This window comes from Salarias fasciatus, chromosome 11 (genome assembly GCF_902148845.1).
Source record: "Salarias fasciatus chromosome 11, fSalaFa1.1, whole genome shotgun sequence".
Classification (NCBI taxonomy): Eukaryota; Metazoa; Chordata; class Actinopteri; order Blenniiformes; family Blenniidae; genus Salarias; species Salarias fasciatus.
This window is the reverse complement of record NC_043755.1, coordinates 26,639,599-26,708,732: the sequence shown is the minus strand read 5'-3', so window position 1 is coordinate 26,708,732 and position 69,134 is coordinate 26,639,599. Positions and strand designations below refer to the sequence as shown.

Below are 69,134 nucleotides of genomic sequence, written 5' to 3'. Positions count from 1 at the left end.
CACCACTCTCCATCCACTGCTGTGGTCCATGGCTCTGCAGAGGCTTCTCTGGTCTCTGGGATTCCTCGTGACTAAGCTGGAATATGTCATTCAGTGCTTTCAGCACCACCTTCTGGAGGTCAGGAGGGATGAACTAGAAGTGTAGTTACATTCGTAATGTTCGTTTTGATTCATCTCCACTGGTCGCATTGACCAAGGAGCGCCTCCCCTCAGTTAACTCATTCATATCCACGTCTCTCCTCTTCCTGGTTCCTCTCACCCTGTTTACTGTTTGGATAATATGGATAATAGCCCTGTTCCTGTGTTTTCTGTTTAAAGCTCTTGGAGAGCTGCATCACTGTTGTAAGTTCTGATGACAGTATCCTGGCTCAGTGAGAAGTCTGCTTAGAAGCCCTTAAAACGTTCTTATCACTGAATTTCTCTGCTGATTTCAACGAAGTCAAAATGAACGAACAAGTCAAACAGATGGCCCAGAGTTGAAGATAGTTATGGACATTGAAAGAGCAGTTTCCAAACGTCCTCCTGAGGTCCGCGATGAAAGACGAGCTGTTCTCAGGATGAGTTGATCTTCATTCAACATCTTAAAGGGGAGGAGAAACAAATAAAGATGATTAAAGATCTAAATGGGTTCAGACTGAAAATTCAGTTTCTTGTGGACACAGCAGGAGAAAACGTGATTTTCTGCTATCAACCCATAATGAAGTCGTCAGATGTCAGATGATTTTCAGTGCATTGTCCTCAAGTCAGACTGCTTTTTTCCTGCCAGTTAATTAATACATTTCTTTCTTATCCAAACTCCTCCTAGTGAAAACAGCAAAATACTTTTTTTTTACATAATTTGGGTTCCTACGTTCAAAACGTACGTTCAGAATCTAGAAAGTTTAGCTGAAGCAATATTTTATTTTTAAAGTTAATTATTCTAAAAGTGACATGTGGCTGAAACAGGAATGGAAAGCCTCACTTTTCTCTTCCTCGCTGAAGAACTGTGATCATTCTGCTGCTGCTCCTCTGAACTGCAGCGCGACAGTAGTGATCATATTATTCCAGTACAAGTTTCAACAGGGACCTGAACCTCCTCCAAAACAAACAGCGAGAGTACCAGATCAGCAGCAACCGTTTATTTAAAAAATAAGGAAAAAAAGAGCAGAGAAAAGAAGTAATAAAGTCAACAATTTGGTGAACAGTGGCAAAACTTTAAGATGAACAGCGTAGATGTGTGTGTGTGTGTGTGTGTGTGTGTGTGTGTGTGTGTGTGTGTGTGTGTGTGTGTGAGAGGAATCTGAACCCACAGTTGCTGCAGGACAGTGAAGTGAGCGACTCGGAGCAGAAGCAGCTCCGAGCGTTCAGGACTGTCGATACTGAACTGAAAGTTCTGCCGGCAGACGGCGGGGACTCTGAGTTCTTCTGCGGTTCTCACTCCAGTCAGGACTTTACTGTTGCTTTCATTGCAGCGAGGAAACCTTTCAGTCAGCCTTCCTTTCATGTGTCTGAACGTGGTTTTGAAAGTCTGAGCTCTTACATTGTGTTCTGTGATGACAGCCTGACAAGGATCTGAATCCTCCACACAATCGCGTCATCTGTGAAAAGCGACTGTACCTTCCTCAAAGTGTGGTCCTCTGTCATTTCGTGCTCATGTTGCATGTCTTCGACAATAGTGTGTTGTTGAAACGATAAAGGAGGAAGACGGAGCTGCCCTGCAGCCTCAGACTGAATCATCACGGCTCTATCCTCTCTCTTTTCTTTTGTTTTCACGGAGAACATCTTCAAAGATATCAGCATCCTGATACCCTGAGACTGAGAAACAGCTTCCACGCATACACCTTTTACTGAGAAGCTGATTGTTTAGCGGTTTGATAAAGACTGATTTGACTTTCCGGTTCCTGGACCTGTTTCAGGTCTGAGATGTCCTTGAAGGGGGACATTAGTCCTCAGTGCAGTGGAGACCAGAGGTGCTCTGTCCATTGCCCTGGTCTGTGTAGTTAAGCAGAACAGTAGAGTAGATCGTTGCAGAGAAATAATTTCCCCAGGGGATCAATAAAGTCCCTCTTTCATTAATTAAAACCGTCTGTCACAAAGAGAAACCACATATTTTTAACCAACCAATCTGAGGTTGTTACAGATTGAGCTTTAGAAGATGTGTAATTACTAAATCTATTCATAATTTCTGTTCGTTTCACTGTGAAAAAATGCCAGTCATCCAAAAAAACTATCAGAACCTTTATAATCTGCTTCTGCTTTTCAGTCTGCTCCAACACAAAAACAAATCTCACCACATAAAGACCATGAGATAATCTAAAAATCTGTCCTGAATGACAAAATAAATAAAAAAACTGTCCTGAGTCAATGTTGCGGACACAAAACACATTCGAACCTGAGAGAAAAACCACAGTGACCCTCTTCACAGCAAACATGGAAAAGAAAAATCCCAAATCCCAAAGCACGACAGAATAAAGTCAAAAGTCTGAGTCACTGACTCTGAACCCGCTCAGAGAAGGAAGGTTCACCTGAGGCCTGAATTACCCAGCTGGCTGTAAAGTCAGAGATCAAGACGCCTTCCTGTACTGCAACACTTGCTCACCTCTTACCGGGTAAATCAGCAGGTTTTGCTGAACGGCTAACCTGCTACAGACATTAAATAATCTGTTAACAACCCTCCACGTTTTCTTTTTCTGTTTAACAATGACCTAAAATGAAGATTTTCACCAAGCATGTGACAATCTGAAAAAACGCCTCGACTGGGTTTCATCCAGATATTTCGTTTTGAGAGACGGATCTGTATTTTTGTCTCAGATAAAATATTTACACACACTGTGGGTAACAACACTTAAAATGAACATTATGTACAAAATGCTGAAGCTCACATAAGAACGAGGATCTAGCGGCTGACATTTCCTTCCTCTGGCAGTGCAGCGTCTGATGGGAAGAGCTGATAATGCTGCTTAGGTCTGTCAAACAGGAGCAGCCAACGCTCCATGTGATGATAACCACCGGCTTTCCTGCTGAAGGCTCATTTATGCTCTATGTACACATCAAAAACACACATTTCAAACAGTGTAAACATCGCTGCTGTCTTTCTACTTCCATTCGTGGATAGATGTGTTTGGTGAGCCCTTGCAGCTGTACGGACCGGAGGTGCTTCACACATCAACTCATTCATTCTGGAGCTTTTATCCTCCAACACCCAGACAGGCAATAGAAATCTCCTGACTGTGATGTAAAGACCTGAGTGTCTCTGGCAAAATATAAACTCTGCTCACATTTAGTACAGCCATGCTCTGATCCATGCTTCCTTCACACACTTTTTAAAATGAAACTTTCTTCTATTTCATCCCCACATCCACGAGCTGCTGATGTTCTGAGCATGTTTCCATGCAGTGGTTCACTGTCTGAGGCAGGGAGAAAACACTAAAGGGTAGTCAAGGTCACGAGGCGCATGACGGCCGAAGCATCAGAGAAAAGACCTCAGACACAGCGGGCCGACATTTGATCTGGACTTCATCACAAACTGAACCGTGAACTAAACCATGAGCCATGGAACGAAAAGAAGGGGCCGTGGAAACATTACAAGAGGTTAAAGTCAAAGGACCATAGAGAGATAAAACATGAGGAAAACACAATTACAAATCATACATGAAGACCAAACAGAAGGACAATGCTCTGCAGTGACTCCAGTGGACAACATGCTGAAGAACTGCATCACTGTGAATACTGTATCAGGGAAAACATTCTGAGGAGGTGCATTGACTATTCAGCAATTCTATTGCTGCAATTGTCCCTATCAAATAAATAAATAAATAAATAAATAATCACCATCAACAACATACTGTAGAGCTGCATCACTGTCTGCACAGGACCAAGAGGACCATGCCAACGAGCTGCATCGAGAACGTCCTGCAGAGCTGCACCATTGTGTGTTCAGCACCGTGGAGAGCACCCTGAAGCGCTGCATGCCTTCAGCACCGTGGAGAGAATCCTCAGGAGCTTCATCACTGTCTGTACAGCTCCTCGGGATGCTCTGCTTGGTGCTGAACGGTGATGCAGTTCTTCAAGATGTTCCTGAAGAACTGCACAACTGTCAGTGAAGCACTGTGAAGAACATCCTGAAGAACTGGATCATTGCTTGTGCAGCAATATTGACCAACATACTGAAAAGCTACATCGATATTCAACATCATGAAGAACATCATGTAGAGTTGCAGAACAGTCTGTAAAGCAACATAGACAACATTCTGAACAGCTGTGTCACTGTACAGCGCCATGGATAGCACCCTGAAGGGCTACATCACTGCCTGTTCGTCACTGTTGGTTCATCCTGAAGAGCTGCGTCACTGTACAGCACCATGGAGAGCATCCTAAAGGGTTTCATCCCACTGTGGCAGCTGCACCTTAAAGAAGACAGTGACTGCAGCCCGCGGGTTCACCGGCTCGCCTGCCCCACAGACCTGTGCAGCACCCAACCCAGCCAGAAAGCTGTCACCCCCCCACACACACCCCTACACCCCCCCAGCGGTATGAACCAGCCTATGGACCAGCTCCACCAGACTGGGAAACAGCCTCATGCATCAAGCTGTTGAATGAACCTGATTTCTCCACCAGCAAACCGGACTGAGGCGACGCTGTATTGCCTCGTGTACATTTCAGCTGTATATTGCATATTTCTTATTGTTTTTCAAGTGGCAGTTGGCAGTACACAGTCCAACAGGACACACACAGAGCCACACCGTCACACACACACACACACACACACACACACACACACACACACACACACACACACACACACACCTACAGGAAAATTACCCCCAACTAACTTCAAACTGTCTGAGAAAACCAGGCTACTTGGAAAACAACTGTGTAAGCTAATGGAAAGTATACAAACTCCACACAGAAAGGCCTGATTCAGGCTAATGGCCAGGTCACTGAGAGATGGAGGCACACAAACTGAAGAAGATACATTTATTGGTCAATGAAAGCAAACATTAGTTTTCTGATTTGTAAATTGCTATTTATTTGTCATAAATATCAGAGCAACTCGTAATTTGTCACTTTATTATAATGATGAGGTGGTTGAAGAGTGTTTCTCTACTGTCACATTAAGTGTTCTTCACTGATTTCTTGGAAATCATTGAGATTGCTGAGTCGGTCACATTTCTCCCGTTGAAGATCTGCTTGTGGCTCCATACTGCCCTCAACTTGTCGGTTTAATAAGAAAGAAGATTTACTTCTTTCAGATGTTTGGAAAAGTGTAGAAAATGGACATATAAAACTGTCAGAGGAGCAGTGAGTGTTTGCACCGGACAGGTCTTAATATTGTGATTAATTGTGTGTGAGTGTGTCCTGGATGTGTCGCCGACATGACGGAGCTGAGCAGACTTCCAGGCTGCCTTCATGCTCGTGGTGGTTCACTCATTTGTTGTGTCCTCTCAACTGTGAAATTGGCCAACATTCCTGCCAGAAATACTCTGACAGCCAGCTCACTTATGAGACAAACTTGGTCTTGTGCACTGCAATTAAATATTTGAAAGTTTATTCTTTTCATATTTAACTTTGTATGATTTTTAACTTTTTCTGCTGCTTTTCCAGTGATAGCAGTTCTGTTCTACAACCAACATCCATATTTACTGAAGAAAAAACAATTCAATGTTGGGATGAAAATGAATTAAAGATGTTGAACTTTAAAAACAAGGGAGTGTATGATCACTCCAGATGTGAGACAGGGGTTACCTGATGAACTCACGTTATAGAGGAGGGTTATATGTCGTTTCTTTCTCCATTTTTAATTAGCAGAAATTGTTAAAAAACAAAAAAAAAAAAGGTGATTTTTATGTACAAACTTTCAGTGAAAATAAAACCTGCCACACAAACTGCAGCACATGAGTCACCAGCGGCCTTTACTCTGGAGCTGGATTTTCTCTTCTGGAGGTAATTTCAGGGTCGACCCTGGTTTTCCATCCAACAACTCTGGTTCATTTATTACCACGTAAATCAGCACAGTACCTTCTGCTGAACGGCTAACCTGCTTTGGAGCAACTTATGTTCTGCATAACAGATCAGCTACAATCACTTCCTCACCAATCGTGTCTTGGAAAATTTCCCCCCCATTCTGAAACAATCCTGGTAGGTGTATCCTGAGAGCAGAGGATGGAAGGAGTTCTGAGGGAGAGAGTCAGTCCTTTGCCATAATAGAATAAAACCTTGTCACTGAGCTTTGAAGGAGGTTCTTCTTCTGGTTCTTGACTTGTTCTCTAGTCTGTTTAGCTCCTGGAGGATTCCATCTGAAACAATGAGCTTCATAATAATGGTCAAACACCAGGAATTTATGAAATCACAACTACTGGAGCCATCACAGTGAGGAATTATTATTCCAACAGAAAAGGTCCTGACATGGGGAAACTGAGCCTCAAAACAAGCGAATGGAACATCTAACTAAAGGAAGAACACTGAGGAAGTTCTGCTCCACTGTAAACTAATGAACACTGAGTAGGTTCTGTTCCAAATGTCTGTGGGAACAAAGAGAGACTCAGTGATCACAGTACTTCCTGTTTTATATCGTCCCATGAATTAATCTCATGTAATTTCATGAAGTGACACATTAGCAGATTTAGCCGTTTCTTGCCAGCATTCCTTCCTGGATTGTGCTCCTTCACTCCTGGATGATGTGTTTGAATTATTCTTTCTTTTAGAGAATAACTGTCTGGTCCTCTGTGGTGCTCTGAAACGATTGTGGGCCGATGGTGCAAACTCCGCCCCTTTCATGGGATGGGAAAAGCCTGGGTTGAATGACTGGGTGGATCACTTGCTTGGTGGTGCCGCTAACTGTGAATGTCTGGGTGAGTCAATCCAGTAACACAGCGATGTCCCAGGAGTGTTCCAGGTGTGTCCCAGGTGTGTCCCAGGTGTGTCCCAGGAGTGTTCCAGGCCTCTGGACACCAGGAACCGGGGAGGGGAACAAACATGGAAATTAGTACAAAACCATGACAAGGTACAAAACCGAAGCACCAGAACTATGACAGAAATATTCCACATTGATAAACTACTGCAGGAGCAGAGGGTTGAGCTGTTTACATGTACACAAATACCCACATGGCAGAGTGATTCATCTGAGTCCACTCTGGGCAGAATCAATCAGATATGGGCTGAAGATATTCTTTTCTCCTCAAAGCTGTGGAGTGCTGATGTGAATTTAAAAGACTGCGAGGCAATGAGGCCGTGCTGAGCGTGCCTGTCCTCAGGGGCTGGGCTCTGGCTCGCTTCAGCAGCGATCACGTTGTGCCCAATGAAGGAGAAATAATGGCTTTACTTCCACTTCCTGTCCTGGCACTGCCGCTCTCTGCTTCCCTTCTCGTCCCTCAGCCCGTCCAAGTCCCCCGTCAGGGGGCGGTCAGGGGGGCTAAAAGCCTCTTCACATGAGGAGATAATACCCCCTCTAATTGACTATTGCATTGGGAATGAGACTCGACCCCCCCCCTCCCTCCTGTTGACTGTTTCGCAGCCAGCTCCCCTCCATTATTACAGATGACAGATGCCGTCATCTTCTGGGAGGCGGCAGGATTATCTTGTTGAGGCAGGCGCAGCTTTGAGAGGCTGTTGGAAAATGGCTTGAAACAGAGCAGAACAAACAAAGAAACAAGCCTGAGCCAGGAGTCTCACACACACACACACACACACACACACACACACACACACACACACGCAGGCAGGCAGACAGAGAGAGAGCTGATCAAACACTCAATCACAACAACAAAGGAAGAGGAGATGCCACTGATTTGAACTCCAGACTGGTAAATTGAACTCTGAGGTCATTATTAGCAGGGTTAAAGGTCAAATCTTATTCAAGCTCTGGTTGAAGATGAGAAACTTTGGACACACTCTGTGTGCGTCATTTTGTTCGCTCAGCTCAGTCTGTCAGAGGAAACTTTGCTCACCTGTCGCCCTCATTCAAGGCAAGCTCTCTTCTGCTGTGTGACCGTCGTCTGATTGGTCGGATTGTTTCTGTTCACTTTAGCATTCTGCCGGCAGCGCACGCCGTAGGTCCAGGCTCAGTGAGGACAACAGGACAACGTCCTCTGCAAAGAGCCAAAATCCTGTGGTCCCTGAACCAGACCCCCTCCAGTCCCTGGTCCCTGAACCGGACCCCCTCCGGTCCCTGGTCCCTGACCGGACCCCCTCCGGTCCCTGGTCCCTGAACCGGACCCCCTCCGGCCCCTGGTCCCTGAACCAGACCCCCTCCGGCCCCTGGTCCCTGAACCGGACCCCCTCCAGTCCCTGGTCCCTGAACTGGACCCCCTCCAGTCCCTGGTCCCTGAACGAGACCACCTCCGGCCCCTGGTCCCTGAACCGGACCACCTCCAGTCCCTGGTCCCTGAACCGGACCCCCTCCGGCCCCTGGTCCCTGAACCGGACCCCCTCCGGCCCCTGGTCCCTGAACCGGACCTAGGGCCTTCTTGCTGTGAGGCGAGTGCTGGTCACGGTGCCGCTGTGCCGCCCAGGTTTCAGCCACCAAATAGCCCAGAATCCTCGGGACGTCGGTTGTTGTGGTTGAGGATGAAGGCATCAGTCAGTTTCCTAAACGCAGACATTTTGCCAAACTGTGCTCCAGGTTTTAGTTTCAGTCACCAGCAAAACTCGCTCTCATTAGCAGGAAACGGGAAGGTCAAAGGTCAATGCTCCAGCTAAAACTACTGACTGAATCAGACCACGTCGAGTAAAATCAATAAGTATGTTTACTGATGTATTTATTAATCAGCCAGGCAGCATAATGTAATTCTTTTGTTGGCAGGAATCAAACTTTAAAGTCAAACTCCAACTTTCTCTCTGCGGTCAGATCACACCGTGTGTCTGTTCCGCTCATGGAATGTTTTTAACTTAAAGCTGCCCTGAAGTTGTAATTTTTCTGCTTTTTATTTCCGCTTGTCTGTTATTCTTTTCTTCATTTTAATAACTTTTATATTGTTTTTTTAGACACTCATGGAAAGCACGCCGCGCTGTCCTGTTTCCTCAGGGACTGGAGGAGACATAACGATCCGGACTCTCGGTTTGGGTCAGACCAGATGTGGGGGCTGTGCCTGTCGATACACCAGCTAGCCTCACGTCAGCAGCATGCCTTGAAAACAAAAGTTCTTCGTGGATGATTTTGTTTTCAGCCGTCTTCCAAAAGTTTTCCAGTTTGTGGATGTTGTTACAGAGAAGCAAAGGTCTGAAACTTCTCATGAAGCCAGGAGGCTGAAAACCAGAAGGTGTCAGTGGGAGACTTCCTGCAGGGGCAGCTGAAGCAGCGCCGGAGCGCCGGGCGCCGCACGCCGCATGCTCCGTCACTTTTCATTTACATGGTCAGAAGACGACCCACACAGATCTACCAACACAGTTCAGCCATTCTTCCTCCAGACGGTGAGATGAGTCAGGCAGCACAGCTTCAGCGTTTCCTCCCCCGTGAGGATCCACCGGAGCTTCAGAGGTCAGACCAGGAACTAATCCCTGAAACAAAGCGTGTGGCTGGTCTCACCACACAGAGACAGTAAAGGTTCTGCAGATACAAATCTGACAGGATGGACTGGCATAAAACTGTTAGAATCATCTACAAAGTCTTCCTTGACTTTTTAAAACATGAACATAAGATCTCGAAAGAACCAGAAGCTCCATTCAGAGCTGCACTAGAACCCAGTAGAACATGCAGGCTGTGTGGTTCTCCAAGAAATGCCTCCCCACGCCATCAGTGGCCATCAGTGGCCGAGGAGCGTGACGGAGGCCGGGGGCGTGGGGTGAGCAGGGGGCCGGGGCTGGGATTCCTTCTTCCAGCAGGGCACTTCCTGGATCCCACGGCAAACACACTCACATGTACACCTCGGGATAACTCTGGGTCTCCCCAGATCACAGCGTCTGTGGAAAGTGAGGATTTCTAAATAGTACAAATATCACATGAGCGTGAGGAAGCAAGAGAAGCTGCGACTGTTCGATGTGAGAGCAGGCTGCTGACTGTCTGACCTGAAATACAGGGACAACACTCTGAGAGCACAACGGCTGAAACGACAGGGAGGCCATCCACAGCACATTCAAATATTGTGATGTTTAGTCAGTCATTGCTTTGTACTTTGCTCTGTCACTTCAGGACGTTAAAAAGTGTGAGATCCTGGTGCACTGTGGGTAATGAAGGCACTACATTATTAAAAGACTCTTCTTTTAAACAGGCAGGTCACAGCAGAGCTGAGAAACACTGCGTTAACATAAAAATCATACTTCAACACTGCTGAAACAAACAAATCCTTCATTATGAAGTCGGCTGGAGTTTTTCATTAAAACGTGCAATGAAATAAATAAAGAACGATTTGAAATAGAACAAATTAAAACTACTTTTTATCACAGCTCATTAAAAAACTGAAAAAGAAACTTAAATAAAATGAAATGCTGACGAAGAAAAGGTCAGAAAATCAATTACAAGTAATCAAACGTGCATGTGTACATTTCAAAAAGTTAATTAAAAACCAAATTACACACAATTTGACATCAGACTGCGAAACAGCATGAAGTGTCCATTTTATCAGGCTCCATCACACACACACACACACACACACACACACACACACACACACACACCACCATGCCACAGACATTTGTGATACTTGAAAGTGAAAGTAAAGGTCAACTGGTGACCTTTAATAGGAACCAAAAGCAAGACTGAAATGGATCAGTCAAGATGTGTGTGTGTGTGTGTGTGTGTGTGTGTGTGTGTGTGTGTGTGTGTGTGGGCGCTCCTCACGCCGTCCTGCTGCACACTGCGCGGTCTGCACTCAATACGTCCAGGCTGGGAAACGTGCACCACGTTTAATGTGCACAGTGCTCATGCACATCAGTTTTCATCATTTGGATATTTTCATTTCCAGTCCATCGAGAAGCGGATCCAAGGTTTTCCACATTCACTGAAAATGTCACCGAGCCACTGGATGCTGTTAGAGGAGATGGGACTCATGTATCCCGAACAACGACATGCAGAAAGGTACCGGCTCCAAATCATTCCTGGAGGAAGGTTCTAATCCTGAAACTCTGGCTGTTGGGATTAAAATATTTCTGAGGAAAATAAATGTCAGTGTAATGTCCCCCGAAGAAAATCCATACACTGTGTGTGTGTGTGTGTGTGTGTGTGTGTGCGTGTGTGTCATGCAGCTCTTCAGAAGTGAAGCGGGCAGCCTCATTATCGTGGCGCTGCTCTGAAGCGGGGAGGCGGGCGGCGCTCCGGAGGCTCGGGGCTGATGGGAGCTGAGTGGAGTACTAATGGCGGCGGCGTTCGCCAGGCCGGCCCTGTAAGTGGATTTCTACTGCGATCTGCTGTTTGTTTATTGGAGTGCCTGTTGTTCTGGATGCACTCCATAGAGGATACAAATTGCATTATTCACGGGAGGCGGGCTGGTAATGGCGGGGATGAGTGATGGCCCCAGTTTCTCTCCTGACAGGGAAGGTCGAGAGAGGAGCTCTATACAATTACACACAAGTTTGTGTTCGATCAGCGGAAAGCCGGCTGAAGCCACAGGCTGCGGCCGACCAGCAGTTCAGCAGCAGCGCCGCTAAATACATTTCACAAATTATATTCCAGATTCAGACGGCCCGTCTCGGGGGACGCTGTGTTTGGTCTGAACCGGTTCAGGACGAGCGACGCAGCGGTGGGACTGAGGTCCAGATCTGTTACCTGAACTTCATTCACCGCAGCTGAGACGGAGCGGGCGTCATCACACCTGGGACACCACCGCAGCAGGCTGGACACTCCCACACTCATGTCTACGGCAGGCGAAAGGGGCGGAGTTTGCAGCATCTGACCAATCACAGAGAAGGAGAGACCTGCAGAGCAGCTCATCAGAGGAGAAGTCAGTTATTCTCCAAAAACACGAAGGACTGAAACACGTCGCCACAGCGAAATCCAGAAAACTATCCGTTCTGCTCAGCTGTAGTTTGTTGAGATTCTATAATATTGATTCATCAGACGCTATTAACAGACGTTCACTCCTTCGTTTGATTGGTCTGCTTTTCACCTGGACAGCGCCATGAACCCAGCTGACCTGATGATACAACCAGCTCCGTGCACGTCTGCTGTGACGGTCACTGCTGTGGAAACAGTGTTTCACGCACCAACATCAACGTCACACACTCTTCAAACGTCAGAACACTCAATACGAACGAGGGACGGGCTGGAAACAACACTCGGGAGCATCACCGCTGGCAGAGGACGGCGGTTGTGTGTAACAGCCATACCGCGCATACCGCCATACCGCACAGCGGGTGTGTTAATGCTAATGGCTGGTTGTGTTTGGGGGACACACACACACACACACACACCAAAAGAAAGAACTGTCAACACTGACGTTCACATGCGTGACCTGGATGCAGAGATGTCTCTGAATGTCCTGTTCCGCTGTGTCCAGCTTGAAGACACAGCCCTTGTTTTCTCAGTTTACATCTGCGAATGTTAAAGAACTGAAGACAGGAAGACGAGTTCCTGGGAAGACTCCGCTGTCTCTCACTTCATTAAGTCACACAAACTCCAAGGTTTTACGTGAAATCCCTCCTTTAGCTGCTGTGTTCTTCAGTTCAGATATTTCCAGCTGGACTTTGAGCTCTATGGTGACACTGAAACCTGGACAGGATCCCAACAAGATGGTTTCTTAAAGGTACAAGACGCCGTGTGTCCCCTGCCAGGTGTCAGAGCAGTTTCACACTACAGTAAACTGACTTGTCAGCTTTTCTCGTCCTGTTAGCTTCTCGTTGTTTCTGTCTGCTTGCTGCCAACATAAATGATAGTGCAGCCTTCCCTGCTGCTCGCTGTGAGACACCGGGACGGACTCAGACTGACTGCCGTCTGCAGAACTCAGAGGAGCTGTACTAGAGTTGACTGAACACCAATATTTAACTCTTTAGGTCAGAAATGTCCAGTCCTGGTCCCGGAGGGTCTTCATCCTGGAGGGTCTTCATCCTGGAGGGTCTTCATCCTGGAGAGTCTTCATCCTGGAGGGTCTTCATCCTGGAGAGTCTTCATCCTGGAGAGTCTTCATCCTGGAGAGTCTTCATCCTGGAGAGTCTTCATCCTGGAGGGTCTTCATCCTGGAGGGTCTTCATCCTGGAGAGTCTTCATCCTGGAGAGTCTTCATCCTGGGGTCTTCATCCTGGAGAGTCTTCATCCTGGAGGGTCTTCATCCTGGAGAGTCTTCATCCTGGAGGGTCTTCATCCTGGAGGGTCTTCATCCTGGAGAGTCTTCATCCTGGAGGGTCTTCATCCTGGAGAGTCTTCATCCTGGAGAGTCTTCATCCTGGAGAGTCTTCATCCTGGAGGGTCTTCATCCTGGAGGGTCTTCATCCTGGAGAGTCTTCATCCTGGGGTCTTCATCCTGGAGAGTCTTCATCCTGGAGGGTCTTCATCCTGGAGAGTCTTCATCCTGGGGTCTTCATCCTGGAGAGTCTTCATCCTGGAGGGTCTTCATCCTGGAGAGTCTTCATCCTGGAGGGTCTTCATCCTGGAGGGTCTTCATCCTGGAGGGTCTTCATCCTAGAGGGTCTTCATCCTGGAGGGTCTTCATCCTGGAGAGTCTTCATCCTGGAGGGTCTTCATCCTGGAGGGTCTTCATCCTGGAGGGTCTTCATCCTGGAGAGTCTTCATCCTGGAGAGTCTTTGTCTTTGAATGTCTCGGTCCTGGAAGGTGTCCGTAATCAAAAGCTTTCACCATGGAGGGTCTCGGTCCTGGAGGGTCTTTGTCCTGGAGACTAGAATACACTCGTACTTCTCTTCACTACAATAAAAGGTGGACATTCGTTCTGCGTCTGTTTTGTTGAATTTTGTACCGAAGGTAAAGTCGGTTAGTCCGGTCTAGATGAGAGTATTCTAATAAAGTTTCTCCACTGGAGACCAAAGTGGGAGACCACCAGCTGGACGCTGCCATTATTCCAGCATGGCTGAAAACCATCATGGCATTTACGAGGAAAGAAGCTCTGACCTTTGGATTTGCGGTTTCATTATGGAATTCATCACTTCAGCTGTCAGTCATCTGAGTCGGTGTGGAGCCAGGCGTCGCTCTGCCACCGTCGCTCCGTCACAGCCTCAACAACTCACCGGAAGACGTGGACATCTGTAAAACCTGTCCTCACGCTTCTCCGTGTTCCGAGATCTGACTTTCCTTCTTTTATGAGGCTCAAACTGTGGAGGTATGTTTTAATTTGACACCATATGCAGTATAATCCTGTTGATATTTATGGGGCTGACCTTATTAATATTTGTGTGTTTTGATGGAAAAGGTTCAGACTGCCTGCAGTTCTCTCTCTCCTCTCTCCGCTGACGCCGTTTCCTAACGGTTTTGGCAGAAGACATGAAGTGATGTGAGAAACCAGCGAGGCCCTTTGTCACATCTCTGGGTCGGTAAGAGTCCACGGTGCAGCAAACCCTGGTGAGACAAACCACTGCCAGCAGCGGTGGTCCAGATGTCTGTCCAGCAGAGGGACGGAGGCTGTGATCCGTCTGCCAGAGCATCAACCAACGAAGGTTAGTTTTACCCTATAAAGTAAGATTACTATTGCAGCAACTCATCATCAGCAGGGTGAAACTGAGACCTCGTCCTCTCAGCATCATGAGCAGAAAATTAAAATACTCTGAGCATTAAAAAAAACAAACAGGCTTTGAAAGTTTAGAGTCATTTCAGTAAAGAGGCGCTGAGCGGTGAGAGGAGCTCTGTGACTGACTGAAGCAACCAGGCAGAGTTTCAGCCAGTTTTTAATCAATCTGGAGAACATGTGAATGTTCACGATTTACAACATTTATTCACTGAACAACATAAAATAAAACCAAGACTCTTTCAGAAGAAAGCGTTCCTGACTGACGCCTGGGAGCAGCGGGCTGCCCAGGGAGCTGATGGAGGTCAAGGGTCAAGTTCAGGGACCCACAGTCCACTGTGGGCTGAAAGCCTGGAAGCATCAGATCAGTCTTCTGCTTCTGGAACGCCGTGACTCATCTCGCAGTTGAAGGTCCAAACGTTGCATTCAAAGTAATGAAAGGTGAAATAGTTGCTCCTCACTTCAGCGGAGCGCCGTCTCCTCCTGGTGAGACGACCGGATTCAGCCCATTAGGAGAAAATAGAGTTTCACTCTTCTACTGTGTATCATGGGCTTTCCCTGAACCTTTGACATGTGCACTCAGAAACTTTCAGAAGGTTATTTTATGAAGCTTTAAAACTGAACAAAACTCAAGAAAAGGTAAAAGGGAAAACTGGCTAAAATAAGCAGAGCTGCTCCCGGTTCAGTGAGTGAAGACATGTTTAGATCGTTGAGATGCACAATGTTTGACGTGTGCTGATATCCGATAAGCCGATATGGTTCGAACAAAGTTCAGCTGATTGCCAGAGGAGATACTGAGATAATCTGCTGAACACTGACGACATTAAATCACAATCAGACCATGATCTGTAGTGACGGGGCTGTGGATGTTTTGTCAGGGATGAAGAGAGTTGAGGAACTTTCATACAAAACACACTGGCCCTCATTTATCAAACGGTCGTACGGCGGTATACGGGCGTACACCCGTCGTACGTCCATATGAAAGACGGTTAAGTTATTTATCAATTTGGTCGTGATCGTTCGGAAAGAAGAAATCTCACGACAGCTCTGACATCGTGTATGCAAGTTTCAGTCAGTGTGGACTTGCAGTGCAGAGCAGAAAAACGTGAAAATAATTATAAAGCACATCTCAAACACGCCATAAAGCACAAGCAGCACACATTCAGGACAGATTAAGAAAAATAAATAAAAAATAAAATGATGCCCTTACGGAATAGCTAATAAAATTCTTCTTTGTGGGATTAATAAAGGATTTTTAACTTTCAATAAGTCCGCTGGTCCATCCTGCCACAGAGAGGAGGCAGTTTTAACACAAAGACGCACAGCTGCTGCTGCAGAGCAGCTTCAGACGCTCAGACCCAGCGGGGGAAACGCTGCTGTTCCTGTTCATCCCCGAAAATGTGTGTGACTTTATTTACGCAGTTTTGCACAATATTGCACTGGCCGATAGAGTTACTTTTGATGCGTTTGCGCCACGAGAGGAGCTGATGTGGGAACCAGCAGAGGCTCCACTGGGTCTGAACGGGGGAGACAGGACCTGAAGAACTGCTACTGAAATGGAAATAAACTCTAAAGTTTAGCAAATGATTGATTTAATCAGTGATGTGATGCCAGCAGCCTAGAAAATAACATGAACTAAAGGGAGATTAAATACATACAGAGGACGTTTAGTCAATCATTTTAAGACTTCTATAAATTGTCTTTCATTGAAGCAGATCCGGCAGCGGGTGGAACGCGCCGCCCTCGGTGGCCTGAGTCCTGGGTCCTGTTCGGTCCTGTGTCCCATTCGGTCCGGGGTCCTGCTCGGCACCGGGTCCAGTGCTGGGTGTGTCTCGGTGGGACCGTCCCGCTGTGGGGAGGAGACAGTGTTAACATTCTTCGTGTTTATCAGTGGATACCAGTGTGGGTTCAAGACATCCTGAGCTGTTGTGGCATTCTTTCAGACTAATGTTGCTTTTGTTTTTGGACAGGAACAAACAGGAGGAGAACCCTCGTGATACGTTAGAATGTTGTGTTTTTAGAATGTCCATGGAGCAGAGGAGGGTTAGAACTACAGAGGTTTGATGGAGCCAGGCCATACGACTGCTGGACAGGAAGTCAGTGTTCCCCGGCCTGCTCAGACAGACAGAGGCCGGCACTGTCCGTGGTGCTGAGGCGGCAGTACAGACAGAGAGACTGCTTTGGAAACATCTGTGGACCATCTGGACCGAGACAGCGGTGTGGAAACCTGGCCTGTTAAGCTGGATGTGGTTTTCTTAGCAAAAGGAAAAGACTGGATCTAGACCTCCAGAGACGGTGTGGTGTCAGTGGCAGACTACACACTTCAATCAAAGCTGCCTGACGCTGTGCTGACATTCAAACCGCTGCGCCCAGCCCGTCCTGAGGAGAAGAGTGTCGGCAGCGAGCACTGACAGCGTGCACAGATTTGACATTTGCATCTATGAAGTCAGCGATGAAGCAGAAACCACCGGAGCAAGCAGCAGCAGCCGGACTCAAGCAGCAGGAGCCAGCGGCAGATTCAGACTGAGCCCATCACAAGGAGCACAGCAGTCGCCACACAAAGGCCCTAACCCACTCCACAAGTCTGGTAAGACAACGTTCCCCTGGCCCACAGACTCCTCATCAGAGGAATGAGGATAAGCTGAAGATGAAAATGTAGAGGAATGAAACATTACACAGTTTACCGAAGCACAAGTCAAGCCTCCTGCCAAGCTCAGGTTAGCTCAGGCTAACAAATGCTACTGTTGAATGGTCCAACTCATGTGGGTTTATTTTTGAAAAAGAGCTTTAGTGAACAGTTTCTGTAAGACACAGAACACACGTCTGTCACGTCTGTCTGGGTGTGTTTCACATTACTGGCCCAGACAGGTTTCCATCTCAACACATGAACATAATCCGTGAACAAAATACGATCTGGATAAAACTCCCATCTTATTCCGCCATATTTACAGTTCAAGCACAACCACGACACTCGCACATGCACCACCCAACCCGCCCGTGGCCTGCACATTAGCTCTCCCTGCTAACTGTCAGCATCGCCATCATTTACAGGGAAAACATCACAAAACATCCTACACAAACTCCATCCTGATAGACGGCCAACTTTTCATTTTGTTCAGCTCATCCTGCAACAGAGTGATTCCACTACCAGAGGTTGTTGGATAAACAGCATCAAGGTTTGTTTGTGATAAACTCAATACAGATTTTGTGTTGTTATTTGAGCCTTTTTGTTTGTTTGTTTGTTTGTTTGTTTTGGGGGGTCTTTGTGTGTACCAGCAGAAACGACAAAGGAAGAGATTATATTATAAATGTATTTCTTATTTCAGAAAGGTTTTACATTCCTAGATGTGAATTTATTCAACATGAACCTCTTTTTTTCAGTTATTTTCAGGGAGTTTGAACTGTATCTTAACTTGATTTGTGCCCACAGTGTTAATAAGATGAAAAACACTGAGTGGAATCAGCAGGTTTTGTGTATCCAGCTGACAGGCGTAGTGATGCTCATGCTGCCTGGTAAGAAGAGACACGGGTTCCACTGCGTCTCCGATGAAGTACTGTCAGTGTAGTGATCACAGTTCTCCTCTAAAACACCCAGTTCTATTCCGAGTGAAGATAAAAATAAAGAAGAAACAACAGTTATTTTCTCCAAATGAAGGTTGATGCTTCCTTTGCCGTCTGTTCCAGGGTCGTCCGGGTCAAAGCTCCAATCAGCCACGTTTACCGCATGAACAAACAGGCCCCCTCCCCTGTGTCTCCCAGACCAGCTCTGTGGGGGAGGGGGGGCATTATCTTCCTACTGAAGCATATTGATTTATGGAGTTCATAATCTGCAGTGGCACGGGGGGGGCTCATCCAGCTTTCTGAGACTTTAACTTTAATGAAGTCATTTATCTCAGATCTGAGGCTTTCCTATCACACACACACACACACACACACACACACACGCATGCAAGCAGCCTCTTGTCCCCTGATTACATATCAGGGTAAATCAGTGCCACTGCAGTATTAACATTGGAGATGATCCTGTTTTCATTTTCTCATATTTGAAACAATGTTCTGGGCATCACAGGCTCACATGTTAAAAAGCACCGCAGCACAGCCTTTATGGTTCACATTGAGGTGATTGTGCTGGTTTTCACATCCTGACTCTGTGTCTGCGTCCAGACTCCCTGTGTCTGGTCTCTACCTGATGTGTTTCACCTGTGCCTGATCGTCTTCCCTGCTGGCTGTGGTGCATGTGGGACGTCCTCTGTGTGTTCTGACTGTCGGTTCTTTGCACTGTCCCAGCCGGAGACTCCTGTGATCTCCAGGATTTTGTGTTTTTGGTGCTGCAGTAGAATAAGCTCCAGTTTCGACCACAGTCCACCTTCAGGACAATAACACAAGTTCATTTCTAGCCGCCATTAAGAAGTCATTTGAATTATTTTGGGGCTTTGTCCTTAATTTATCTAATCATTTGACACAAGAATTTTTCAGTTCAAACTGTTTTCACACTTTTATGTCTTTAACACAAGCTTTTCATTCAGGGGTGGGCAACTCCAGGCCTTGACTACTGACGTCCTGCGTGCTTTAGCTCTTTCCCTGCTTCAGTCTGATGCTGTTGTCTCCATCCAGCTTGTACCGACGCCCAGTAAGGAGCCCTCGTTGCAGTCGGGTGTGTTGCAACTTGAAGAGACCTGAAACATGCAGGTCAGTGGCCCTCGAGGCCCGGGGTTCCCTACTCCTGTTCTACCTGCTGATCAGGATCTTCTGGTTTCACTGATCAACAGATTTATGTCTCATCTGCATAACAGTGGAAGTTAATGGAGTGTTTTCTGATGATGTTCCCTAGGAAGCATGTAAAATGTGAAGAGTAGAGGTCCTAAGACAGAACCCGTGGAACTCCATGTTTAACTTTACTTTACTGCGTTTGTTCAGTTTAAATGAGTAAAACAGTTGTAATAACCTTGATGATTCTTGCTAAATGTCATGTTAGCATTGAGCTGATTAAGAGCTTGAATTTGGTGACCTTTAAATCCTTTGATATTTGGCAGACAGCCACCCAAGCTTTCATTACAGACGTGTCAAACTGACACTATCCTCTGTTTCATCCTCACATCTGTTAGCTGTTTATGTTAGATTAGCTTAAAAAAACATGGGGATTTATTGTTGCTTGTTTGCCAGTTGCTGTTCTTCTTCAAGATGTTAAAGGAACGTTTTGACAGGGAAGCTTTCCCTGTTGGAGGAATAAAGCACCATGGAAAGTTTTGACTTGTTGTTCTGTCAGCATTCAATCAATCCCAATAAACATGGCTGAGTTCTCATTGGCTGTTTGTTAAGATAATCAGAGAGCCTGAGCAGAGGGACATGTCACGGTGATGTTAGATGCTGTTGCTCCTCCAGGCTGGGTGAGGACACCGAGCGGAGAGGACACTGACATTTATCAGTGGGAGATCCCGTGCGTCGTCTCTTTAGCATTATCTTCATTCCACACATTGTGCTGTGTCTGGTGCCCCTGGTACTCCCGGTCCCGCAAGCTTTTGTGTGATGAAGAAAAGGATGGATTTGGTAAATCTCTGTCTCAGATCTTGTAAACCTCTGGCACCCAGTGTATCCTGCAAATTATGAATAATGCATGCTGCTCTGCACTTCCCATCTTGTTCGCACATGACCTATAGCCAAATGATTATGCAGATTCAGAGAAATAAATAAATAACCGAACGTTATAAATGGTCACCCGGGGCATGGGAGACTCCTCTGCATTCATCAGTCTGTGGGGAGGAGAATGAAGGCAGTTATTCTTCCTCTCACTGGGCTTCTTTTTTTAGTCAGAGTGATTGGTCTGAATTAACAGACTAATGTGGTGGCTGTTGTTTGCACAGCCATTTAAAATGTAATTATGTTCAGCCTGGCGTTCGGTGACGGGAGCTCAGGCCTGCAGCTCACGGATTAGGCTGCCTCAATAAACACTGTGATGCAGTGCACACGCATGCACGCACACACACACACACACACACACACGCACACACACGCACACACAGTTGCTTAGTATCGCAGTGTGTATCACACCTAACACACAGTTGCTTTTGTTTATTCTGCAAATAACTGAATTTTTGCTTCAAACTACCCATACAGCAGCACAAAATGGAGGAAAACTCGTGACTTTAATAAGAAAAGTGCACTGACAGTATTAAATTAACAGTTTTTCTAAAATGATTGCTGTGAACTGCTGCTGAAATAAAAGTGGTGGATTTCAGAGAAATCCGCTGCTGGGCCTTTTGTTCCAGCATCACTGAACGACGGCAGTCATGTGATCGCTGAGGCTCGTCTTTTCATCTTACAAAATCATTTGTGATAAAGTACTTTGATTCCTTTAAAGCCACCTGGTTAGAGTTAGATTTAAACTTAAATAATCACAGATCAGGGTTTCATTCATTGTGCCTCGTCCCTGACTGCATCTGGTAAAGTTTCACCAAACAATCCAGAGGTGTGAAGACAGCAGCTGGTCGTCAGCGAGGACGTCAGGCCGGATGCTACTGGAGAGAACGCCACATTCACCAAGCCCAAACACCTCGGTGCACATGAGGCTGGAGCTGGTCCTCCTCCAGCCTCCCCTGGGGCTCCGTGGGGGGTCTGCAGGGACAGAGCTTTCTGACATGAGGGTCTCGTCATTGAGACTTTAGACTTCTCTGATTCACTGAGTCAGGGCGGGATTTGTTGTTGTGTTGGTCTGGTGGGTTTTCAGCTTCAGGTGTTTAATGTATGTAGACTTCAACCCAAAACCTTCGTTTGTATAAGCAGTGTTGTAGATTTCAGTATTGAAAGAACTGATGAGGTCTGACGTTGTTCCACAGTAATTCTCTAAAAGCCTGGTTACAATGCATGCCTAATAAAACACAGAGGCTCTATATTGACAGAAAGCTAGCCAAACAGCATCTCTGTGCAGTCCAGATGACTGTGTGAAGATGAAGGCGGAGGCACAAATAAATAGCTCTGAGCAGAAGCTGGTGAACACACTGGTTCAGCTCCACAGAAAGCAAACTGACTGAAAGCCTTTAGTCAAACAGCTCGCTGGCTGTGGAGCAGCTTGGCCTCGTCACAGCGCTGTTGGTTTATTCAGCAGAAAAACAACCAGGTGATCGCTGCTCCAAACATTTCTGTTCACATCGTTTACTCTGCCGCCGATTTGAAGAGACGCTGGATCAGGTTCAGCTTCCCGGGAGTCGACAACAACAATGCAACGGTTTGTATCTGCTCTGCTGGAAGTGAGGCTGAGGTGGAGTCAGCTTCACACTCAACACAACCAACACTGTCTGTGGAGTCTACCTGTTCTCCCTGAGCCTCCGCCCACACCTGTCTGTCTGTCTGTCTGTCTGTCTGTCTGAAGTGCTAGAAAACTCCATCCTTGATTTCATCTTCACTTCATACAGAGTTTCGTATTTCATTACCTTGTGAAAATCTGTACAGGATATGGATAAAAGTACTGAATTACTTGAATTCCTGCGGACTGCTCATCTGTCCAGGTGAACCTGACTTCACAGGACCTGATCCAGGATCAGGACCTGAGTAAAGAGGTGTGGAAGATGGATGATGGAGAGGCGGCGTGGTGAACGAGGTGATCCTCAGGACTGCCGTCAGAGATGCTGAAATCTGAAGACTCGTCCTTGTCTGTTCCTGAAGACTGAATATGAACCTGTGTCTTCCACAGAAGCTTCCTCTGTTCACAGGGCGCTGCAGACTGGAAACGTCTCACTTTTCAAAGAGTGCTGATGCTGGAAAGGTTTACAGTGTGAGTGAAGCCTGAACTTCCTGTCTCTGCTGACGCTTGTCTCCATCCAGTCCTCCTGCCTCTGCTCTCTCCTTCACCTCTCTTCCCTCCTTTCTCTGAACGTCAGGGACTTCTCCATCTCTTCCTTCGCTCCACTCTGCGTCCTCAGTGTTTATCCATCCTTCACGTTCACACATGCTCCCTGACTCCACCTGGTCTTCTTCAGTCATCCGATGTCCACCTGCTTCCTCCCCCCACCACACAACACTGTCATCTGCAAACATGGAGACTCCTGGACCCTGATCCTGGATCTGTTGGTCTGCCTGGAAACAGGAAAGGTCTCAGATCTTCTCTCTTGTTTAATCATACCTCCATCTTCCACTTTAAAGCTGTCAGACTTCTCTCACACACACGACACATGACGTTTTCAGATCTTCATCCGGACACGTCAGCATTGAAACGAAGTGGGATTCGACACGCAGCATGGTCAGGGAGGGAAGATTTAAACTGTGATGTTGTGGTTCTTGTGGCATTCTTCTCTGGCCTAACAGTCCTCTGTAAGACAGAACTGCTGTCACATCAGCCTGACATGCTGACTGGATGGTGTGGAAGCCTCTCTATAATGACTCAGTGGTTCGGTTGATCTCTAAAGAGAGCCGGTGTCAGAGAGGAGCCTGCTGCAGATAGAGAACGACCTCTGAACTCCTGAAGTCACCCTCTCAGAAGGGAAGCGCCTGCTTATTGGCTAACAGATATGGACTGCATGACTTTCATTTTCAGCTGGTGTAGAGCTGCTGAGGGAAATTAAACTGTCACACGAGTCCCAGAGACTTCTCAGCCCATCATTGGCCAGAGAATATCTAATTCTATCTTGGAGATAAGAAGCTGCTGGTTCTGTTCATCTCCAATCTCTGAATGAACTCAAGAAAGGAAATGTCTGCTCCTCACAGAGGAAACTAATATCCTGTCCAAAGGTAGAGCAGAGCCAGACATGAGATTCAGAATTACTTTGGTTCCTCTCCCGGCAGATAGCGTTTCCTGTGATGATTATTCTCATGAGTTCTGTTCTCACGTGTCCTTGGACTCTTCTAACTCTGGAACTTTTGCTTTCTGATGAGTTTGGATTAAATTAGGATCATTTACATTAAACAAATAGAAGTTAGCTTCCTGAATACATTTTTTTACTGAGACTGAAATCAAATTATTCTGCTTTTCTAAGTGAATCATTGATGATTTCTACATATACTGAGGTGGTTTCTAAAGGAGGGTATCTGAAAGCACAGAAGGAGCCAGTAGTTCTTATGAAATGAGTAGAGACGTTAACTGGAGATCTTAGACCAGCTTCAGATGTCACACAAATCAAAGTGCAGTTTGGTCTTTAGAGGACGTCTCTCCTCGGTCAGCCTGTGATCACACTACAGCACAGATAGAAGAAGGAGACATGAAAAGACAGAACACTCAGGTATCTTAGTCCTCAAAACAAAGCTGGATTCTCCAACAGGAGCACCTCCTCTTCTCCAGGGGGTTCACCAAGGACTTCAGGATAAATGGACAAACTAATGCAGCACAAGAAAACAACAACTAGAAATAAATAAAAGACATATCAACAGTGCATGCAGAGACACAGCGCAATGCTCATCTAGCTGAAATTTACTAAACTGCACCTTAGTTTGAAAAAAATATTGAACAATCAGAATTGAATGTTTAATGCTCAGTTGAGAATTATAGTGAGGAGCAGTACCGGGAACAGTGCTGATGATTCAGGATTCACAGGAACCGTCCACAGGAGTCCAGTGGATGGTTCCACAGGACTCTGATCATCAGTGAGGGATGAGAACACAGGACAAAGTCCACTTCTGTCTTCTGTCCAGAGAGACCGGAAGAGTCCGGTCTCTCTGGACCTCTGTCTGTCTGGACTCTTCCGGTCTCTCTGGATCTCTGTCTCTCTGGACTCTTCCGGTCTCTCTGGACCTCTGTCTCTCTGGACTCTTCCGGTCTCTCTGGATCTCTGTCTCTCTGGACTCTTCCGGTCTCTCTGGACCTCTGTCTGTCTGGACTCTTCCGGTCTCTCTGGACCTCTGTCTCTCTGGACTCTTCCGGTCTCTCTGGACCTCTGTCTGTCTGGACTCTTCTGGTCTCTCTGGACCTCTGTCTCTCTGGACTCTTCCGGTCTCTCTGGAGCTCTGTCTGTCTGGACTCTTCCGGTCTCTCTGGATCTCTGTCTGTCTGGACTCTTCCGGTCTCTCTGGATCTCTGTCTGTCTGGACTCTTCCGGTCTCTCTGGACCTCTGTCTGTCTGGACTCTTCCGGTCTCTCTGGATCTCTGTCTGTCTGGACTCTTCTGGTCTCTCTGGACCTCTGTCTGTCTGGACTCTTCCGGTCTCTCTGGATCTCTGTCTGTCTGGACTCTTCCGGTCTCTCTGGACCTCTGTCTCTCTGGACTCTTCCGGTCTCTCTGGAGCTCTGTCTCTCTGGACTCTTCCGGTCTCTCTGGAGCTCTGTCTCTCTGGACTCTTCTGGTCTCTCTGGAGCTCTGTCTCTCTGGACTCTTCCGGTCTCTCTGGACCTCTGTCTCTCTGGACTCTTCCGGTCTCTCTGGATCTCTGTCCGAGCTGTTGATGACACTCTGAGCTCGGTGGACTCTCTGTCTTTACCATCGGCGGTTCTGCCGGTCAGCTCTTCGGTGCGGTCATAAAGAGAACAGCGCGAACGCCACACACTGCAGGTAAAAACTAAGGTACTCGTACCAGAGCTAGCTATCTGTAATTATCAATCAGTTTGTTACTGCGGCCTGGGAATAGACCTCAGTCAGCCAATCCTTCTGCTGTAAAGTGCTCAACTTCCACTAAATTGTTCAGACGTTCTACACTGATGAAAATTTATGGAGCATGCTGTACACATGGAATAGCTCCTGTGCCATGTCTCAACGGTTCCCCCAAGAAATTCAGACACAAATAAAACTCACTTGTAATTTTAGTCTTATTAAAAGTGGCTGATTTTTCCTAAAAGTGGTGAAAACAAAAGAGCTGTAAAGGAACATCTGGGATTTTACTATAAACAAAAAACTACAGCTGTGGAGCAATCAGCAGATGATCAGAGAACTCACTCTACCTGAAGAAATAAAGGGAAGAAGAATTGCAGCCTTCTTTTAATGCAGCCTGAAAGCGTCTCTTTTTACAAACTGTGTTGTGTAAGACAACTTCATCTGGTGGAAGTCCCGCCATGATATTCGCTCAGTGTCATTCGCCTGGTCATGACCGGCCTGCTGCCTCTGATTGGCTCTGCAGCCAGTGCAGATCCACCACATCTGGACCATCCACACAACATTCAGAGGGCCGTCACAACCTCACTAAACACATTAGATCATATTTGAATCTGTTTCAGGGTGATTTAATGTCTGTTTGCAGTAAGCTGCATCAAATCTTTCATACTTTAGTGCTGCTTTGAGGAAGGAAAAGAAAAGAAAGGAAAAGCTCTCAAAACTACAAAGAAAACACTTTATGTACAGTAACTAGAAGAGCTGTGAGGCGACAGAACCTCTTAAGAAAAGAACGATCTCCTGAAATGAAAGGGAAACATGTTGGACAGGCTGGATTGTCCAGAGAAAAATCTAAAATCTGACTTTTGAGGCTTCACTCTGTCATCAACAGAGGACGTTTGACACAAAACAAGGCTGATTGAGGAAAAGCGTTGCTGCTGGTGACCAAACCGACAGAACCAAGAGTAATGGAGGACTAACGAGTGAGAGCGGGGAGTGGAAGCACTCAGTCTGCAGCCGGCCTGCCTCTGTGGCCCTCCGCGGAAAAGCCTCACCAGCTGGAACACACACACACACACACACACACACACACACACAGTCTCGTATTTCTATCCTTGTGGGGACCGTCCATTGACTCCCATTCATGTCTAGCCCCTAACCCTGACCCTTACCCTAACCCTAACCCACACCACAACAAAGCCTAACCCTAAAGAAATGTTTTTGCACTTTTACTTTTTTCAGTAACAACAACATGGTCAAGAAAACACTGTTTCTCCTACTTAGGACCGGAAAAAGGTCCCCACAAGGCACGTCGTTCCACGTTTTGCTATCCTTGTGGGGACATTTGGCCCCAACAAGGATAGAAATACGAGAACACACACACACACAGACACACACACACACACACACACACACACACACACACTGTCACTATGTTCTTTTTTCTTGTGTCAGAATCATGTCAGTTCGTGGTTTGGAGGAGGCAGAAGGGGGCGCCAGAGAGCTGCTCGGTCCGGGTGTCACCTGGTCTCCAGGTGGAGGAGGAGAGCCTGGTTCCATCAGGAGGAGCCGCTCAGGGCGAGGATCCTTCGTCTGATCATTGGAGAGTTTGGTGGTAAAGTTGAGCTTGAGGTGGTTGAATGTTTCGGCCCGGTTCAGTTTAACCAGCATGTGGCGGGATGTGATCGATATGAACTGACACCGTTCTCTGATGTTGAAACAATTTCCTCTCATTTTGATGTGCTGACAGCGTTGCTTGAGGGGAAAGTCCAAGTTTAGCTTGTTTTAATGTAGTGTTCATTTCATTTCATTTCATTTAAGGTCTAAAACTAACCAGTCATTTGTCAACAGATTCAAGACCAGAGAAACCAGGGGTTTTGGAGCGTCCCCTGTTGCCGCCCAGGCTCATTGAGTTTCAGTGATTGAAGCTGAGACAGAAACACACTGGGCTCTGCAGACAGGCTTCATGAGGACCGGGGGACGGGGCAGAATGGATGTTCTTCACAGGGGTTGAATGAGGTCTGTGTGAGACTGCCAGATGTCGTTTCTTCCTCCTGGAGAGATCAGATCTGCAGCCTATCATTTTTCAGCCAGAAGAAGGAACTAATGGCCTGTTGTCCTTGGACAGCCTTCTTTCGCTCTGTTACCACACCGTTGGTAGCTTGTTCTCAGATTTCGTTGCCACTGTTAATCCTAAAACGCTTGGATTGACGATTGACAGACAGCAAAACTCCTCTGACAGTGTCTCACCCGCCCACTACCCGGTGGGGCGATGGACGGCTGCCTCGGTGTTTCGGTAGGCCCTTTCCTTCGGCTGTGGAAGTCAGTTTTGTGCCACAGCTCCAGTGGCTCGTCCTCCAGCGACGAGCTGATGAACTTTGACCCCGCTGCACTTTCCCGTCTGTGGACTGACCGGCCAGCTTGGCCGAGGAGGCCTGTGAGGAAGTGAGGCCCTCAGAGTTCACTTTATTTTGCACCGAACACCAGAACAGGTTCCTCCTACTGTGAGATGTTCTTCTTTTGGAGGCACTTTGGCAATGAAAGTTTCTGAAAGTCGGTCTCACAGAAACACTTTCCAACCGTCTGAAGTATTTTCCTATAAAGTGACTTTGCACTTGTGTGGAAAGGTTATTCCATCCATGGATTCCCACAACCAGCAGCATCCAGACAGACCATTAGCTCTCATTATCTCCAACCCATCAGCCTTTTGAAGGAGCAGCAGAGTGAGAAAAGGCCAGCGCCGCTGACAATGAAGGACGATTAGGACTCAACTGCTGGGAAACCTGGAGCTGTCACACTGAGTCAGCAGAGGTTCGGCTGGGAAGGAGGGAAGGACGGCATTTACTGACGAAAAACAAGAAACCCTGGCCTGTCCTGACATGCTGGGATTCCAGTGAGCAGCAGCTTTAGACGGGTGTGACAGTCAATCAATCAATCAATCAATCAATCAATCAATCAATCAATCAAACTTCATTTATGAAGCAAAGATATTAATACAATTAATTAGAATCAAAAGGAAACTGTGAAAGAACATCTCCAAATACACCAGTGAAGGGGGGGGGGGGGGGGGGGGGGGGGGGGGGGTGGGCTGGAGGTGTGGAGGCCTGCCTGCTCTGGCCTGGGCTGACCTTCCCACCAAGAAAATATAAAATATAATTATACATAATGAAAAACAAAAAGCTTAAAAAGCTAAACTAAATTCAGACTGCAACATAAATGAGCATGTATATAAAAGATAAGACAGAAAAAAGGTGCAGACTATTCAATCACACATCTTTATTTAAAAAATAACATATGCTGTCTACTCAAACATTAATACTCTCAAATACATCAACATCCAAACCAGATAACGAGAATCTGTCTCCGATTCAGCTTCAGCCTTTCTTAGTTTCACATCAACCTTCAACAACCTTGGAAATTTGCATATGAAAACATTTACCAATGTCGTATTAAGACGCTTAACAGACAGGAGCCATTAATACCAACTGTCACCCTCCTACAATGTGCAACTTCTAGATCCGTCCTCAGAAGGAACAGAATCAAGGCTCGGTTTGCATCGGTTAAAAGAAGAAGAAGAAGAAGAAGAAATGCCCTCAATAAAGACCATTAACAGTGATGTCTGAGCCACCATGACACAATCTGAAAACAACCAGCCTTAAATACAACGTAGTCGTCACATCAGCAAGATCCCAGCAAGGACAAGAGCCAGGACAGAAACATTCCCTGGTTCCTGATGGTTCCCAACGGCATCTGTGAGCAGAGAAACAAACAAGACATGTTGTGAAGACAGTTTTATGTTGGTTCATATCGCGCTGCAGTGTCTGCGTGGTGTGTGAATCCCCAGCTGCTCGTGAGCGATGTTGGAATGCAAACAGAGGAGAACGAGGTCTGAAGAGTTTTCCCTGGAGGTGGAGGCTGGAGGCAGGCCACCAGCGTGACCTCAGGGTCCCTGACTGCTGGTAGTCCTGATCCAGACGATGCTCTGGGACTGTTATAAACATGGCGGTGAGGGTCACGGCCTGTTTCCAGCTGAAGCATGTGTTCATGTGCACTAATGTATTTTATTCCTCTGTGTACTAATGAAACAGCCCTGCTCGGTGTTGCTAGGCAGAAAGTGGCAGCGTAGCCTTGTGAACTGCAGTTTGTAATTAAAGTTAAACCACTTCTAGAAATCCATCAGTCAGTCATCGTCACGCTCAGTGATGTTTTAGCCTGAAATATTTATATATCTGGTTTTGTTTGAGGATTTGTATTATTTAGCTGTGGCTGACGACAATACCATCTCTGATTTCATTAAAAAAGGTTAAACTGTTAGCAACAGAAGTGCAGTGGTGGAACAGTGGAGGCTGATACGCTGAATCATAGTCCTGAGTTTTATTTCTCAGGCTCACGAGGCCGATTCATTTTACACTCCTGAAAGATACCGTCTTTAACACATTTTGGGAGGGAAACCTTCCCCTTTATCAAATTAGGATCAAACTAGGGTTGGGGAACTGTTGGCAGCCACCAGAACCTTATCTGCCAGTGCAACACGTGCACTGTACGACAGAACAGATGGAAAAAGCCGTAATGTAAGGAACAAACACCAGGAAAAGTCTGGCAACGTGAAACTCAGCACAAAACAATGTCCCCTCAATGCATTATTTATTTTTTTCTCAAATGAAGCACGTATTCAGAAAAGTTCCCACAGGGAGAGCTGGCTCGTGGCGGCCAAGCATTCATAGCGACGTCACTTTTTGATCCTTGGATGTCGGCTCTTCCTGTCATTGTGAAGCAGAATTCATCAAGCGGTGGATTGTTCTCCACTAACAGGGAACGTGAGCTGGTTTAGACCGTCGTGAGACAGGTTAGTTTTACCCTGCTGATGATGTGGTGTTGCAGTAGTAATCCATTAGATTCAGTCCAAAATGACCAAGCGGTCAGGATAATAATAGAGCCTGACCTCCACGCTGTGCAGCCGGGGGTTTCCCTCTGCTAAGCCCTGAGCTGGCTCTGCAGCTCTGACTGGCAGCAGGACTTTCTCCTGGACTCCTGCTGTCAGTCGCTTGTCCTCAGAAAGAAACTCTTCCTCAGTCCATCTCTAAGCTGGAAGCTTGAGCTTCTTCTGCACAGACATAAACCTTTGACCATGGACTGACAGACACTCGAGCTCATTTAAATTCCTAAAGTAGCAAAAGGGAAACAAAGCTCTGACATCGATCGTGTGGTTTAGCTCTATGAATGAACTGTACCTAAAACTAATGCCCGGTCTGACTGAGAAGACAGACTCACTTTGTGTCGCCCTGCTGTAGTTTCACTGCTGATTCCTCGTCTCCATTAAAGAAAAGGCCTGTGTCTGTCGTCCACTTTTAAAAGTTCTCGCTCTGCTCTTTTTCTACATTGAGTCACAGCAGGTTAAGTTAGCTAAACAGGAAGTGGATTTACTGGGCTGATTTTAAGGAACTCAGTGGGATGTTATTCTTTTTCAGAGTATTTCTTTAGCTCTCAAGCTAAAGCTGTGTCGAAAGCTTTTTATGATATTTATGTTTTTATTTTCCTGCTTGAGAGAAACATGTTTACAGGAAGGACACAGCCATCGCCACGAGCTGCTCGCCGTCATGCGGCCATCTTAGCTTTCTAATTAACATTATGGTCCTTTAGACCAAGAAAAAAACAACAAAACTTTGACGGTCATTTTCTTCTCAGTCATCACCTGGTCTGCTCCGTTGCAGCTGGAGGCTAACATCTGGGACCTCATCTGGACTCACCTGACCAGAGGTGGTGATCACGAGGCGCCCGGCACAGATCTGGACCGTCGAGGCCGGACTGGACTTCCAGGCTGCTGATATGCTAGCTGCTGGATTGCTAATGCTACGTATGCCGTGGCTGCTATTCGATGGTTTTCAGCAAGTCTCAAACGGGGTCCAGAGGACGGATCAAAGGCCAGCGGAGGGATCGACTGGATTCGTTGATACTCGATCAATCAAAAATCGCTCAAATCTGTCCCGATGTGATAGCCACCGATCCGATCGGCACAGCCATGCAGATGTTGTCTCAGCTGGTGTTATTTATCTGCCGGCCGCTCGTGGAGCGGTTTGAACTGATCAATAAATACAGATGGCTGCGTTCATTCATCCAGACCTCTGGATCAGATGAATGGAAAGGCGGAGGATCTGGCGGCGGTGACGCCAGGCCCGCCGGCTCGGTACGGCCGCCGAGCGGAACGTGGCGCCGTCTTATCGGCGCTGCAGCGGAGTTCCCGCCGTGTCTGGAGAGCAGCTTTGATGTGTAAATCAGGTTGCTCTGTCACTTCTGCAGATGACTCAACGCTGTCTTCCTCATCAAATCCTCCAAACAAGGGAATCCAGGGATTAGCCCCGGCTAAATGTGCTAAGCTTGTTTGATAATCACGGCTCCGTCCCAATCCCCGCTAATGAACAATGGATGTGATTAAATTAATCTGGGCAAACGGCGGCGAGGACCCATCGACACGATCAGCATCACATGAAAGGATTGTTCCTGCCGCATTTCATGGCCTCTCAGGCGCAACACGGAGTCGTCTGGATGCGACTCGAGGAGGTTCTCCTGTGAAATCACAGCCCCAGCTGACTGGACTCCCAGCAGACCGGGCTTTATCGGAGCTGACGTGCCTGAGGGATCATTCCTGTTCTCCACACGGAGCGCCGGGGACAGTCCAGCATGTCCATGAGGTCCAGTCAGACCTGAGGACAAGGAGGAGCTCAGCTGTGACTTCCACCCTCCGGCTGAGATTATCAAAGCCAGAAAGAAACACGATGATTTAGTGATTTGACTCCAGAATCTCCAGCAGTGCTGAGAAGCTTTTTTTTGTTTTTTGTTTTGGGGTGTGATGAAGTATCCGATCTGATTTCTGCAAACACATTCTGTTTCCGAGAGTGTGTTGTAGTTTTCCAGACGTACTTCCACGTGTTTTCTGGGTTTTCTTCACTCACCTCTTATTCCCATTTTATTTGGACATTTTTTTCATTTCATTGGACCTGAGAGTTGGAGGTGTGGAGATCCCGCTGCCATAAGCCAACAGAAACAGTCTCATGACTGGATTTTGTCCTCTTTGTTCTTGATATCTCTGATGTCATAATCCCTCGTATCTGATTCTCCAGATCAGAATGAATTTTTTGTTCCTTAAAGCTGTTCATTTCCCCTTCTGTGCATTGATCAGTTAACCCGTTCCTGTCAGAAGTCCATTTGTCCTAATGATCCTTGGGACAACTGAGCAGGATTACTACTGCAACAACACATCATCAGCAGGGTCAAACTAACCCGTCTCACTACGGTCTAACCCAGCTCACGTTCCCTATTCGTGGAGAACAATCCAGCGCTTGGTGAATCCTGCTTCACAATGACAGGAAGAGCCGACATCCAAGGATCACCCTCACCAAAGCCGATCCATTTTCCTAAAGCTGTTTCTTTAAATATTCTTAGCTGTTTTACCGCCGTGTACCATATTCCTCTGGGGAGTAAAATAACTGTTTTTCAGTATTTGGACTGGCATTCCTGGTTCCCCGGTACCAGTTTGGGGCGGTCTGACGATGCAGGGATTTCAGTGTCTTTCCGTAGAGCTATGGACTCATTATTCCACCAGTAGAGGAGTCGGTGCAACTGGGCTGCATAGAAATAACCTTTTAGATTTGGCAGCACCATCCCTGCAGAGATAAGAGTATAGCAGACATGGTGAAGTATTCCATTTTAAAGCCCTCATCCTCTCATTAAATGTTATTGGAAATGTGAACCATCTATGGATGTTTTACTTCATATTATTGCCTATTTCATCATAGCATTCCTGATACCGTTCAATTGAACTTTTAATTTTTTTTAGACTGCAGCGTAGTGATGGGTTTGCCTCCCAGGTTATTCCCCATTTCTTGCGTCGTTGGTTTGTTTTATAGTTGAACATGAGTATTTTCATTTTGAGTGTGTTTATTTTATAGCAGAGTGTTTTCTGAATAATTTCAGGATTTTCATTTCATTCCAAAGTCTTTCTGGGTCTGACAGGCCGATCATTATATGGTCTGTGAACAGATCATGATATTAGTTTTTGATTGGTCCTTTACCACGTCAGGGACCAGAAGGACTGTGATTGGTCGTCTACCGCGTCAGGGACATGCTGACTTCATGGTGTTGATGGTGTACTGACTGTGCTCTTTATTGGATTGCTGTTAGATCGAGAGTGTCCAGGGCAGGGAAAACCTCCACAAAGCTCTGGACCAATCGGATGGTCTGGACGGCACCATACAGGAAGTAGCTTCTGGCCCACTGCGGCGGTCTGTGGGCGTCACCTGAAACTGAAATTTGCAGTTCCAACCTAAAACAGATCACCACGATGCAAGCAGACAGCCTGAAAATAATCACTACCAATAGGTTTCAAGTGATTTCAACAATCCTTCTACGCCCCCTGGTGTTATGAGGGTGAACTGCTTCACGGCGCCTCCAGGCGACACACTGCATGACGTACTGTGGACAAGAAAAATACGGGAATGGAAGATCAAGACAAATCAGACCTCGATGAAAAGCATCTGGGAATTTATTCAGGAAACAGTCATTCACTGTTATCAGATCACCATCGGAAAAACATTTTTTAACAGTGAAAGAGTTCAAATATATTCTGGAGAGGTTCCTTGTGTTCTGTGAGCAACAGTGAGTCTGGAGAACCACAAGAGCCAGAACACGTTTGGGAAAAGGAAAACTTTAAACCTGAGAAGCATGGAAGTCCAGCTAGAACCAAGCCATTCCACTAGGATTCTCATGAGTTCATTGTACAAATTCATTGTTTCCTGGTTTTATTTTGATCAGTTCGTACTCATGGGGCTCGAGTCTGAATTCAGAGGTCCCGTCTCTGACTGTCTCTTCGTTAATGTCCCTTCATGTCTCTTATTGTTTCTTACTTTCTCTCCTTTTCCTCCTTCTGAAAACCTTTTCCATCTATTTTAACTACTTCCCCCTCTTTCTGTAAATACGTGTGTGTGTGTGTGTGTGTTTTGCTGGTTGGCTCTGACAGCCTCTGAAGAGCCACCTGCTCGTCTCGGGCGGTGATAAACTGACGCAGTGAGATCCTGATCCGGTCTGCGTACCAGTTCAACAACACCACTGAATTTTATTTTCTTCTTTTGTTGTTCGGATAATGACAGTGTCCAGAAACAGCAGCAATGAGGAGATTACATGTAAGGCAGAAGACTAAATTAAATTAAAATGAAACTGTATGATGGTGAAAGGAATACAGAGAGCTGCTGGTGAAGCGAGAGCCGGAGGAGGGAAGCCTGATCAGATCTGAGGAAACCCTCAGAGTAACACAATCCACTTCATTTCAATTGGAGCTGAAAGTGATAAACAGTCTGAATAATGTTGCTGAGGCCGTCTGATCTCTCTAGAAAACAGAGAGTTGGGGGTGGAGGGCGGAGCAGGTGAAGAGGATTGTTAATTTCATCACAATGTGGGCTGGAGCGGCGGCGTCTGGAGACTCAGCCTCCAGGGAGGAACGCCCCCCTCCCCTCATCCTGTTACACATCACTCCGTCCCCCGCCGCTCCGCCTCAGGCCCAAACTCAATTATTCCACCCACCTCTGGACAAACAGCCTCAGCTGTGGAGAAAGTTCACGCCGTCCCCGGCCGCCGTTCTTCCAGCCAGCCATTACTGTTTCAGAACAGCGTTCGGCCTTCATTAAATGTGGGCCGGTCGGTCTGATCCGCCTGCAGGATGAACCGCACGGCGCCGTATGAACGAGTTGCTCGACTATTTTAGCTTCGACTTTAAATTTTGTTTCCAGATTCTGCCGAGAGTGAAAGAAGTGTATCAGTGTGTATCAGTGTGTGAAAGTGTGTCTCGGTGTGTTTGAGCAGCCAGCGTCATGAGCGCAGGGATTCATTCATTCATTGGCCTGCTGTGACCGCATGCTGCTCTCCCTGGACTCTAACATCTGCAGGCCTGTGGAGCACATTATGATAATTCTGACATTTTCATTTTCCTTTTGCTCCTACGAATAATTCCCTTTGCTTCTTTATTTCAAGAGATTTTTTCACAGTCTTTTCTCTTTTTTTTTTTTTTTTGTCGTGTATTGTTTTTGTCAATCTAATGTTGCAGTCAATAATTTAGCAGTCATAAAAATTGTAGCCTCCTCTTCCTCGGCGAAAACAAGGAAAGCCACTCTGTGCCCAGGATGCAGGCTCACATATTATTCATGAGGAAGAGGAGCGCCCAGAGGCTGGCAGTGGACAGAGGAGCGAGGCTTCAGCCCTTCACACTCATGTTATCATCATCAAGGTCAGAGCCAGGAGCAGGAGGCTGAACCCAGCTGACACACTCTTCATTCACCCTCTCATCTCCAGCAGCGTGTCGCTCTGAAACAAACAGCAGCTGAATGAATCTTTCTGACTTCTTTCTTCACTGTCAGCGTCAGCTGGGCTCTTCAGGAGCTCCATCCGGTGGTTCTCCTCTGTCAGTTCATTCTCCGCCTCTTTTCATCCACAGTCAGGTGAGGAAGAGTTTCCAGAGCTCCTCGCCTGTGGTTCAAACTTCCTGAACACATGACGATGCCCACACACTCACACTTCTTTTAAAATCAGACTTTAAACATTATTATTTGCACAGACTTTATTCATCTTATTACCTTTATCTTAGCGAAGCTCTTATCTTTTTATTTTGCCATTTAATGCAGTTTTCAGTCTCTTTAACTCACACTTGGAGCTGTGATTGAGAGCTGCTCCTCCAAATTAATCATGGACTAATTCATGACGGGATGAAGAGAAGAGCTTCCTCCTCGTACAAAATTAGGAGCCCTATGCTGGATGTGAAGAGCGAGTTCATCGTCTGTGAAGGTACCTGGAACAGCCGAGAACAGCCTGGAACAGCCTGGAACAGCCTGGAACAGCATGGAACAGCATGGAACAGCCTGGAACAGCATGGAACAGCCTGGAACAGCATGGAACAGCATGGAACAGCCTGGAACAGCATGGAACAGCATGGAACAGCCTGGAACAGCCGAGAACAGCCAGGAACAGCCTGGAACAGCATGGAGCAGCCTGGAACAGCCGAGAACAGCCTGGAACAGCCTGGAACAGCCTGGAACAGCATGGAACAGCATGGAACAGCCTGGAACAGCCGAGAACAGCCAGGAACAGCCTGGAACAGCATGGAGCAGCCTGGAACAGCCGAGAACAGCCTGGAACAGCCTGGAACAGCCTGGAACAGCCGAGAACAGCCTGGAACAGCCGAGAACAGCCGAGAACAGCATGGAACAGCCGAGAACAGCCTGGAACAGCCGAGAACAGCCTGGAACAGCCGAGAACAGCCGAGAACAGCATGGAACAGCCGAGAACAGCCTGGAACAGCCTGGAGCAGCATGGAGCAGCCTATAATGCCTGGAGCAGTGTGGAACAGCCTGGAGTTTGTGGGATCAGAGGGCTCAGGTTGCACTCTGGCTCAGGACTTGCTGAGTGGAGTTTGCATGTTCTCCCAGTGTGGGCGTCCCTCCACTGCCATGTGTTGAAAGCCAGCCTGTGGCCTGGAGATGAGACTGTCTCTGTGATGGACCCTTCCGTCTCTCCGCCGTCATCATCAGAGACGTTTGTCTCTGGAATCTGACCAGGAGGACGGAGTGTGTGAAGGTGTGTGTCCCGGCTCTGCAGGGTAGACACACTGACGCACCTGGACGTTCAGGGCAGATTGACTCTGGACTCTGTTAAATCTTTAAAATGCCACTAAAAGCATTGATCAGAGTCAGAAGAGACAGAGTCGGCTGCAGCAGCAGGGTCTTCATCTGATCAGAAGGTTTGATGATTTATTCATGCAGACCAGAAAAAGGACCACCTTCTCGGAGGACGACCGGCGACCCTGAAGCTGTACTGTATGTTCTGTTCTTGAGGCTGTGTGTCTTTAGAGGAGATCTGACGGCACGCTGTGGTTATATTAAATGTTCTGCTCTGTAATTCATCTGCTGTTTGCAGCCCCATCAACAGTCGGAGGCAGCAGATCTCTGCCCCCGCCTGAATATCCTGTTGTGTTCTCTCTCATTTTAATCTTGTCTTTAATGTATTTCACCACGATAAGGCTTGAAAGCCTCCGAGATGCTCGGCCCCACAGAGGATCCACAGACAGAGATGAGCCATCGGCTCGCCCCGATAAGGCCTCGGGATATCCAGCTGAGGCGGCGGTGACACACATCCATCCTCCATTTCACCTTCCCTCCTCCATCCAGCTCGGCTCTGCCCTGCACGGATAATAGCATGAGGGCACCTGAACCTGGTGAGCAATGTCTTTCTATCTTTATTTCTTGTTGAAGTTCACAAAGAAGTTGATTCTTTAGACCAAAATTCAAAATGAGAGAAGCTAGTGGTGGAAACAATCAGATGAGTGCAGGACCGTCACACTGGAGCTGTGCTGGAAATAAACAATATGCTTCATCAGTAGAATGTTACATGTTACACCTGTTACTGCTTAAATGTTCGATTCTTTTTCCAGACTGAAGAGATGGAAGTGTTTTGGAAGCATTGTGTCGCTGTTATTCTAATGTGTGAGCTGAAACTTGTCAATGATTCCGCTAATCAAAGCTGAGAAAACATTTACTTATCTGCTTGTTTTTGTTTATAAGATTGTGTAATTTTAAGATTTAAATTTTTTATTATAGATACAGACAGATAGACCATGCAGATTTAATTTAAATTTGTAGGTTGCACAGTGAGGCTGACTGTGTTCAAATACAAGAGCTTATGGAAGAGTTACTGCACTGGTTTACAATAGAGATGTGGTTTACAGTAGAACCTTGTGGTTTACAGTATTGTGAGTTTTTTGTTTTTGTTTTTTTTGCAGTAGAGCCATGTGGTTTACAGTAGAGTTGTGGTTTAAAGTAAATGTGTGGTTTACAGTAGAGCCATGTCGTTTGCAGTAGAGTTTTGGTTTTACAGTTGAGTCATGTGGTTTATAGTAGAGATGTGGTTTACAGTCGACCCACGGGGTTTACAGTCGAGTCATGTGGCTGACATGGAGTCATGTGTTTTGCAGTAGAGCCATGTGGTCTACAGTAGAGTTGTGGTTTTACAGTGGAGTCATGTGGTTTACAGTAGGGCTGTGGTTTACTGTAGAGCTGTGGTTTACAGTAGAGCTGTGGTTTACAGTAGAGTTGTGGTTTACAGTAGGGTTGTGGTTTACAGTAGAGCTGTGGTTTACAGTAGGGCTGTGGTTTACTGTAGAGCTGTGGTTTACAGTAGGGCTGTGGTTTACAGTAGGGCTGTGGTTTACTGTAGAGCTGTGGTTTACAGTAGGGTTGTGGTTTACAGTAGAGCTGTGGTTTACAGTAGGGCTGTGGTTTACAGTAGAGTTGTGGTTTACAGTAGAGCTGTGGTTTACTGTAGAGCTGTGGTTTACAGTAGGGCTGTGGTTTACAGTAGAGCTGTGGTTTACAGTAGGGCTGTGGTTTACAGTAGAGCTGTGGTTTACAGTAGGGCTGTGGTTTACAGTAGAGTTGTGGTTTACAGTAGAGCTGTGGTTTACTGTAGAGCTGTGGTTTACAGTAGGGCTGTGGTTTACAGTAGAGTTGTGGTTTACAGTAGGGCTGTGGTTTACAGTAGGGCTGTGGTTTACAGTAGAGTTGTGGTTTACAGTAGAGTTGTGGTTTACAGTAGAGCTGTGGTTTACTGTAGAGCTGTGGTTTACAGTAGGGCTGTGGTTTACAGTAGAGTTGTGGTTTACTGTAGAGCTGTGGTTTACAGTAGGGCTGTGGTTTACAGTAGGGCTGTGGTTTACAGTAGAGCTGTGGTTTACAGTAGGGTTGTGGTTTACTGTAGGGCTGTGGTTTACAGTAGAGCTGTGGTTTACTGTAGAGCTGTGGTTTACAGTAGGGCTGTGGTTTACAGTAGGGTTGTGGTTTACAGTAGGGCTGTGGTTTACAGTAGAGCTGTGGTTTACTGTAGAGCTGTGGTTTACAGTAGGGTTGTGGTTTACAGTAGGGCTGTGGTTTACAGTAGGGCTGTGGTTTACTGTAGAGCTGTGGTTTACTGTAGGGTCATGTGGTTTACAGTAGGGTTGTGGTTTACAGTAGAGCTGTGGTTTACAGTAGGGTTGTGGTTTACAAAGGGCTGCATGATTATGGCCAAAATGATAATCACGATTTTTTTTTGTCAATGTTGTAATCACGATTATTCTTCACGATTATTCATTATGTTAGGTAAAACATACCTTTTTATTGCACTTTTTTTTTTTTAAACAAACTAGTCTTCAAATTGAAGACGTGCGTCTTCAGCACTTCAGCGAAGTCGGGCGTGCATGCGCACATAATCGAAGATGTTTTAATTCGAATCTAAACAAGTATTTAGGACCATTTCAATGTTGTGAACGATCGCTTTTCCTTAGAAACGAACATATAGAAGCACCGACTGCGAGTATTTACAAATGTTTGACCAGACCTCTGATCTGAAAAGAGCCGGATTATGACTGTAGAACCTGAACGCCTCACAGCTGAGCGACGGTCACCTGCTGCATCCTGGGAGCAGCACGATGATGACTGAACAAGATGAAAATAAAACAACAACAGAACAGTAAAGAGCCGCGCTAAACCCAGAAATTAAACCTACCAGAACAATGATTCCCTCTTTCTCTCCAAGCCGCTGCTACGCTGCTCAGATCCTGAACTGTCCGTCAAGAACAACTTTTCCCGTTCTGTCCGAGACTTTAAATCTCACTTTAAATCTTCTTTCCACCGATACAGAAGTTGAGATGCGTCCCGTCGACTGATGTTTGAGCACGAAGGAATCGTTCACAGCCAGCTAGTTCGTCGGTGGCTAACAGCTAAGCTAACAGCTGACTGAGACACCGGTGGCGTCCATCAGCAGCTACTTTTACGGAGTGTCCCTGAAGGCAGCAGGAGCTGCAGCTCAGGTAGTTCTCTGAATCAGAGGGTTCCAGGTGTTCCACAGGTGATGAAGGAGGTTTAGGAGGAGCTGGTCCTGACAGGTTGATGGACGGAGTTACTGCCTCCGTGAAGCAGGAGCCTCAGATTCTCAAAATCATCTGGCGGGCCAGATATTGTTGTTCGCGGGCCAAAAGTGGCACCGGGCCGCCAGTTTGCTGACCACTGCAGTAGATGATGCTCCTTTAGGAGGCGCTAGCAGCTCCTCCCCTCCAGAAGCCTCAGCACTGTCACTGCCTGCCGCTCTCCACACTGTACTGTCTCATAGTTTCTCATTTGACGCTGCCGCTGCTGCAGGGTTCGCTCGCTTGCTGTTTAGGTGTCGTAATGATGAGGCCCTAACCTCGGTCGCCCCCTGGTGGCTGGCTGACTGTTGGATTTAGAAAGTGCTTGATTTGACACACAACAGAGCCGCTTTTTCAATTTTAAAATCACGACAATCATCTAAATTTAATCACAGCAGCCGTGATCGTGATCAAAATTCAATTAATTGTGCAGCCCTGGGTTTACAGTAGAGTTGTGGTTTACACTAAAGTCATGTGGCTGCCAGTAGAGTTGTGGTTTACAGTAGAGTTGAGTCTGTTCTACTGTGGTTCTTGTCTGAAGGCTTGATGATCACCAGCTGTGTTATTTTTGAAACAAAACACTTTATTTCAGAATAAAGTTTCCTCAGACTCTACTAGGAGACTCAACATGTGCGTTCTGTTTAAAGAGCAGCCTCATTCACCTGATTTACCCCCATTATTAAATAATCACTGCCCTGAATCCCCTCCACCCTCCACTCCGCTGGGCTGACTGAATCTTCCCACTGTACCTTCCTCCTGTCGGCTCAGGAGCCGGGCTGATCCGGCCTGCAGGTTGGAGAAGACCACTGGCTCCCTCTGGTGATTACACCGAGGTTCTGGCATCTGGCTGCTTCCAGACCCGCATGTTGATCAGCTGTCAGCCTCAGTCTGACAATCACGTGACTCAGTGACGCTGTCTGAAAGGAAGGAAAAGTCCAACTAAAAGCTCTGCTTGAGGGATAAAAGCAATATTCTACAATCACCTTCAGTCAGGATGAGAGAAATCCAGCAGGACTGCTTTGAGTGTGAAGGCTGGGAGTGTGTGAGGCAGCGATGGATGCTGAGAGCTATCAGGAGGGAAGAAACTGATGGAGCTTGGGATGAAAAGCATCATCCAACTATCCAGGGGACGCATTGACTCGGGAATGTTTATACAATGCAGACGTTTAGGAGCAGGTTCAAACTCCAGGGCTGTGTGATGCTAGTGGCCTGAAGCCCAGAGTTTGATGTTTGAGTCTTTGGGGTCTGGGATTCATACACACAAAAGATTCAAACCAGTTCACACCAAACATGACTCTGGACGCTGTTTCTTTTCACCTGCACATCTGCAGCTCCCACCTCGGCGTTTCGGGGGCGGTTTGGCCACTCTTTACTTTCTGATTTCGTGGTAGTTTCACATGTTGTTCTGCTGGGTTAGGTAATACGTAATTCTACAGCAGCGGAATGATAAAGAATCCAAGAATATGAGACGTTTCAGTGTGAAATGAGGAATATTGAAACATGGCAGCTGCCTGTCTGCTTCCATCTTCTCTGTTTTACATGAAGCCTCTTTTCTAGTTGACGTCTTGACGATGGGACAAAACTCTGAAACACCCCAGATGTAAACACCAATAAACACACACACACACACACACACACACACACACACACACACACACACACACACACACACAGCATGTGTGACGAGATGTCCCCCGACCCTCCGGTACCCGAGTCCCCCTGCCTCACCCTTTCCTGGCCTCCTCCCCGTCACTGCTCATCACCTCTTGTGCTGCTCTGTGTTCAGATAAACACTAATTAAATCAGTGACGTCTTCTAAAAACCCTGCAGATACTCTTCACCTCCTGAACGGTAATGAAGCTGTTTCAGCAGGAAAATACACAACTGTCAGAAACACATTAAAATGTGACAACTTAAAAACAGCCCCACAAAATGACAACAAAGACAAGAGTAATGACAAAATGTCACAACAGCAGAAAGATGTTACTCCAAAAAATAGGCATGGACTTTAAAAGAGCTCTCAACACAAAAGAATCACAAATGGTGAAAGGCTGAGAACACAGACAGAAATTAGGAGACGGGCAAAGAAGACAAAGAAAAAGGAGAATATGAAACAGAAACGGAGGAGGAACAAACAGAACGATCAGCGAGGCACAAAGCGCCAATCATCTGTTTTAGTCCGGTCAGCTTTTATGTTGTTTCATGAAATGATCAAATTCATCATTTTTCCATGTGACAGTCCTTCAGTGTGCCAGGAAAACTGATTTTTCATCCAGTTTGGGATCAATATTAATTCTCTGTTGTGTCGGCCTGAAGTTACAGTTAGAGCAGAGCTCCACAAACTTCACTGAATAACTGCTTTACCACTTTATACCAAATAAACTTCATCTGGAGACACAAAGCCCGGTGAGGCCAACACCAGCTCTCTTTAATCTTGAATTAATGAATGTTTTATTACTATTTAGAACTGTGGACTTTCTGTTGCGTTTTTATCTCTTCTAGTGGTTTTGCTCATTGGAGTTGGAGTTCAGTGAAACTCGACTGGGTTTCATTTTTGTGGCGCTGGATAGCTATGAGCTACACAGCAGTGGTGGAGAAAGCAGGGCTCTCTTTTCACTCCTTCATTGGCTGTCTGTCAGACTTCAGAGATCAGACCAAAGTCCTGGACAGCGCCAGGCGATGACCGCAGCTGCTGTCGCCTGAAACCAACGCTGAGCAGGAGCAAGGAGAGCATGAAGAAGAAGAAACGCAGCTCAGCGACTGGTCTGGATGAAACCAGGACGCCCGTCAGGAGTCCCAGGTCGCCCCTGTCCCCGAGGATCCAGACCCGAGTTCATGGGGGCGTTTGACACGTGCACAGGTGAAGTGGGCTTTCCTCAAGTGACCTGAGGTGACCTGAGGTCGAGGTCGGACAGGGCTGCTGGACACGTCAGTCCACTGCAGCTCTGCCTTAGCAGCTCTGGTTGTATCAGTGATGTTGTCTCTTCTGTTGCATGGAGACATGAGGTGTCCTGGACGGTCCCTGATGTGCTGGACTGTCCACACCGGTGGACAGTCCAAGGTATGGTGGACTGACTGTCCCCGAGAATGTCCATCAGCTGGTGAAGTGCTGTCAGAGGCGGATGAACGGCTCGTGGTGTGTGTGTGTGTGTGTGTGTGTGTGTGTGTGTGTGTGTGTGTGTGTGTGTACAAAGATGAAGGGTATGGCAAATTAGAGAATGCATCTGCCTGACGTCTGAATAACAAATAACATCATTAGGGAGACCGGAGTGTGCTCTGCCAGGTCCTGCAAGATGAATGAGTGTGTCACTGCCCCTCCTCCCTCATGACACACACACACACACACACACACACACACACACACACCCACACACACACACAGAGCGGTATGTAAGTGCGGTGGGAGAATAGTTGAGCTACCTGTGGGTGATGACAGCGTGGCAGGCAGCAGAGGCCGGCTGATGTGTTTGCTGTCTGTCCGGGTGGGTTTGTCTGGATTACAGCCTCTTTTCTCTGCTCTCTTCCCATCAGCTGCAAATCATTCCCCGCTAGCTTTTGCAGAGTACACGACATTAATGTTGATAAAAAAAGTTTTACAGCAGAGCTGTATTAGCTGTTGTGACCTCTTCTAAGAGACATTTCTCTGCACTAAACAAACAATAACCAAATGAAGTGTCCTGTCGATTTCTGGCCGCTCACTGCAGCTCGGTGCCGTGGCTTCTGAGATGAAGATGGGACTGTTTTTCAGCATAGCTTTGCTTTAAGAGTGAAGATGAGGAGATGTTTCTGTCCTCTGAGTCTTTTCCGTCTGCTGTGTTCAGAGAAACGGGATGAAAGGAGACGGTCAGTCATCACTGCAGCTGCATGTATTCCTTTTGTCATGGCGATGTTGACAGATTGGTACAGATCCTCACTGGGTCTGTATTTTGACGCCTCCACACTCCCCCCCATTCCACAGTCTCAGAGACCAGAACTCCAGTCCTCAGCAGAATGGACTGCGTGGTGTCAGGACGACACCTGCACTCCTCCACACAATGAAAAATAAAGCGTAGCAAAGATGTATTTGTTGAATTCTGACACAACAGGGTTTGTTTGGGGTCAGAGATGGAGCTGTCAGATGGACTAACAGGGAGCTGTGTGGCGGAGCGTTCCACTGCCTCGGCTCTGGAGGGGACCTCATTCTGCTGCCGGGACAAACACACTGAAAGGAAACGTTGAATAGTCAACAGGAAGTCACGGTCTGAATCCGTGTTGACTCCGAACGAAGCTGAGAAATGAAACCACATTTGTTCTTGGCTGTTACCAGGACGTTCAAACAGCCTCTGAGGAAGCTCTGAACTGATTCACAATGCTGCGAGTTCAGGAAACCTGCAGGAGCATTATTCATGTTGTGGACGAGAAGAGACAGAGGGACGGAGACAGCGTGGATGTCTCAGTGAGAGCAGGAGAGGCTGTTCTCCTCTCACACTTTCCTTCCGTTGTCCTGTGAGGCTGAAGTTGTAGGAAGCAGCTTATTGAAAGTGATCGTTGAATATGAGGGATGTAGTCTGACTGTTTCAGCTAACGGTGTGTTTTCAGGTGAACTGGCACACACACTTCCTGACTGGAGGGGACGTCAATTCCACTGTGGATGAGCTGAGGAGTTCACAGAATCAGAGAGCTGTGTGGACTGAAGCGACAGGCGGGACTGATTTCACTGTTTCAGTGTTTAATGTCCAGTCGGGCTCTGCAGTGAGAAACGTTTCTATCACAGCGTTAAAAGCCACGAGGGGACATTGGGATTTCAATATTGTTTTAATTAATGAAGGTCATTTAAAAAAGTCTTCAGGTTTCTCCTGAAACAGTTCAGAGGTTCAAACCTCAGCTTTCCTCCTTGCAGCCATGGTGAGAGATCAGCAAAGTCGGAGCCCAACGGTTCAGTGTCCGGGATAATGTCAGTGTCACCAGAGAGATCACACAGTCCGCCTCAGGCCTGCAGACCGAGATCAGTAACGAGGAGCATATCCCGCCCTGTTATTTGGACGTCTCTGGATTGCTGGGGTTAAAATCTGGTCCTGTTTCTGTGGACCAAGTGGAACAGCAGTACCTGTGGTTTTCCCCCAGTCCCATCGCCACGATTAAAACTCAACTTCCACATTAATAGTACACTGCTCTACAAGGCAAACCTTGATTTGATTTGAAAACTTTATTTCAAACATGTAAGAAAAAAAACCGTTTACAAACAAAAAGAGAAAAACAGACATCCAGTAATAATCAGTATGAAGAGTCATCAACATCTGGGACATGAACGAAAAGGAGTAGGAAGAAGAAAAGTAATTTAATCCTACCCATTCACGTTATCTCTATCTTACTGTTCAGAACAACAAATCTTTATGATTATCATTGTGCACATTTCTTATTGCTCTTCTTTGCTTTTGCAGCTTTTTCGGGGAACCAGCATCAGCGTTTCCTCACACCTCCACACAGTCAGTTACATCTGGTAGGATCAGTGAATTTTGCAGAATATAGAGATTTCTGGTCCAGCAAGCACTGAGCTTTGTCCTGGACTGAGAAGCTTCTGGATATTTTGTTCTGGATTAGTTTGATGTGAGGGTTCCAGCTGATTTTCTCGTCAATCAGAACGCCTAAAAAAAGGTTTGGATGTAATCTTTCTATAACCACGTCCTCTATCACCCTGCATCTAGTGTTTAACTGATTATTTATTTCACATTTTCCAAAAATCATAATTTTTGATTCATGATAAATGATAACTTATCATCATCAAGCCATAATTTGTTTTTTTCTTCAACTCTGAGGAGATTAATTCCAAAAGTTGCTGAACCTCCTCACCAGACTCTAAAACACTTGAGTCATCTGCACATCATATACATTTCACTAAATGAGAAACTTTAGAGGTGTTATTGATTTACAGAATAAACAGTTTGCGTCCCAACACGAAGCCCTGAGGGACGCCTCGCAGAGGACCAGTCTCCATCTTCACGAACTGTTCCCTGTCCTCCGGGCAGCTGCTCACCCGGTTCAGAACTCCTCCTCTGACTCGGTCTGCTCCAGTTTACTGGTGAATCTGTCATGACTGACAGCATCAAATGCTTTTTTAAACAATGAAAACTCCAGCGGTGAGTTTTTATTGTCCACAGAATCCTTCAATAACAAACCGACACCTCAACAACACGTCCGGGTCTCAGTGAAGGAAATGCTCCACAAGCATCGTTCATGAATGAATGTACTGGAAACAAACGATATAAACATTTATGTTCATCTCCTGACAGTTTTTTCCATCACAGGTTAATCATCTCTTCCCCTTCAGCTTTGTTCTTGTCCTCAGTTTAAAGCTTTTGCTCACTTCAGAGAAAACGAAGCTTGTTTTCTGTTTGAGTGAACTCTGGTTCTGTTTCCTGTTTGTGCCGATGAGGCTGGTCAGTCACTGCTCAAGAACATCAGAACATCCTCTCTCCAGACTCAACAACTCCACACACTTTTTCCATTCCCATGAGGGAATATTTATTGATTTATTTTTTCAAATTGACCCATTCTACTTCAAGGATGCAGAGGTGATGGGGTCAAGGGTCAAGCACAGGTACCAACAGCTGAACCACGGAGCTCCTGATGCCAAGTCTGCCTCTCTAACCTCCACTGCCCAAAGAGAGCAGAAACGCAGCAGCACAAAGCCGCTGCCGTCGGATTCCCTCCGTTGCTCTCAGGCAGAAACTGCCTCGCGACTGTTTCTGGGATTCCTGAGCAGCAACATCCGTCACCAAGACGAAGCTTCAGTCAAGTTTTTTCTTTGCTCCTCTCTTTGTCCTCTGTCCAGGGCCAGCTCAGACCTTCATATGTGCAAACAGTGCCACCTGCAGGCTGCTTCTGGCAGCACTGGCACTTATTACTGTTCACCAACCTACAGAGAAAAGGAAATAATCAGCTTTTCCCATGCAGAGAAGTGATTTCCAGAGGTCTTTACTTTGGGTCTGTTGGTGAGTCAAACCTCTTCACGTTCTTTCATCCAGTCACCTTTGACCCTGTTAGTGTCCGGGGTGTAAAGGTCGCCTGGCCTGGCAGAACCCCTGCTGTGAGAACCAGACCCTCTTCATACGACGTGTCGTGTTGAGATGTTTGTGGCGTCAGACCGTCTCACGGAGGGCTTTAGTGACAGCATGTCCTCCGTCCTGAGTGGAATTTCTTTTATTTATGGAGCCTGTTTTGTTCTTGGCTTCACCTCTTTGTGGCTTCCCACATTTATTCATTAATGTTTTTTTTTTTTTCCTCCATAAGGCGAGATGTTGCAGAGCGAGGCGGCGTGTTTTCTGGCCCTGTGAATCGCCCGGATTTCCATCTCATTTGAGATTAGCTGAGAAGAGCTGTTTTGGATTAGCTGAGCTCCTCACTTCCCTCTGACACTCTCAGATAAGAGGACTGCGCTTGCTGAAACACACTGGTGGAGGAAAATGCCCTTTTTCTACATGGCTAAGGCTGCCGTGTTGCTCCCTTGTTGCCCAATTCTAATGCTTTGTGGGAAGGATTATTGCGACAAACTGTGGAGAGGCGTTATCGGGCTGTCAGGAGAGTGGTGACTTTATAGAGGATCACAGCAGGGCGAGCCCGGCGCTGCCCTCCTCACTGCGCATGGCCGGCCGGGGGGGGGGGGGGGGGGGGTGGGGGATTATCCTTTCATCAATTTTCTCTTCGAACTATTTGGAAATCATGAGCGTTCAGCTCAGAGCTCTGATTCGCCCGTCAGGAGCTTCCAGCCGACGACTCGTCCTGAATTTGCCGTCGGCAGACTTCATGAAGCCGCTGGGTTTTTCCAGCTCATCCTCAGACTGACGCAGAGGTCGGACTCCACAGGTGGAGCTCCGCTCAGAACCAGGAAAACTGTCCGTCAGCTCAAATCACCAGCAGAACGAGCCGTCAGCTGTTTGTTTCAAACAGCTTTTCAATCATGAGAAAAGCATTTACATATTATTATTGTTATCGTTTTATATTAGAATTTTATGAACTGGAATTCAGCGAGAGTTCTGATATTGTTTATATTTTATTTTTTTATTGAAGTTGTATTGTCACACACACATTGGAAAAACGTTTCCCTCCACAGTGAAGCTCTTCTTCTGCTGTAAACAGAATGTCAGCAGTACAGACAGCATGAGGGGGAAAACAGCCAGAGACACACAAACTAAACCGCACAGACAGGGAGAAGAAATGTCTTGAAACAGGTGAGCAGGTGAAGGTCTAAACTTCCTCAGCCGCTTCAGGAAGTCTCTTCACACACTGAGCCGATCAGGATTAGAAGAACAAACCGTTTAGTCGCTCGGTGGCTAAAAAATGCATCAAACATGAGTTTATTATATTCCTTATGAAGGTTGAATGACTGTGTAGAAATGGAAGTGTCTCCACTGGTAAACACAAAACGAGCCTCCCGGTTCTGACAGTACAGAGTCAGAAAGGTTTCCGTGCCACGCTGCAGGTTTTCATCATTCCTCGCTGGCAGCGTGACCGTCCATCACTTCCTCCTCCGGCGCTCCGGCTGCCATCGCCTGTAAATCTCCCAGCCTGAAATGCTCCACATAAACCATAAGTCTGGAGAGAGCGGCGTGAAGCAGCCGCCTCGCGGCGGCGGCAGAGGGTCAGGGCTCGGAGGCGACGCGTCTTCCTCAACAGCTGGTAAATGTCAGGAGCCCAGCAGGCGTCCATCACCTGCAGCCACAGAGCCGCCCTCACCACCGGGGCAATCGCCACGGTGGTGCACAGGCTGTGTGTGTGTGTGTGTGTGTGTGTGTGTGTGTGTGTGTACCTTCAGAAGATACGTCAAAAGTGTGTTTGAGTAGCTGGTTCGAGGAGAGGGAAGCTTCCACTCTGAGTTTTTTGTGGCGTTTCCTGTTCAGCATTCGGCCCTGAGCCGAGCGCAGCGGGGTTATTTCAACAGCTGATGGTCCTGAAGCAAACATCTGGGTTCACAGCTGAGAGGCATCTGCATCAACAAGCCTGGATTTACTGCTCCGGCGTTAATGTGCTGCGTGTGGAAACTCCATGAAGTCAGAACGAAGACGTGGAAGAAAAAACCCAACGTATCAGTGAGTCTGCAACCAAACCTCCACCTCCATCCTCAGAACCCTGCAGCACTGAGCCAGGACTGAGCCAGGACTGAGCCAGGACTGAGCCAGGACTGACCCAGGACTGAGCCAGGACTGAGCCAGGACTGACCCAGGACTGACCCAGGACTGAGCCAGGACTGACCCAGGACTGACCCAGGACTGAGCCAGGACTGACCCAGGACTGACCCAGGACTGAGCCAGGACTGACCCAGGACTGACCCAGGACTGAGCCAGGACTGACCCAGGACTGAGCCAGCACTGAGCCAGGACTGACCCAGGACTGACCCAGGACTGAGCCAGGACTGACCCAGGACTGACCCAGGACTGAGCCAGGACTGACCCAGGACTGACCCAGGACTGAGCCAGGACTGAGCCAGGACTGACCCAGGACTGACCCAGGACTGACCCAGGACTGACCCAGGACTGACCCAGGACTGACCCAGGACTGAGCCAGGACTGACCCAGGACTGAGCCAGGACTGACCCAGGACTGACCCAGGACTGAGCCAGGACTGACCCAGGACTGAGCCAGGACTGAGCCAGGACTGAGCCAGGACTGAGCCAGGACTGACCCAGGACTGACCCAGGACTGAGCCAGGCACCGCAGCACTTTGCTTCCTGTGGCTTCTTGACGCTGGTTTTCCTTTGACCAGGAGCAGCTGGTCAGACCTGAAGCTTCTGGAATCCTGGATCTACATCCTCACTACGTCACACATGACATACCTGGAAGACTGAGCTGACCTGTTCACAGTGCTGCTATGAACTGAGTTAGAAGATGAATGAATGAATGAATGAGTGAATGGGGAAGATGGAAGGAAACTGAGACGCAGCCACAGATTCAGTCCTCTGCAGATCCTCACCAGCATCCATGAACGTGGCTGTAAAATGTCACACTGGGCTTTAATTGTAGCTTTAAAGTAGTTCTTTATTTTGTTTTTTGCGAGGTTTTTTTCTTTTTTGAATTTATCAAGCTTGCCCTTGTCATGAGGATGAATTGCAAACACCACCTTACAATCGGTCCATAATTGCATCCCTGCTCCGCCACTTTGCAGCCCGGGCTCTGTTTGATTCTTCACCTGTGTCATTAGACGAGAAGAGCTCTGGGCACAATGGCTCAGCCTCAGAAAAGCAGAGAGGAGTGTGTAATTGCACTCGGCTTTGATTACCTCTCGTTTGGATGGGCCTGTTCAATAGCCATTACATACAGACACTCCTGTGGACACTGCTTAATGGTCCACTGGCCCGGCTTTGATTTGCGCCCCACACTGCTGCGACTGTTAAGCTCACAAAAGGCCGAGCTTCACCCCGGCGCCGCTCCGACCGGCCCATCGATCAGCGCACGGCTGCACACATTCAGCAGACAGCTTCTTTAAAACTGCAGGCCGGAGCCGCGACTGAGCAGCTAATGAGCCTCCAGCTTCATTCAGCCCAGCTTCCCCTCCAGCCCGTCCCCGAGCGAAGAAACTGACCCCCGAGCGCCAATAACCCGCCATCAGCCAAGCCGAGGAGCAGCGACGCTGGCTCCACGGAAGGTCACACGGCTTGTTACTGATGTGTGTGTGTGTGTGTGTGTGTGTGTGTGAAGCTCATGGTGTAGAGCAGTAAAAGCAATAAGAAGTCAACTGATCAATATGTTTGATACGTGGTGAGATCATGGAACATCAGCAGCACATCATCAGCAGGGAGAAGCTACCCCCATCCCACCTGCCACCCCGGCCTCTCCTCAGCCCCACCCTCTCCTCAGCCCCACCCACTCCTCAGCCACACCCTCTCCTCAGCCCCACCCACTCCTCAGCCCCACCCACTCCTCAGCCCCACCCTCTCCTCAGCCCCACCCTCTCCTCAGCCCCACCCTCTCCTCAGCCACACCCTCTCCTCAGCCACACCCTCTCCTCAGCCCCACCCTCTCCTCAGCCCCACCCACTCCTCAGCCACACCCTCTCCTCAGCCCCACCCTCTCCTCAGCCACACCCACTCCTCAGCCACACCCTCTCCTCAGCCCCACCCACTCCTCAGCCACACCCTCTCCTCAGCCACACCCTCTCCTCAGCCACACCCTCTCCTCAGCCCCACCCACTCCTCAGCCCCACCCACTCCTCAGCCACACCCTCTCCTCAGCCACACCCTCTCCTCAGCCACACCCTCTCCTCAGCCCCACCCTCTCCTCAGCCCCACCACCCCGGCCTCTCCTCAGACTGTCCTCCCCCAGAAAGCCACCACAGTGTTCGTTAGTTCATGCCTCCAGTTATGGCCATGAGGCACGTTTTAACATCAAGCGCCTCCTGGTGGCCATGTCAATAATGTCAGGAACTGAGGTTTTATTTTGTTTGGCTTTTTAGCGGAGAGAGTTGCACCTATTAGCTGCATTTGACCACAACTTTGATTCTCTGACTTCAGTTTGATTTTCAAAACAGAAGAAAATCTTTGAAATAGTTTCTGAAACAAATCAAAAGAAGAGTCGCAATAAAAAACTATAGAATGGAAAAATCTCCGTATTATTGTTTACAGTTTTTTCATTTCTACATTCATTCTGACAGCTTTCTCAGCTGTGCTGGTTGCTATTCTGGTTGCTATGCTGGTTGCTATGCTGGTTGCTATGCTGGTTGCTAGGGACTCTGACCTGCGAACCAGAACCAGGTCCGGTGCGTCACGGACTGGTTTGTTTCTTCTTTGAGGATGGAGTTTTTACTCTTAAAATAAATATATTTCTCCACAAAAACACTTCTGTGCATCAAACATCAACTTCTGTTTTGATTTTCAAAATAATCATTTCTTATTTATTTTGTTTCAGACGGGTGGATTCATACTGCTGGAACAATTTCATTTGTCTCTAGGGCCTTAAATACGTTCAGCTTAAATGGGTAAAACCATAAAAACTTCACAGGTGTAAAAAATAATATCAGGCCACTCAAACTATGTTAAAATCCTCCACTACAAAACTATTAGAATAATCCAAAGAAAACAAAACCCATGCCTCAGAATAAACTGAACTAATCCCCCAAATAAATAAATTACTTTCTAAAACATATCTAAAATCTGTCAAACCCCCCCACCTGGTCCCAGTCTTGGTCCAGCCCGGAAGCTTCTTTAGTGGCTTCTGGTCCCCGAACACACTCCTGGACACAAGAGCAGAGGGTGAGTGAAAATCACACACTGCACCGCAGTCACACAGCCAACATCTTCTTACACTCACTGCATGCACGTCAACACCTAAAAGAAAAGCTGAATAAAAACAGGCACATATGTCGCACATGGTCCCTTGGGACCACGCGTTGCATTATGGGGAATGGCGGACATGTTGGGAGCTCAAGAATGTAAACAAAAACATAAAAAACCCAGACATGAGCAGGAGAAGACGTACGAGTAGAGCAGCGGAAAGCAAGAAAAAAAATGCTGAAATGCCGAAAAGGGTCAGATATTTATAGACTTACGCTTAATAAGGAAGCCAGGAGCCGTTATCTTGGAAAAAAAAGCAGTTTTCAACGGTTTGGATCCGGTTGGATACCCTCAGAAGACTGGAGCAACGGTGACAACCTGTGGCCTCCGAAGTTTGGTTTACACAACATTTACAGTTACCTTCTTCACCCTGTGAGCTCGCACACATGGGAGCAGTTCGGCTCTGTGAAATCTTTGGACGCACACGTGCAATTCACAAATGGGTGGGTGCAGGAGCTGCAGATTTAAAGTCCGCCAACAGTGAGAGCACTGTGGTCCGGACGAAGGTAAGGCTGTAATCCGTGTTTTCACGTGTGTTTTTCAAAAAGTAAGGTTTATTACACGTAAGGTGTGTTACGTGTGACTGTCGTATGTATAATTGTAATTTATATGCCATGTTTACTATAAAAACATCACAGAGAACTTTACATTTCATACCCTGCATAGAACGAAACACAACAAGCTGTCATTCTATCACATTTAAATCTATCTCATTAAGTGCTTTAATTACTGCAGTTCTCCCAGCTTTAAGCCAAAAACACAAATGCAAACAAATATCTAATGTAAATTCTATTACCTTAGGAGTATACATTTTGCAATGTTTACACACCCTTTCATGTAGTTTTGAAAAACCACTATTTGGTTCTGTATTAATTTTCTCCTCTTAACATTATTATGTTTAAATATTTTGTTTGCACTACTGGTCATTTTGTTCATTTTGATAGAATGTATTTATGACTGAGACGCTGCATTTGTTACATTTCATTTCAATAAACACCAAAAAACATCTTAAATACATTTCTGTGTGGTTATTTGAAAAAATAGTGGATAAGTGCAGCACAGACATTATAGCTCCACTTAAAGCTCGGGTAGACGATGCTGAAGATCCTGCAGGATTTGAAAGTCGCACACCTCAACCCATCCCCCTAAGCTCCTCCTACTCCAATCAGTGCTTGGCCCAACGCCACACCCCCACCAACGTGACCGCGCATCTCAACTAAGGATTTGACAGGGCAGCGAGCGGACCCGGCGATTCCGTCACATTTTGGTCATATGCCAAAGAACCCCATGTCTCATTCTCCTGTAAGCACGCTATAGAAAAGTCGCAATGATTTTCATGTATGTTTATTTTTGCATCGTGCAATAGCATGGCTAGCACGAGCTTCAGAGCTAGCTTGTTTAGCAATACAAACCATAGCCAAACTTTACATAGAAGCGCCTTCTAAATGACCAAGTAACAACGTTTTCTTCAGTTACCATCGTTGACAACAGACGTGAATTTAGCATTTTTATACTTTATTTCACTTGTTAGAGCTTTGAGGACGAGAGCTTTGGCTCCGATCCAAGCTACAGTCCGGAGCGACACGTCTTCTGGGCAAAGAAGACAAGCGAGAGGTCGTGCCCGAGTGAGAGGAGGTGAAAGAGGGGGGCCACGGGGCAGAAGCAGAGGAACTCCGAGAAGTTCCTTTACCAGGCCCTCCGGCTCCAGGTCAACCCACTTGGTGCGTGTGCAACAACGGCCATGAGATGCCCACAGAAAGGAAGTGCTGAGGTCAACAACCAGACTCCTGCATTTCCTGGCTGCCTCACCTGGAGGCATACATCTTGCAGGAGGGGGTCTTGCGACTTGCCAGAAGGATCTGGAATGATGTCCGGGCTGTGGAGGATCTTCCAAACCCAGGGGAGAGCAATAAACAATTCTGCCATGCTGCATACCGGCAATATGTTGTGTGGCAATATGGGGCACTGGCAGCTGGGCAGAGCAGTCATTCCAAGTTGCTGTGTTTGGAAAATCAGAGACCGCTACCCAGATCCACATGGACAGCATACAGGTTTCATCCCCAGTAGGGTCTAAAAACAAGACAATAAATAACATCCACTCAAGTGCCATGTCATTCATACACTTTACTCCTTTACTTGATTATTTTGAAATTTGCACAGAGATGTACAGTTTGTAAATTCCAAACTTGTTATTTTTACTGTTACTAATCATTATTATTATTTTGTGACGTTTGATTAAAAATATTATAAAATGATCAATGCCTCTCTTCTATTCTAGCATAAAGAAGCTATTGCATTACACACCTCCTTACATCATGAACTGAATAATGACGATGAGGATGGTATAACGCTTATGTTGTATTACAAAAACACAAAATAGACAAACTCTTGACACAAGTATCTACATTTACATGTAAGAAAGGGTATTTTCCAAGGATGGATGACAGTTCCTGCTTTGCAGGAGGCGTCAGTGTCATCTGTGTTGGTCTAGTTCTTGGGCAGCGATTCACCTTCAGGAATGATATCACAGTTAGACACAGTTACTAAGTGGTTTATCCTTGTCTTTGTTTAGATAACCAGTATAGATCACAAGTACATCACAAGATATGGATAGTAAAAAAAAAAAAAACTCACCTAATCCTCTGCTGAGTTGACTCTGCAAAAGCTCCTGTGTTGATGGGGCCGGGACACCTGACAGAACTCCATGTTGCCGGGGATCGTCAGGCCTTTTTTTTGCAATCCGTGGCAAACCCCTCGTCATGAATAACCTGTGCCGCAGAATTGCACTTTGAAGGTCCTCAATGTAACTGTAGTCCTTCTCCACCTTCAGCGTGTAAAGGCTCCACTTCCTGGACTTCTTATTGTACACCTTGCCATATCTGCCATAAGAGAGAACATTAAAAACTTATTGATACATTCAGACGAAATAAAATAATGTACATTATTGTATTTTTCAACATAAAACTAAACATACTGTACAGAGCCATCAGGCCTTCTCTTGGCTGGTCTGTCAATATGGTGGTTGTAGTCCAGGCCAGCCAACATGACTCGTGCAGCATAGACAGGCGGTGAAAAGCTGAAGCGTTTGCTGGCGTACATCAGAATACGATTGTGGAAAGACTCCAACTCTGCTGTTGACCTGAGAGCATACAGTAAAGATGTACTGATGTACTTACTTTATACTTACACACATGTAGACATAGCAGTACTAATCCCAACGACCGAGGTACTTGCAATTGAACATATGATGACATACCTAAAATGTAGATATTTGTGCACGCTCTTCAGCCAGCGCGCATCCAGAATAGTTCTGTCAGTCTTTGTTGTGCAACAGAACCCTTCTGGATCTACTCCTTGTCTCTATCCTCCACCAGAGGACCGTGCTGACAGGCACCGAGGGCCCACGCATGTTCTCCTGTAACATGGTGAAGTAATCCAGCCCACTTGTCCTATGGAGAAAAAAAAGTGTTGTGAAATATGTGTTCAGTAAGACTAGAAGCTCTTTTTTTCAATAAATATTCAGCAATACGAGGGTGGACCCAAAAGTTCCCGGACTGTAGTTATAACTTTTTATTTTTTAATCTTCGCAATTATTTGAAACTGTCACCTCCAAAATACTCTCCTTTGGCTTGAATACAACGCTGCACCCGAGATTTTTACTGTTCAGAAGAGTCGCCATGACCGTGCGTAACTGTGCCGGAAAGATAGAACTTCGATTTTCCATCCCCCGCCTGTATGCCTGTCTTACCTTTCTGCTGCCGCTCCGGTTTCATCTTTGACAACAAAACGCCGTCGCCCGGGGCCAGATCAGGTGAATATGGCGGTGGGGAGGCTGGCTGGTCACGGTTTTAGTCCAAAAATATGCTTTACGCACAACATTTGGTGCTATTTCTGTGCGTAACGGGGCGTCTTGTGGTCTGCTGTCTGCTACGATGAGGCCATTTCCGGGTGCCTTCGTCTCCCTGCTTCTAATAACCGCCTGAGGATCATCTGTCTGGATCTCTACAATACTCCCATCAGTTAGTTCTGCAATGTCATCAAAAGTCCTGTGTGGATCTACCATGATGTCTTCTTCAATTTTTGTGACGTTTCCTCTGTTCTGGAAGTGGATTGTTGTCCTCTGCGTGCCTGGTCTTCCTGATGTAATCTGATTACTCTTAAAGGGCCCAAACCACTCAGACACCCTAAGAATCCTTCTTAAAGAATGTCTGCAACATGGTGAGTGTTTCTGCTGCTGTTTTCCCAATAAAAAACAAAATGTTTTGACAAACCACATATCCGTGGATATCCGCCATCTTGAAAAATCGAAGAGCGGGGTGTCACTCTGTCAACACAAACAGTGACTGTCAGCTGACCGCATCACGGGGGAAGACCAAACCTGGCGCAGTTATGCATGAGGCTATCCTGTAGCGACATCTAGCGGCCAAAGTCGGAAATTCATTGTATTTTTTTATGAAGAGAATCAGTCTGGAAACTTTTGGGTCCCCCCTCGTACAATCTGGACCACAAAGAATAAATCAAATTAAACTTACAAAGAAATCGTGATATGTGTTTGCAGCCTGGCAGCAATACCAGAAGTGGTTGCAGATATCCTTGCTCCACATTTGAAGGATGGTGCACCCCCTTTGCTGTCCTGCCTTGACATTGTAGCACAAATACATTTTTAGGATGTCAATGTTTCTGAGAAGAGAAGTGATGTAAATGATCTACTTACACAGAGATCATGAACTTACTGCTTGAATTTTTCTCCCCAGACTTTTGGACCCAAGTCATCTTTTCGGCATCTCAGGAGGTACTCGTGAGAAGGATTATGCAAAAATGCATCAAGATCGAACGAAGCCATTTTTTAAAATTTCACAGATAGTTGCCTGTTTCTTTTGTGTACCGGGAAAAATCTGTTGAACTACGTTAGTGAGTTCCATGAACGGCTGAATAACGCAAACGTTATTGCCAGACAATGCCTTGCGTCGTCACAGTCGGACATGAAGCCAAAGTTTGGTCGTGGTGCTGTTCATCGTCAATTTCAGGTTGGAGATAAAGTGCTGGTTTTGTTACCTGTCCTCGGTTCGTCGTTGTCTGCGAAATTTTCTGGTCCATATGAAATATGTGATCGTATTAGTGACACGGATTATGTGCTGTACACTCCAGAACGACGTCGTAAGACTCGTGTATGTCATGTAATATGCTTAAGGGCTATGTCACTCGTGAAACCACTGTTTCAGGCCAAGCGTTGGTCATACAGGCATGCGATGAAAAAGACGAATTAGACCGCCAATCTACAGCTCCTCCAACAGCGCAACTACCAAACTCTGAGATGTTGCGAGTTTTACCATCTACTTTGGCACATCTGACGTCCGAACAAAGAGATGCACTGCTCGCAGTCATGGCTCGGTTTCCTGAACTATTTAACGATGTTCCCTCACAGACTACGGTTCTCTCCCATGGCGTTGATGTGGGTAAAGCACGTCCCATCAAGCAACATGCATACCGCGTAAACTCTACCAAGCGCGCGCTCATGAAACAAGAGGTAGAGTATTTGCTGCAGCACGGTTTTGCACAACCCAGCTCAAGTCCGCGGAGTTCCCCGTGTCTAATAGGAATGAAACCTGACGGGTCTGCTCATTTCATGACAGATTTTCGAAAAGTAAATGCTGTTACAGTTCTGGATGCTTATCCGTTACCGCGCATTGATGATTCCATCGACAATCTTGGCTCTGCAAAATTTATCACCAAGCTCGACCTATTAAAGGGGTATTGGCAAGTGCCACTGACTGACCGGGCCTCAAAGATTTCTGCGTTTGTAACCCCAGACCATTTCCTCGAGTACCGAGTCATGGCTTTTGGCATGTGCAACGCACCCGCAACTTTTCAGCGACTTATTAATATCGTGTTGTCTGGACTAGGAAACTGTTGTGCTTATGTGGATGACCTCGTTCTCTATTCGAACTCGTGGGAGGAGCACATCGAACTACTTGGAAAGGTGTTCAGCTGTCTTTCAGGTGCAAATCTCACTTTGAACTTGGCCAAGTGTGAATTTGGCAAGGCCATCGTCACCTACCTCGGTAAACAGGTAGGAAGAGGGCAGGTGCGACCGATCAAAGCCAAAGTAACCGCCATCGTAGAATGCCCCGTGCCAAAGGACAGGAAAGAACTACGTAGTTTCCTTGGCATGGCTGGCTACTACCGTAGTTTCTGTAGAAACTTTGCCACTGTGGTTCAACCCCTCACAAATCTGCTTAGCCCGAAGGTTGAGTTTACCTGGACTCCAGAGTGTCAGCATGCGTTTGAAAGTGTCAAGTCCCTACTAACCACTTCACCTGTGCTTGCTGCTCCTAACTTCAGCAAACCGTTCCAGCTGGAGGTTGATGCCAGTGGAGTGGGTGCTGGTGCTGTACTGCTCCAGGCGGATGCAGATGGAGTTGACCATCTTATAGCATATTTTTCTAAGAAGTTTAACTCTTATCAGTTAAACTATTCCACCATCGAAAAGGAAACACTTGCCCTGTTGTTCGCTCTCCAACACTTTGAAGTGTACCTCGGTTCTTGTAGTCTACCCATCGTTGTGTACACCGACCATAACCCTCTGGTTTTCCTGTCACGTATGTACAACCAGAATCAGCGCCTCATGAGATGGGCTTTGTTGGTGCAGGATTACAAGCTTGAGATCCGCCACAAGAAGGGAAGTGAGAACGTTGTGGCTGATGCCTTGTCCAGGTTGTGGTAAATTTCACCTCCGATAGCAAAATATGTGTTGTGTGTTCTGTATATGTAGGTATGTTTGGACCTGCATTTTAAGGGGGGGGACTGTTACGACCCCCTTGGTCTGTGTTTTCCCTGCTGCTCTCCTCTCTGCTCTCCAGGTGTGCATCCCTCAGAGCATGCAAATCAGGGTGTGCCACAGCTCGTCCCTGAGTGGACCACCAGAGGTCTCCAGCTCCGCCCCTCGATCCTGTCATTGGTGCCTCAGCTCACCAATTAGGAGCCAGCAGGGATAAAAAGCCGGGAGCTGCACACAGACGGTGGCAGACACCTGATAGGAATCACTTGTTAGAGCTGTGTGTGCTTGTGGACTTTGTGTCCAGTCTCTGGCTGGTAATTTCCAGTTTGGGGGGTGCTGTTTCAGCATAAATCTGTGGGTATTTTGCTGTTTGGGTTTTCTGGTTCTGTTATGTTTTGTCTTATTTTGAGAAGCAGCAGCGTGAACGCTCAGTTAATTTAGTGTTTTGGGTTTCTTGGTTCTTTAGTTGTTTTGTTTTGACAGCACCTTTTGCCCACCTGGTTTGTGCCGTTTTTCTTTAAGTACACAAACGTTTTGTTTCTTCATCCATGTTGCGTCCCTTTACCCTACGAGCCGGGTCGTAACAGCCACATGTCCAGGGTGTGTCGGACGCCGGAGTCTTTATATTTCCCTTTGTTGTCTGTTAGATAAACAGTCACAAAAGACATATGCAAAGTTATAATCCAAATAATAGTCCATTCATTGTCAAGCAAATGATGTTTATGGTATGGGACATGGGAATGCTGAAACTATCTCCCACTAAAATATACAATACAGAACTTACTGCACAGAGCTGATATCTGTGTATGAACGTCTGTGCAGAATTCCTCAATGTCGAGTTCTCCCTGTAGTGTTTCAAATACTTTCATGAAGCCCTCCTTCTCCATGACAACAGAATTAAGTCCAGTCTCACGCTTGTCGAGGTTAACCATGCAGATGATCTTCTTCGATTGATTGTCCATGGCTGTATAGGTACAACACTGTGCACAGAATCCAGGACTGTCCATGCGAGCATCTCCTTAGAGAGAGAGAGAGAGAGAGAGACAAAAGCGGTCATCAGAACAGATAAGAGCCTTTACTTGTCGCGTGTGTGTATGACTCCAACTCACCGAGGGCTACAACTGGTCCGTTTGACTTGAGCTGGCTGATGACTGCTGACCTCTTCTCATCCCAGAACTCCTTTATCAAGTCCACACAACAGGAGTCCTGGATCCTGAAGAATGTTGACCTCTACCATCCCCAACTTCAATTTGAAAAGTAGAGAGATTTTGGCGTAGTTGTTGCCCGACAGCAGGATATTACTGGAAAGCATGAAGTCTCCAACTAACATCCCATATTTCAACATAGGCTGGGAACTCCACTACCAAACAAGGAGACCATGAAGACACATCTGCAAAAAAGCAGGCGGACAAAGACAGCACAAAGACATAGACATTATTTTAGAATCTTACAGCTAAGAAAAACAGTCCCAGTATACGTAATAGGTATTCTAAATGAGGACTCACCCATTCCATCAAGGCCTCAGTATACTTCCCCGTCGCCGCTACGTCGTTCCTACGACGTAGACGTCGTAGCCCTACGACGGGCTACGTCGGGGCTTGACGTGCGCCTCCCGAAAATTGTGACTTCGCGTCGTTTCGACGCGTGGTGACGTGAACGTCGAGGGCTGTGATTGGTCCGCTTTCGCGTTGTTTATAGAATAAAGTAGAACTCACCCGAAATGCTTTTCTGATCCGAACAGAGCTTCGGGAGAAATTGAGATCCAAAATTGAGCGGCGCACATCCCTATACTGTTAGCAGTGTTAGCACTGTTAGCAGACGGGGCTACGTGTATAGCCGCTCCGAAAACGGCTTTAATCGTCCAAAAGCTCATTAGTTTCACCAATATTTCATCACGGTCTGCTCAGCCTCTCCTCCACCACAGCCCGGTGTCACCAGATATGTCATATATGCAGATATATGTTTGGTAAATGCACGCGTGTCTAGATACGTACGTCTAGAAATCTATGTCTATAGATCAATCAATCAATCAATCAATCAATCAATTTATTTTTGTATAGCCCAGTATCACAACAACAGTTGCCTCAGAGGGCTTCAAGATGTTACATTTGTCGGTAAAAGTAAAAAACAGTGAATAAGCATAATGGTAATATGTCAATATTTACAGTAACGAGACAGAACGAAGCAACCACCGCCTTCGACCCTCACATCCGGCAAGAAAAAACTCCAAAAACCCAGTGGGAAAAGAAGAAATCTTGGGGAGAACCATAGATCTATGTCTAGGTAAAGCCGGAGCTACGGAAGCCGCATTGTTGTTGTGACTGCTAGCGGCTTGGCAGAGGAGGGCGTTCGTTCCCTTGACGCAGGAGCAAGATATGTTCAGTAGCGGCGTAGGGTTGCCGGCGTAGGAACGCCGTGGCGGCGACGGGGGAGTATACTGAGGCCTTTACTGCCGCTGTTCCTCTGGACCTGATATTGATTTCAAAAGGTCCAGGTGCACCGCACTCTACCTTCCTGCTTGGATCCTTGGTAGAACACCTGCTGATAGGGCGAATGAGATACTCTGCAAGCTGTCTCCGGCTGTCATGGCACAAAATGGATGCTGGATGGCCAATGATGTCGTCCTCAACGAGGACTTTTGCTGCTTCAGCAGGTGTTGGCATGTCTGTTGTACTTGGATCTGGCTCATTTGCAGGTGCATCATGCACAGTTTCCTCCATACTGACTTCTGGAAGTGATCCCAGGAATATTACATCGCCGCATGTCACAAAGTCAGAGCACAGGCCATGATTTCACTCAAAATTGTATTAAATAAATAATTTTTACAAAATCATGTCACTGCCATAACATAGCAGCACAGAGCAGTCTCCTCAGGGCAGCTCACGTTTAACTCCTGAACCCCAGCTACTGAGAAGTCATCATCTCTGTGAAGATCAAAAAATTATATAATATTTTCATAATCAACAAAAACTGTCTCTTCATTCATCAAGGATGCGCACAGGGCTGTTGCTGTGTACAAAATAGAAGTCCTAGGTTTGCAGTTGATGAGAAAATGATTTGATGAGCAGATAAAGCCAGAAAAAAATACAAAAAACTGTTGATGACATCTCTGTATGCCCCTTTTTATCTGTGCATACCTACCAGCGAAGAGCCTGCAGTCAGGCCTGTAACATCACTACTTACTCCTCCACCGCCCAGCAGAGGGAGAGGTACAACTTACATCTTCAGAAGTTTGTTTTACTGTTGGTGGCAGGTGGAGCCTCTCATGATATTAGACAACAGTGGTGAAAGCCATGTTCATGGCAGCAGCAAGCTGAACTCACCGGTCGGACAGAGACTCAGAAACAATAGTTGAAACTGGCGGGGGAGGGGGCCTCATCAATCTGTGTTTCCACGGCGTGGAAGTTGAAGGATCCTTGTCATGGCTACAAAACATAAACACAACATCAACATGTATAACATCCTGTTCAGCAGCATGTACAACATGATGTTCAAATCCAAAACATAAACGTTATTTTATCTGTTTCCAACTGATATTGGATTTATAAGCTTCAGCTGAGATGGGGAGGGAGTTTTGGACAAACGACAACAGAACCAGTAGTCGCGATTTGCGGTGAGTTGCACAAACGAGCCAGGCACTAGTTGTGTGTGATCTAACCAAACTGTCCCCTCCTATAACATCTGATTGGTTTCTGAAGAGCGGTCTGCACCTTACCATTGGTCGGAGTTTTTACTGTCCTTTGGCCGCTACAGTGGTCAGATTTTTTCCGCACTTTTTTTGTTCACATGATGTATCGACTTCTCCCAGGGGGCAGGGAGCATTTCACTCAGTATGACAAGAAGTGCTTTTGGACAACATCGCCTAGCCGAGCTTTAACAGGCATTCATTTCAGCACAACACCTGGGCTCATGTTTGACAGCGCTCAACATACAGTAACTATCTTATCAAGGAAAGTCACACCCTCATCCTTGCAGAGCGAAACCATGTGAATCGGTGCTTCACATGTGGCAGTGTGGGGATTCTCTCTCTCTTCCTCTCGCTCTCTCTCTCCTCACCTGCCTGTGGTGTGTACAGGTGTAGCTGATTGAGTGATCAGCTGGGGAGTACTACTCAAGCTGCAGTCTCTCTGTGTGTCAATCTGTGCACTCTGGAGCGTCTCCTATACGGCAGAAGTGATCAGCTTTACCTGGGTTTGCTGATCGGTGTGTCTCTGCTTGGTGCGAGTCTGTCCTCCACACTGACTGTGGTAAGGTCTCTCTCTCCTGCTCGTAGCATTGTAGCGCATGCTATCGCTTGGCTAACTCACCTGTGGTTGCAGGTAGTGTGCAGCGCTGCCTCTGCTCTCTGCCTCTCTCCTCATGGGTGTGTGTGTCTGTGTGTGTCTGCAGCCTGGGACAGGTATGTGTGTTCCCCTGCATGTATGTTTGTGTATAGCAGCCCTGTCAAGTTCAGCTGTAGGCGTGCTAACGCTGGGGTGTTCTCAGGTGCAGGGGATCAGGAGCATGCACTGCTGCTGACGTTGTGGCCAGACGTCGGACCGCTGCTGCTTTTGTCTCCACTGGGTTTTTCCGGCTCGGGCCGGCTGTGCTCTCACTGGGTTTTCCAACCTTCTGCCCGGATCGGCTGGTCTCCACCGGCCTGTCCAGCCTGGCCGTCCGGATCTGCGTACGTGAACTGTCTGTCTGCTCTGCTTGTCGGCAGCCGCTGTTTCCCCTGGCATCAGACTTTTACATTTATCAATCGGTGCATCTGGGGCAACTTATTGCCCAAAGTAACCATCTTAATTGAGTGACTTGAGTGTGAGCGTGATTGTTCTTTTAAGGAAATATCTTATTGCTATTTAAAATAAAGTATTTTAAACCAAGGACCCACATCTCTTGTCTGAGTACGACGAACCCGTGTGCCTTGAGGGGTTTAAAAAAAAAAAAATTCCCTGGGTGCATTTCCCAGGGTGGCGCTGTCGGTCAATTAATTGAAGTCTCTCGCTCCTGCCCGCCACACACGGGTAACGATGTATTTGTTGTGGATGGTCCTGATGACCCTTTTGATGTGAATTCGACTTGCATCCAGCTGACAGCGGACTTTTGTGAAGCAGCAATCTTTACCTCCGCACCATCATGTGATTGGCTATCGCAACCGACAACACAACGCCTGGGCATGGTTAGAATTGTAGATCGAAAATGGCAAATGTGGCCGCACGAGCGAGGACAGTACGTCTGTACACGGCGTGTCTGCTGTCCAAGTAAACAACGGGAGAGAGCTTCCAACATGGCCGCAACTACAAGTGATGATGTCACGATCCCAAGCCCTACTAGATTTTTGTCGCTGTAGGTCCGCCGCCATCACCGCAACCGACCGGACCCACAGGTAAACAGTTTCCACTAAATACTTCAAAATGACAATCGTTGTGCCAATCCTTTTAGTGTCCAAATTGGCTTCCTTTAAAAGTGCTGTGTGCGTTTTAAAGAGCTTTGTGAGTGAGAACAAGTGCTCGGTGCAAAGTGCAGGGTCATGTCACCAGTAGCAAACATCTTGTTCCTACAGGCTCCATCACAGGCTTGGTGTCCCGCACATTATTTACATGGTCACTAGGGGGCGCTTGATATTAAAACGTACCCCATGGTCATAATCAGAGGCATGAATCAATGACCTCCCTTCAGCCCGTCCTGTTTTCACCAGCTGTCCTGGGAAAATAAAAATCTCCCGGGACCCAATTTGTCACATTTTTTTGGAGAGAAAAACTCAAAAACTTCATTTCATTAACGGAGATCTGTGTTCTAGAAAGGTCCTCAGCTTCTGCGGACTGCACTGTATAAAACTGTCCCCGTTTTCTTCCTGTCTACGTGCACGTCATGCTCTGGGGAGGAAAACGATTCCTCGTTGAGTTCTTCATAAATATGTTTCACCCTTCATTTCACCCTGGGAGGACAGACGGCGACAAGGAAGGAGTCAAAATGCGCAAGTCCCCAGCAGTTCCAGTCCTGACTGGACGACTGATCCAGGGAGACCGTTCTTCAGTGTCCTGAGTTTTGTGTCCGCAAATAATCTCCGTAAAATATGAAGTGAACACGCTGTGGAAATCCATACAAACGTCAAAAAAGCATGAAGCTGTGGTACCAAACACAAAAAACAGGCAGCCGGAGCAACTTTTAAGACTGAAGAAAGGACTGTAGCAGCAGAGTTTACTGGTGTGTACCATGGAGTGAAACCTGGAACACAGCTGCTGAACAGCTCGTGCCAAGAAAGTAGTGTGACGATCTAAAGTGATTCTATTGCCACAAACATGTCATGTGGAACAAGAAGTCAGCCTTCAGCTCAGATATGCTAGCTCCTTACAGCCAGCAGCTTTTCGCTGCAGAACTGCCAGATGCAGCATTTTCTCCGTCTGTTCTGAGGCACCGAACGTTTCCATATGAAGCTCAGTGTTTTCCAGATTCATTAAGTCAGTGTTGGTAATGCATTATCACACAGTTTCATTCAATCATGTTTCCGTCATATTTCTAAAATCTGTATTGAATGGAGAAGAGACTGTGACTATGAGACTGTCCAATTTTTAAAGGGAGGTTAAAAACACACCTTATTGGTCAGGCTTTAAGCTGTTTTACTATGTTATCTATGGACAGTGGGGGGCAAATTAATTTTTATAGATTGGTTGAATAATGGCTGAAATGGCTCAAAAGATAAAATGGGGAAAATCATCATTATTCTGAAATTATATACTTGCAAGATGAACTCCTTCTATGTTGTGTGCAACAGCAGACTAAATGAACACACACTTTAAGACAGAAAATAAAGTGAACAGAAAATCACAGGTTGGCTGAAGACTTAATGAAGATCACAGCAGGACTCTGGAAAAACGACCCGCACTCAGATTTCCTTCCCCATGTGAAAAATTATGCTTTTATATCAACCCTTCATTTCAGTGATGCATCTTCTATATCGACTGTAACAGTATGAATGAGAGTAAAGTGATCAAACCAATAGTGACTCAAAGTGTTGATTGTATGCTGATCGCTGGTTGAACTGTTGAACTGAGGATGAGGAAAAACGGAGACTTTGTAAAACCAGCAGCATTTTCCCAGAGTAGATAGCTCTGTGGAGACATGAGACCCAGAGGACGCCTCTCTGGCGAGGGGTGCGGCTCTGGCGTCCGGCTGCAGTGGACGACCTGCAGCTGGGCTCCAGCGGAGGCCCAGATAAGGCTCCACGCCGCCGCCAGCCGCCACCCTGCTCGCCGTGTTATCTTAATTGTACAAGACAGGCAGCCTCAAACTACAGAGGAATCAAAGAGATCAACTCCTCCAATTTAAACCAGGAGACCATGCAGGCAAATAGGAATCTCTAATTACTTATGCTAATGCGGCGGGAGAGGAGAGAGCGGCACGCAGGGAAGGCTGCGATGGGTGTATCGCTCCGGGTGTGCTCTAATTAAAAACAGAATTAATCTTTTGAACGTGCAGGCTGGAGAAGAGGCACATCTCTCTCCAGCCGTCCGTCCCCCAGCGAGCAGCAGCAGCCACTGAGAGGTAATTACTGTTATCTGCTGGCTGTTTTATTAACATGTGTCCTCAAAGAATGGAGGAGTTTCACTCGGCCTCTGCTCTGACTGATGCCACGCTCGATAGAGCCGCACAGAAAATGATTACAGAATGTGCAGAAAAGGGGCCCATTTATTTTCCCCTGATCCTGAAAAGGAAACGGAGCGTTCCTCAACCCGCAGTCGGCAGAATCCCTCCGGGGAGAGATTTCCAGAAGATACAGGGAAACGGCGAGGCGGAGCACGAGCTGCAGGGGGGGGGGGGGGGGGCAGGAGATTCAGAGGAATGACATCAGGGGAAGAACAAGTGGAGAACAGGTGGAGAAAGGGCGGAGAAGATGTGGAGAAGATGTGGAGAGCAGGTGGAGGGATGTGTGCAGACAGCCAGTAATTAGACATCAGTCATGTTCCCTCCGGCAGCAGCAGGAGAATTCAATTAAAAAACAAATTTAAAAGCAGGAACATTTCACCCCCCCCCCCCCCAGTTCAGGGGGCAACAAGGGACAGCAGGAGCTGGCAGGGGGCAGTGGGGGCAGTAGAGGGCAATAGAGAGCAGTGGAGGACAACAGGGGGCAGTAGAGGGCACAGGGGGCAACAGGGGCAGTAGAGGACAGCAGGGGGCAGTAGAGGGCACAGGGGGCAGCAGGGGCAGTAGAGGACAGCAGGGGGCAGCAGGGGGCAGTAGAGGCAGTAGAGGACAGCAGGGGGCAGTAGAGGGCACAGGGGGCAGCAGGGGCAGTAGAGGGCATCAGGGGGCAGTAGAGGGTAACAGGGGCAGTTGACTGGTGGGGCGGAGTCTGTCCAGCGCTCCTCTGCTGTGAAACAGCAGCAGGTCCACCGACCAGGCTGGAAAAGCTTTATTAAGCAGCTAATTAATGGATAATTAGACAATTGTTTGTTGGCACTTCACCACTGCGCAAAATTACCTCCCCAGCAAATGATTCATGACTCCACCGTTTATATTCTGTGTAATTACAGCCGCTGCAGCTCCTGACTGGAGCTGCAGGATCACTGCGTCCACACAGGTCAGCAAAACCAGGACGCTGGAGACAGATCAGCAAAACCAGGACGCTGGAGACAGATCAGCAAAACCAGGACGCTGGAGACAGATCAGCAAAACCAGGACGCTGGAGACAGATCAGCAAAACCAGGACGCTGGAGACAGATCAGCAAAACAGGGACGCTGGAGACAGATGAGCTGGAGCCGGCTCTTTTTGGTCATTTGTCTTTACCAACTGTTGCAGTGAGGATCAGAGGCCTGAAGTGAAGCTGGATTTGTGTTGCTTCTCTTGGTTTGTTGCGAGCTGAACAGTTGCTGTCCTCTGTGTCTTTATCATGATGAGCTGATGATCACTTTAAAGGGGGGTATTAGCTGTTTTTTACCCCTTTAGTATCAATCCACATCACACTCAAGCAACAGCTTTGCCCAAAGTTGGATGGTGAAAGCTGCATGTGCCAAAAACAACTTAAATCAAATGTTCCTCTGCATCAGGCTGCCCAAACCACTGGAAATGAGTCCCTGTCTCTTTAAGAATCTCCTCAGCTTAGCGACACGTCCCCCTCAGAGCGTCCTTCTCGGCTATTTGTGGTGTGTTTCCCCCGCCCCTCTCCAAGAGTGGAGCGGGGCGGGGGAGTGCCAGCTGTGCAGGTGGAGCTGTGCATTATGGGCGGAGCTGTGCAGCACCGAGCGTTTCAGCGCTCAACATGGCTGCCAGGGGAGATTCAGGAATTGCTCAAATATGCCTGAATGGTTCAGGAAACAACTCCATGCATGTTTTTAAAGGAGAAATGACACTATAGCATTATACAAAGCTCAAAAAAGTGGATTTTGCATAATACCCCTCCTTTAACGCTCCCCTCAGTTTCTTCTTTCTCAGACTCATGACTCCGGTTTCACTGCACTTTCAAACTCACACGCTTACTTTTATTTAGGAATTACTTGATTCCGGATTAAGTAATTGTGAATTCCATTCATTCTCATTCTCATTCATTCAGTGTTCACATGGGAAAAGTGAAGGATTAAATGCTCTGTCACTCTGGGGGTTGTGAAGCGTTCTGATTGGACAGGGAGGACGTGACGTCCTTATGTCTCCCAGATGTAAACAAACCTCAGTGCCGGTCATTTTGCTCTTTCTTTCTCGATTAACTTTGATGCTACAGATTTAAAAATTCTGCATTTTTATGCGTTCGTTCATCCGCTATTTTCATTACATCTGTTTCTTCAAAGGCTCCTGTTAGATAAATCCTCTAAACTCGTCAAACGCTTGCTGCAGGCCGCCATCTTGGAATGCTGCGTATCCAGAGGCAGCAAGCAGAACTGGAATAAAGTTCAAGATGGAATAGAAGGTTCAAATGTCAAATTTAAATTTAATTCCCCTTCAGAATGAGAAGAAACTGTCCACTCTTCATTCTAAATAAAGATTTCACTCAGAATTAGATGTTTACATAATCGTTT

The 69,134-nt window shown here is 46.9% G+C and overlaps 1 long non-coding RNA gene across 1 annotated transcript; it reads right to left on the bottom strand.

The window, feature by feature from the left end:
- Positions 1–19,334: 19,334 nt before the first annotated feature.
- On the bottom strand, positions 19,335–33,766 carry LOC115397315 (uncharacterized). Its single transcript, XR_003932452.1, has 4 exons — positions 33,756–33,766; positions 30,668–30,673; positions 23,715–23,718; positions 19,335–19,478 (listed from the first exon to the last, which is right to left on the bottom strand). It is a non-coding gene; the product is annotated as an uncharacterized LOC115397315 (long non-coding RNA).
- Between the last annotated feature and the right edge of the window lie 35,368 nt (positions 33,767–69,134).